Source organism: Anolis carolinensis, chromosome 2 (genome assembly GCF_035594765.1).
Source record: "Anolis carolinensis isolate JA03-04 chromosome 2, rAnoCar3.1.pri, whole genome shotgun sequence".
Classification (NCBI taxonomy): Eukaryota; Metazoa; Chordata; class Lepidosauria; order Squamata; family Dactyloidae; genus Anolis; species Anolis carolinensis.
This window is the reverse complement of record NC_085842.1, coordinates 296,113,584-296,185,672: the sequence shown is the minus strand read 5'-3', so window position 1 is coordinate 296,185,672 and position 72,089 is coordinate 296,113,584. Positions and strand designations below refer to the sequence as shown.

Sequence of the window (72,089 nt, the reverse complement as noted above, 5' to 3'; positions counted from 1 at the left end):
CAGAAACTTATTGGCAGCCAGTGGAGTGACTTTAGTATGGGTGTGATGTGCTCACTCCTAGATGTTCCTGTAACCCAGTGGTTCTCGACCTGTGGGTCCCCAGGTGTTTTGGCCTACAACTGCCAGATATCCCAACCAGTTTACCAGGTGTTAGGATTTCTGGGTGTTGAAGGCCAAAACATCTGGGGACCCACAGGTTGAGAACCACAGCTGTAACCAATTTGGCTGCCGTATTTTGAACCAACTGGAGTTTCTGAACTTGGTACAAAGGTAGCCCAATGTAAAGCACGTTGCACAAGTCCAGAACTCCATGTTCAAAGGCAGTAGGTTTTGAATTTTGAAGTAGCGGGTAGCAATAGCCCAGTTGTTGCCTTTCTTAACTACTTGTGACCTTCTTGGAAGCATCTTCCTGCTAATTACTGTTGGAGACAGAACAGGATGGACTGCATTTCATATAGCTGGAATGTATGTGTTTATTTGAATCTATATAGGTAGATTTAAAATTTAGGGATACATTTTTCATATCAGTTTAAAACTATGCATTTACAAATATTTTTCTGACTTATGGATAGCTATTTCTTATATTCTCTAGAATGTTGTCTGATGATAAAAAATATTCTACCTTAATTAATTCTGAAGTTCTGTGAATTAAAACTACTTTATGTAAAATTGCACTGTTTTTATAAAGGTTACAAATGCTACAATGCAAGTCAGTCATTTGCCATTTTTCACCTTCACCAAAATATGACTATAACTCAGGTCACACAGAGATAATGTGACATATTGGAGAGCTTTAGTTATCCCTTGGCACACCTTTAAGAAAGCTATCATGGCACTGCTTAACAGCAGACTTGTCAAATGTAAAAATACATTAGAGAGAAGAAATACCTGATAAAATTTTATTCCATTATACCATATATAGTTACTATAGACATATGTTAATGATAAAGCTGCTAGGCAAAGTCTTCAGCATTAGCATCTAATCAAACACCTTTGGGAGTAACCCTGATACTTGAAAGAATTTCCTTCTCTCATATCATCAGGTCTGTGCAGACAGGCAAATTTAGCAGTTCTCTTCTAGAAAGCCCCGTTTTCTGAGGTGTGAGACAAGGGGAGATAACCTTTTGCATGACAGCACCCCATTATCAGAATTCCCTCCCTAGCTAGAGTTGCCTTGTACTGACTTTGCTATCTTTTAGGACAACACTAAGATAATTTTAAAGATCGCAGGCTTTATTGCTATGATTTTATTGTATTTAGGGGTCTGGATTTCTATTTTGCTCTTATTTTTGTCATCATCAAAACCTAGACCTACAATGCCCCATATAAAATTTAACATAATACAATTTGGTGTAGGAAAACTGCTTAATTTATTTGGTTGCTGGTAATGGAAGACTAGACTTTATGAACCTTGATCTAAGCACAGAAGGCAATCCTTATGTCAACATTGCACAGTCACCCTTGGTTGTTAATATACCAGAATAGCTTGATGATCTATTGGTATGTCATTAGTTTTACTTACATAACCTAGAAATAATTCATTACAGGCCCTAAAACAAGTAGCCAAACAAGCTGATTGTGACAATCCCACTATGGTAGTTACCCTGCTAACAATGACCACTTTACTTCCATACACTATTTTTAGGGTGTTGCAAGCATTAAATCCCCTCCGGATTAATTTCTGCAAAGCCTTTCTATAAGGTTGTTTAGTCTAACACTGGAAATAGTGATCAAGTGGTTCAGTTTTGCTGTAGGGAAAACATTGCCCCTTCAAATAAAAATCCTGTGTCCTTGCGGGAAATTTTCCTTCAGTCCCCAAATGTTTTGCATTGTAGAGGCAAGACACTGAAAACAATTAATACCTAGAACTCTTCGATTTGCTATGCCTGGCCCTATCCTCCTCCTCCTCCTCCTCCTTGTTCTTTGGCTACTGAAACTGTATTTCTAAATGCACAGCTGAAATTCCCAATCACTTCAATGGTGATTGAAGAAAGGTTTCAGCGGGGAGAATTCTTATTTGAGAGGAATGCTGTAAGTCTCCCCCAGTACTGTATCCAACAGGCAGTACACATCATAATGTTAAATAATATGTATAATTTAATTTACATGGACATTGTGTTACTTTAAGTTTTCAAGGATGTAAACACTTGTGGTGACAGTTTCTTTAACCACAGTATACTACTGATAAAGAAAATTTGATCACATTCAAGATCAAACGTGGAACAAAATTAGATACATTTTTTTCGTGTCAGGAGCAACTGGAGTTGCTTCTGGAGTGAGAGAATTGGCCGTCTGCAAGGACGTTGCCCAGGGGACGACCGGATGTTTTTGATGTTTTACCATCCTTGTGGGAGGCTTCTCTCATGTCCCCGCATGGAGCTGGAGCTGAAAGAGGGAGATCATCCGCGCTCTCCCCGGGTGGGATTTGAACCTGGCAGCTTTCAGGTCAGCAACCCAACCTTCAAGTCACAAGGCTTTTATCCCCTAGGCCACCGGAGGCTCCTATTAGATACATTAGGTAGCTACCTAATGCAACTGTTCCTTCCAGTTTTTGACTTCATCATGCCTGTCCTTGCAAGCTTGCAGCACACTTTATCCACAAAGCCCCACGCTGTCCATCACATGACACACACTAACTTTTGGCAGGGCTCCGTCGATCAACTGTGGTGCAAGCATCTTACGACGCTTCGCTCAGAACACAGGAGGCTTCCAGTGTTCCATTGAGAACAACAGGGCCAGCGAGCGGGGAAGGCGCATAGCGATGCTTCCTCATATATGATGGAGAAGTGTCGCTGTGGGTGCCAGGATTGCCCCGCTGCTTTGTAGATTCATTACAGAGGCTGGCGAATCACCCTACATATCCTCACTAATGTGATGAGGTCCTCTCACTCCTTTCAGCTCCTTCCTTTCAGCTCAGGCCAAAAACCAAACATTTCTCTTCTAACCCTTTCTATGCTTACATTCATCTCATAGTTCAGCAGCATTGTCCACTCTCATTGTTTTAACCAATCATTCTCTACAGCAGGCATGGGCAAATTTCAGTTCTGCAGGTGTTTTGGACTTCAACTCCCATAATTCCTAACAGCTGGCTGTTGGAAATTGTGAGAGTTGAAGTCCAAAACACCTGGAGGACCGAAGTTTGCCCTTGCCTGATCTATGGGCAAATATTTTCTATATAACCATTTATTTATTTATTTATATAACCATTTACACCTGTCATTCAATCCTTATATAGACTTCTGAGTGACCATCTTATGTTATCCTACAAAACACTATAGAACTACCAACTTTTTTATCAGTTATTGAACACCACCCATTCTTACCTTATGGATGGCATTATAAATCTGAAGGGATTGAAAAGTACCTGTGATATGACACAAAATCACTTTCTTCAGGCAAGCTGTGTACCGTTCATGTATAGATGAAAACACAACAGAAATAATCCAAAATTGCAGCATCAAAACATATAAAAACAAAACTAGGGGGAGTGGAATTATGTCACACTTTAAATCTAATAATGTATATAAAAAGATTTCAGTACAGAAAGTCTCAGGAAAATATGCCACAGGAAGAATTCTAGAAGCTGGAGCTAATGCTTTAAAAGCCCTCTTAATTTATTGAGCTTTTTAGACTGCTAAGTATGTGTTCAGATTTACAGAGCTTAGAAAGTTAACATGATTAATTACAGTTTTTAAGTGATTAATTACAATTTCCTAAAGTGTCTAATTACAGTTTCAAGTTCCCCCATTAACTTAATTGCCATTGTTAGAAGGTTAACAATTAACTCTTCATTTTTATATAATTGAGAAGTTTGTTTTTTAATTTTTTCGCTTTTTGATGTTTCAAGTTACTTATAATGACTCTCTTAAAACATCACAATGCTACACACTCCTCTTAACCATAGAACTAGTTAAATTATGGGTGCATCTGCACTGTTGAATTAATGCAGTTTGAGACTACTTTAACTGCCAACTTTGGAATCCTGGGATTTGTAGTTTGGTGAGGCACCACTTCCCCTTGGCAGAGAAAGCTAAAGACCTCTTAAAACTACAATTCTTATGATTTCATAGCATTGAGGCATGGCAGTTAAAGTGGTGTCAAACTGTATTAATCCTACAATGTAGATGGATCCTTGGATTCTAAGAGAAGTTATCCTTGATATTTGCATCTCTTAAAATCTCTTAAGAGTGCAAGTCTGTGAAAACTTTAAACTGGGAAAGAAATTTTGTGAGGTAATAACAGAATTATATAAAAATAATCAGGCAGAAAAAATAGACAATGGATCCAAATCAAGACCTATCAAGATCAAAGGTGGAACAAAACAACGTTGTCCTCTCTCCCTTAGTTTATTTGCCATGGCAACATAACTTTTAGCTTATTTAATTAGAAAGGAAAAAAGAATATAAAGATTCAAATTAGGCAGGGAAGAAATCAAAGTTAATTTATTTGCCAACGACGCCATGATAATATTAAGGCCACCAGGGGAATCTGTAAGATGAAATCTGATATGTACGTGAACAATGAACATCAGGGTTTTTTTTCTGGGGTTAAGACATCAAAGGTTTTTTACAGGTAATAAGACAGAACACACTAGATAGGAGAGGCTGCAGCAGTTTGCCTTTTCCTCATCCTAGGGGGAAGGGCATAATTCTTTCTTTCCTTTACTCTTGATGAATTTATTAAGTATATACTACTTTGTACTTTGAACTCAAGATGCATCTGCATTGCAGAATCAGTGAAGTTTGACACCATTTTAACTACCTTGACTCAATGCTATGGAATCCTGGGAATGGTAGTTTTGCTAGGCCTTCAACTTTCTCTGCCAAAGAATGCTGATGCCTCACCAAACTACAACTTTCACAATTCCATAGCATGTAGCCATGGCAGTCAAAGTGGTGTCAACTGCATTAATTCTACAGTGTAGACGTGCCTTTAGTTTGCAGCAATTAAAATCAGTAGGGCTGTGCAAAAATCCAGCTCCGGGTCATAAATGATTAGGTAAATCCATACTTATAACCCATGTTCCGAATCCAGCACCATGCTGCCCCCCCACACACAAACAAATTAAAACAGCCATCTATGGAGATTTTGTATGAAGTTTGTTACTCTCGTTAGTCTCAGTGAGCCAGCTTCTTCTTCAGCGTGAGCAAAATCTACTGAGCGGTGCAAGTAAACTTTTTATGTCACATGCTCTCCTCAGCCTATTGGGTGAGGGAGAGGAGAAGGGAGGAGGCACTTCTTGCGTTTCCTTGGTCACCATTGCGAGCAAGCTAGGAGAGAGCTGGAGATCTAGGGTAGCAAACGACTAGCTAGGAGTTGATTTTTTCTTTAGTTTGCCTCCCTTACATTGTGTCCTTCTCCCTGGCCTAATATGCGATGCCGTCATTAATCGTCCTTCTCCCTGGACCTATATGTGGTGCTGCCTTGAACCAGCCAGCCATATCAGCTTTATTGATATGCCATTCAGGAAAAAAAAAAAACGATGCAAGAGTCTAAGCTCAGGATCTGCAAAATGTCCCCTCTCCCAGTCTGTGTTTTGTAGAGTTAGAAGAGAAAGAGAACAAAACTTAAAAAAACAAAACCAAAAAAAACCTTAAAATCTTTCTGAAACTCAGGGAGAGATACCCTGGTAATGTTTTGTCATTGCAGAGAAATTCAAGGGGATAGTTCTTGTAAATTCAAAAATTTCCTAAAAATCCGTGGATGAGTGAAACGTTCTGAAACTTGAGGAGGGGGCTTACAAGTGTGCTACAAATGTAGCAAGTTTCATCTCTATAGCCCTAAAAATGAGGGAGAGAAGAGCCCCAGAAGTGTCCCCATTGGCACGAATAGGCGAATAACAGAACGAAAAACTAATAAAATTTTTGGATATTAGATATAACACAGACCCCTTCAGAATTTTTCACAACACTTTAGAGGCAAAACAGGGGTCACTCAAATTTTGTAAATACAGTAGAGTCTTACTTATCCAACACTCGCTTATCCAACGTTCTGGATTATCCAATGCATTTTTCTAATCAATGTTTTCAATACATCGTGATATTTTGGTGCTAAATTTGTAAATACAGTAATTACTACATAGCATTACTGTGTATTGAACTACTTTTTCTGTCAAATTTGTTGTATAACATGATGTTTTGGTGCTTAATTTGTAAAATCATAACCTAATTTGATGTTTAATAGGCTTTTCCTTAATCTCTCCTTATTATCCAACATATTCGCTTATACAACGTTCTGCCGGCCCGTTTACGTTGGATAAGTGAGACTCTACTGTACAACCGAACTGGATTTTTGGCATCATGCACACCTCTAAAAATCATTTGAGGAAAACTGGGGAAAGTAGAAAGAAGAGAGCGAAACTGGAGCAGTTTAAAAGCAACTTGAAATGTGGGAGAACAGAGGACTAACTGGGACAGTTGTAGGGTGTGCTTTATATTTCTCTTCTATGGTGCTGAAACAAAGGCATTTCATGTGGGTGGCAAATTTAGGCATTTAAGCAGGGTGTTAACTTCCTGTATGCCGTACTGAAGGCAGTAACTGTGGTTTATATTATAATCATTTGTAAAGATGCCGCATATTTCCCAATTAGTTATATTTAGCTTTATTGTTATTGCAACATTAAACAACTAGTACATTGCAAAAGAAAAGACAGTAAATACATGAATCATTAATAACTTTATAAATCCAAGAATATCTAATTCAACCCAAAGGTATTCAGTATTCTGTAATACTGGTTTCCAGTTTTTATAAGAGGCTATTAGGGATAAATGATGCAAGGATAAAATCCATGCTATTTACAGCCAGACTTCTCCAATGCTGCCTTTTACAACTCCTTGATAAAATCTTGGCTTAGTGCCATTAAGAAAGCAAAAACTCTTTTCAAAGTCTTGATGCCTTTGTTGAAAAGTAATCTTCTGGAAAATTGACAAGCTAATTTTTTTAAACTAATGGGAGTTATTTTTCCACTACTTTGTAAACAAAGGTGCCCCACCTTACCTGAGCTAGAATTTAAAAAGTTATATAATAGCAAGATATGCTAGATAGTCTACCAGCAAACATCAGAGAGGTCATTAACAAATAAGGGCATTTTTCAACTTTAGCGACCGTCGCTGCATCTTATGAGGAGCTCTGTGCTGGAAAGCATAAATGCTCCCCTTTAAAATGTTAAAATTCCAGAGAACAGAACTATGGTCATTAAAGTAGAATAACAGTGCTGTAATTCTTTAGTGTGAATGGGCCCTAAAACTGCCCGAAAGTTCTTCTTGCATCAGACAATGTATTGAATGTGAAATATTATTCTGCTCCTAGAATATATAATAAAGTCATCTTCCTTCAAAAACACATAATTACTGGGTAATTTGAAGTATTTTCTTTCTAGAACTGATATTTATGTGACTAAATGTAAGGTGTGCTTAAGAAACAAGAATAGTAGCCATAAAAACAGCAACTTTACAAAAACTATAACTTCTTTTTCCACCACTAAATATTTCTTCTCTCAGATATGGATGCACATTTATGGTCTTCAAATTGCAGTTTTTGATCTGAGAAATAATGATAATAATTATTATTATTTCCTACATCCAGCTGCAAGAAAATAACTGGATGTGCTCCTGCTCATTCCCTTGCTCTCTGATAATACAGTAATGGCTGTGTCAGAGGGGACTGTTGGAGGGGTCTGATACCTGCAGAACTCAGAAAAATTTACTTTTTGGATAGCAGCTATTAGAGTTGTAGTCTAAAAAAATAAAAATCCAAGCTGTGCTCTCCTTGGACTAAAATGCACAGAGGTACATAATTTAGGCTCTAACCCCTATATCTGTACAGTCCTAAAAACTGTAACTAAATTCCCTTTGTATGAGGAAACTGAAGTACCCTTTAAAAAGTGCAACCAGGAATTCTGAGCAAATGCAAAGCGCTTTTATAACATGCAAACTCATTGCTACTAACATAGCTTCTTAATGAAATCACACAGGTCATAGCATAAAAATAACAAAGCTTATTTAGCATTGGCTTATTATAACATTATAACACTGGCAATAAATGTAGAAGATTGGCAAAGTTTAGAGCCTGCCATTACTTGTCTAGCTTTCAAATTCCAAAAATATGTCAGTGCTATAAGTTCTTAGCTGTCTACACCTTGGCAGAACCTGTGATTTGTCATCAGCAGAAAGTATTGTAACACCTGTGGCCTGTTAAGGTTCAGTTTCATTTCATAACAAAGCTAATTCAATGTTTAATTGACACTGAATGCCACTTTAAAAACCGGTTCTTTAAAGCTTCAGTGAACAAAAAAAGGGGTGGTTCAGCAAGAGTCAGAGAAAGCTTTGAAGGGCATCAGTATTAAAAATATAAGGGCCTGTTCACATTAAACAATGGTAGAGCTATGGTTTCATTTCAACTTGGGAAAAACATCTACTTTTTCGATAGCATCTACAATAGAGTCTCGCTTATCCAACGTAAACGGGCCAGCAGAACGTTGGATAAGTGAATATGTTGGATAATAAGGAAAGATTAAGGAAAAGCCTATTAAACATCAAATCAGGTTATGATTTTACAAATGAAGCACCAAAACATCATGTTAGACAACAAATTTGGCAGAAAAAGTAGTTCAATACACAGTAATGCTATGTAGTAATTACTGTGTTTACGAATTTAGCACCAAAATATCACGATGTATTAAAAACATTGACTACAAAAATGCGTTGGATAATCCAGAATGTTGGATAAGCGAGTTTTGGATAAGTGAGATTCTACTGTATACTAGAGATGTGCGTGAAAATTTTCCCTTCATTTCCTTCATGCTATTGTTTCATTTGGACCGTTTGTCTACACAAAATGCATGATGACATTTTCGTAGGAAATGAGAAGCAACATGAAAATGAAAGCTGCACAGTCATTGTGCTTGCTTTCGTTTTCCTTTTGTTTCTGCCCCGTAACAATATACAGTAGAGTTTCACTTATCCAACATAAACGGGGTGGCAGAACGTTGGATAAGTGAATATGTTGGATAATAAGGAGGGATTAAGGAAAAGCCTATTAAACATCAAATTACATTATGATTTTACAAATTAAGCACCAAAACATCATGTTTGACAACAAATTTGACAGAAAAAGCAGTTTAATACACAGCAATGTTATGTAGTAATTACTGTATTTACGAATTTAGCACCAAAACATCACAATGTATTGAAAGGATTGACTACAAAAACATTGACTACTAAAAGACAGACTGCGTTGGATAATCCAGAGCGTTGGATGAGCGAGTGTTGGATAAGTAAGATTCTACTGTACATATACAGCGTTCCTTCACTTATTGCAGGGGTTAGGTTCCAGGACCACCCACAATAAGTGAAAATCAGTGAAGTGGGGATGCTATATTTATACATTATTTTAGTAGTTATACACTATTTTAATTCTTTATAAACTAATTGTGTGTTGATAAATCACCTCCTTCTCCTCCTGTTGCCACTTGGGCTCCTTTTCTCTCCCTTTGGCTTCTCCTTCCTCCCTTCCTTAGGCTGTAAATTTTTATTATTTAGGTTGTAAAAGGTTTTCCCCTGACGTTAAGTCCAGTCATGTCTGACTCTGGGGGTTGGTGCTCATCTCCATTTCTAAGCCGAAGAGCTGGCGTTGTTCGTTGACACCTCCAAGGTCATGTGGCCGGCATGACTGCATGGAGCGCCGTTACCTTCCTGCCGGAGTGGTACCTATTGATCTACTCACATTGGCATGTTTTCGAACTGCTAGGTTGTCAGGAGCTGGAGCTAACAACGGCTGCTCCCGCCGCTCCCGGGGTTTGAACCTCGGACCTTTTGGTCTCCAGCTCAGTGCTTTAACGCACTTCGCCACCGGGGCTCCTTTTATGATTTATAATAGTCTTTTAGAGTTTATTGAAAAACCGCAAAACATCAAATCTGCAAAAAGTGAACTGCGAAGTAGTGAGGGAACACTGTGAGTATATATATATGATAGCTACTCTGGGAATCTAAACTGAGTCTGGGAGAGGAATGCCTCCCCATTACATCCCCATTACACCAGCTGTCCAGCCTCAGTTGTCAAGCCAACCAAAATAATTTTGCCCACTGCTTATCTAAGCCACAGTTTTAAAAGCTATTTAATATTAAGATAGGTTAGGTAGTAAACCATCAAAAACTATAGAGATCAAACTTTCACACTACACAATTGTAGAGCTATGGTTTCATTTTAAGTGCCATGAAAATAATCAATGCGGTTCTGAGGTCTGCTATTTCAGGAGCAGTATGGACAATTCTCATGACAGGGAACTCTAGTCCTTCCCTCAACAAATTACAGATCTGAAGGTTCCACAGGTTGTTGCTATGGCAGCTTAAGGGGAAGCATAATGATATAATTGTGTAATATAAAATGGTCCCTAGTTATAAAGCACAGTAATAAAACACTGGAAGCATTTCAGTTTTTGAGAACTTAAAATAATACACCTGGAATGCTGACAATTCTATTTTTCCATTCAATAGTCTGCGGATACTGCTCCGTATGATCAGCCTTCTGCTCCTGATAACCTGAGGTTCTTCATGTGTCTAGTGTGGTATAGTGGTGTGAGTTTGGGGCTATAACTCTGGAGACCAGTGGTTGATTCCTTGCATGGCTATGGAATGAGTGACCTTGGATGACTCACACACTCTCAGCTCCAGAAAACCCACGCCGGGATTGCCTTAGGGTCACCATAAGTTTGAAACAACTTGAAGATGCTATGAGGCTGTCATCTGCAGAAAGCCCAGAGATCTCAGATGTTTTGGATTTCAACTCCCAGAAATCCCAGCCATCTTATGAGCTGTTAGGAATTGTGGGAGCTGAAGTCCAAAACACTTGAAGGACCAAAGGTTGGGAACCACTGCTTAGATGTCTGTCACAGTGCATTCAGCTGTAGGAAAATAACTGGATGTGTTCCTGCTCATTCCCTTGCTCTCTGATAACACAGTAATGGCTGTGTTCGAGGGGACTGTGTCACATTACATGATGGGTTTAGAGATGGGGATAGGATCTGTAGTCAAAGCTATGTTATAGCTTTGACTACAAAGCTATAACAAAGCTGTGGCGCAGACGGGAGAGCAAACCAGCTGCAATTAACTGCAATGAATCACTCTGACCAGGAGGTCATGAGTTCGAGGCCCGCTCGGAGCTATGTTGTTTGTCTTTGTCCTATGTTAAAAAGGCATTGAATGTTTGCCTATATGTGTAATGTGATCTGCCCTGAGTACCCTTCGGGGTGAGAAGGGGGGAATATAAATGCTGTAAAATAAAATAAATAAAATTATACATGTATATCTCTCAATGAGGATCTCATCCTACATTTTTTCTAATTGTAGAGATTTTGTTTGTCATTGACAGATATTCAAAGATATAACACCAGAGCCAGTGCAAAGCATTTTCTTGTCTCCAGTCAGATAAAATGAATATCCAGTAGTCAAAAAGGGGGTGATCCACCTTTTTCCTTCTGACACATGCACATACACACACACAAGTCCTTTTTCTGATCAGTACAAATACAGAAATTAATTCACTAATAGACAATTTGATGCCCTTCTACGACAATCAAAATCAGCTGCCTGAAGACACCATCTCACGTTGCCTAATGAGATAGAGCCTATTCATTGTAACACACGCTTCAGAAACCTGCAGCTTTAAATTGTACAGCCCGACTCCTCAACACTATGCCACTTCATTCTGGTGAAACTGTTTAAGGCAGCATAGTGCGAAGCGAACTTCTAATTTGCATAGATTCGTGTTAGACCATGGCAAATCCAATTAGCATGTTAGAAAAATAAAATACTGAAGTGAACCATATCAAGACAAACCTGAGAACTTACTGAATGGCCGGCAATCAGTCTATTCCATTGTGAGAGAAGTCATGCGCTAGCTGGTCCTGTTCCTAATAATTTCCTGAAGACACAGTTATTACTATATTTTAATTACATGTTCAGACCTATTATAGAGCTTTCTTTTGCACAAATATACAGAACAGAACGATGTAAGCACTTCAACTATAGTATAAGTTGATATCATTGCATATTCCCAAACACTTCTGTATCTAACATCAAATCTTCAGTAATATTCTCCTTTGACTGCATCAGCTCTTGACAATATACAGTTGTCCTTTTATGGTTACAGAAGGGCCCCTTTTGAGATGTAAGAAGACTCAGAAGTTCTGGGTTAATATAGATCCTTGCTTGCTTGCTCCTTTGGCTTTTGGATCTGGTAACATATTCATTAGTAGGAAGTAAAATGCACCCGCTTTTGCTTAGACCAAAAATATACTTGTGACTGTGATTTTGAAAAACTGCTGTATCAGTCTCTGTTTTTAGTAATTCTCAATCTCCATGCTTTTGTGCTTGATAATGATTTTATTTGGCACATTAGCGTCAAGCAATGGGGCCATATTTGGCCACAGTATGACTAATAGTGTTGACACATTGCTTTCATAGCCAAGAAAGAATGTTGTTGTCTTTGTCATGGTTGACAGTGATTGACTTCAGAGACAGGTGTATTGTTCTGTTTTTAGGAAACAGCAGAAAATAAGATGTCAAGGAAGCATATGTCATGTTTGTACAGCATTCAAGGTGATGAAGGAATTATTTGGCAAGAATGCAAAGCATGATGGAAAGGTCATGTGCCTTCATAAGCTGAGAAAAACAAGGGAAAAAAGAGCAACAATTACACATCACATTCTCACTGCAAAAACCCACTGTCAAGGAAAGCTGACAGACTTCTCTGGACTGCCAGCCTATAATGGGCAAAAATAGTTGCAATACTACGCAGTATGTTTGCACACCTTAGCTATGCTAACATCCAGTGCAAGGGCTTTCCATTTCAAACAGTTTGCCCAGTGCTTTCTAGGAAAGCAAGTGGTTGTGTAAAAGTATTAATAATAGTGGCTGAGGGGCTTCAACAAACTGGAATGATAAACAACCTAATAATAAGAAAGAACATATACATAAGTCCAGCTAGTGGACTGGCAAGCTATGAATAAAGAGTAACCAGATGCCCATTCCCAAGACTTTTACAACCATCCCAGATCTTATTCAAAGGCAATTTTCAGCTGTTCGAAACTTTGTGTGCACAAGTCATGCATTCCCAACTAAACAAACCATCTTTTCCAGTAGCAACATTCCTTGATGAGTGAGCCAGTGTGACATAGTTGTTTGAGTGCTGGACTAGAACTCTGGCAGATCTGGGATCAAATTTCTGCTCAGCCATAGAAACCCAGTGGGTGATCTTGGGCAAGTCATTTTCTCAGTCTTAAAGGAAAGCAATGGAAAACCGTATCTATACAAATATTGCCAAGAAAATGCACTTTGAGGGCACACAACAGCAACACCACCCAGCACAGAATCTCAAAATGACTCGGCATGAATAAGAGATTCAGCACAAAACAAATTCTAATAGCATCAATCTTCCATTTTTTTAACCCAATGAAATTAGGCAAGAGAATGAGGGAGGTAGTGGACCCTCCAATGAAGAGGGTCATGTGGGCTAAGTGCTTTGTTATATCTAAATAGTGAGGCCATCTAGAGATATTGAATGAGAGACCATCAGCCTGCTGATGAAACTTGGATGTAATTCTGCTTGTCATCTGAGTTGGGTGAGGTTGCAGAGTTGCTGAATCAGTGTCTGGATTTGACAATTGGCTGGACAAGGGCCAATAAACCTAACCAGAATCGTGTGAAGTTGAAAGCACTATGAGTCAATGGATTTCATGTTTGTTCTGGGTGGGGTTACATTCTTGTTGAAAGAGCAGGTTCACTGTTTGGGAAATACTCCTAGAGTGAGGGTTGGCACCTGTCACCCAGAGGACCTTTTCATTGGCTGCCCCTGGACTATAGAATGACCTGCGGCAAGAGATTTCACAGCTAAACTTAAATTTAAGACACAAAGAAAGATCTATATTTTATTTGTATTGGTGTTTTAATCTTTCTGATGTGTTTTTAATATTTGCATTTTTATGGTCCTTTGTTTTACCTATGCATTTTAACTACATTGTAAACTCACCTCAAGCCATGAGGAAAGGAAGTTAAATAATAATAATAATAATAATAATAATAATAATAATAATAATAATAATACGAAATCCAGCATATCTATCTTGTTTGCTGTGTCATAATAAAATAATAATAATAATAATAATAATAATAATAATAATAATAATAATAATAATAATAATAATATGCCCAGATGAGATTGTTCATAGGGAGCACCTTTCTAAATTTTGGCGGATTGACTAGTGATAGTCATAGAATCATAGAAACATAGAATAATAGAGTTGGCAAAGACCTCATGGGCCATCCAGTCTAACCCCCTGCCAAGAAGCAGGAAATCGCATTCAAAGCATCCCGACAGATGGCCATCCAGCCTCTGCTTAAAAGCCTCCAAAGAAGGAGCCTCCACCACAATCCGGGGGAGAGAGTTCCACTGCCGAAAAGCTCTCACAGTGAGGAAGTTCTTCCTGATGTACAGGTGGAATCTCCTTTCCTGCAGTTTGAAGCCATTGTTCTGTGTCCTAGTCTCCAGGGCAGCAGAACACAAGCATGCTCTCTCCTCCCTATGACATCTCCTCATATATTTATACATGGCTATCATGTCTCCACTCAGCCTTCTCTTCTGCAGGCTAAATGTGCCCAGTTCTTTAAGCCGCTCCTCATAGGGCTTGTTCTCCAGACCCTTGATCATTTTAGTTACCCCCCTCTGGACACTTTCCAGCTTGTCAACATCTCCCTTAAATTGTGGTGCCCAGAATTGGACACAGTATTCCAGGTGTGGTCTGACCAAGGCAGAATAGAGGGGAAGAATGACTTCCCTAGATCTAGACACTAGACTCCTATTGATGCAGGCCAGAATCCCGTTGGCTTTTTTAGCTGCCGCATCACATTGTTGGCTAATGTTTAACTTGTTGTCTACGAGGACAAGTCACTTCCATACAGTTAGTGATCCTATGTTTTGAAACCTCCCAATCAGACCGTATGGAAGTGACTGGCCAACTAGCCAAAATTCAGAAAAGGTGCTCCCTTTTGCAACTAGGATTCCTCTTGAAAATGTCAGCAAATGGATCTGCAATACAGCCAGAATGTGGATTAGCATAGCTAGGTTAGCATATTGCTATAGTTTTGAAATATCTTTATTGGCTGCTTATTCAATCCCATGTGCAATGGAAAGTGCTTATTAAATTCTATTCAAATACATGAAACTTATTTTTAAAGTCTTAAATAGTTTGGGACACAAATATCCGAAGGAGCACATATTCTCCTAGCCATTTGCTGAGGTTTACAATCTACTGACGTCTTTCCTGTTATGACTGTAAATTATTCAGTTATAAGGAGAAATATTTGCTAGTGATGTTTTATGGAGTCATGGGATTTGTAGTTTACTGAGGAATCAGCACTTTTTTGGTGGCAAAGACTAAAGACGTTGTAAAAACTACAAATGCCATGATTCTGTAGCATTGAGCACAACAGTTAAAATGTTAAATTGCATTAATTCTACAGTATAGATGCACCCAGAGAGCAATTAACATGTTAACATAGGTTGAAAGTTACTGAGCTATTTCCTTTACTAATGATTATATCATTCTGAATTCTGGTCTTTTCTAATAAAGACTACCTATTTTGGAAAATACTGTAGTACAACAGGTATTGTAACACTTTTCTTAATGTTCATAGGTATAGATCATTAAAAATAGTCTGTATCAGTGGCATAACCATTTTGCCATTTTGGGTCCTTGGCATAAAATCCAGAGGTTATTATGTAAAGCATGAATCACCAACTGTCAAGCAACAATTCTTTATATTGTTTTGTATTGATTTGTTTAGACTAGTTAATGGCCAAGTTCTCTTTCTTTAGAAATGTAAATAGTCTGTAGAGAACAGAAAGTGAAAGCAAAATTGTTTTGGTTTATCTTGTTTGTTTTATATTGAGTGATGTATTATTATTTGTTTATTTTATTATTTTGTATTGTACTGTATGTATTCATGTTTGAGCTGCCCTGAGTCCCTTGGGGAGATGGGGGGGGGGACAAATAAAGTTTATTATTATTATTATTATTATTATTATTATTATTATTATTAAAATTGCAATTTTTTATAAGCGAGTGAAGAGGCCTTGATGCAGGAAGTCAAGAAATGCTGAAGCAGAGCTGGAAGTAAAAATAGAAATAGGAAGTATAGAGCAAGAGAAGCAGAGCCAAAAAGAAGGAACGAAAGAGAAGAGCCAAAAGGAGGAAAACAGCATGGGAGTCTTGGCTTTGGAGTTCTAATAGATCTTTGCAGAGAACGGCATTCCAAAAATCGAACACAAGGACAACAGGAAAAGTTTAAAACCTGTATTATTTCTGATGAGTGAGTGTTACAACTCTGTGGCCCAAACTCTGGCTTAGACAAAGTTGGCTCAGCCTTTCCCACAACATAAAAAATTGACCTACTATCAGCAAGAATTGAGAGCTGTTCCTGGATTTCAGAATTTGAAAAAAAAATAGACCTATTATCTCTTCCAGCAGGCCTACCCAGTCAGATTTAAACAAACATATTTTACATCGACATTTTATTGATGTGTGTTTTAATCACGTCTATGTGTTTTACACACCTTTATGTTCTTAATCTATTGTTTTTTATCTCCATGAAGGACAATTTTGCTATACATGGTCTTTCTCTAATCCGGGAGTGTCAAACTCATTTTCATCGAGGGCCTCGTGGTTGAATTCAAAGGACTTTTAAAGCTATGGATGGAGAATCCATGGATACAGAGAACCAACTATAATGTTTTTAAACAGTGGTCAGTGGTCTTTAGTTTTTATCCAGTTTGGGTCCCCAGATGCAATTAATGATAACTCACATCACTTTTGATTATCTGACTGGGGATAATGGGAGTTGCAGCCCAACAGCACTTGTGGCTCTAAGTGGTGTTATGCAGTTGCTTTATTCAAAACATATCCGGTCACCCATGTGTGGCACTTAAAAACCAACAGCACTTCTAACAAGTTCTACTGGATCCCAGAATATACATTTATTGGCATGATCATTCAAATTAGAATATACATTTATTGGTATGATCAATTAGCAAAACATTTCCATTCTGCCTTTTTCACATTGCTGAATGTCTTGACTCAGTTCACCTTTGTTTTCAGCAACTAAAGAAGATGAAATGTTTTGCTAATTTGATGTGCTGTCGAAGGCTTTCATGGCCAGAATCATGTGGGTTGCTGTGAGTTTTCCGGGCTGCATGGCCATGTTCCAGAAGCATTCTCTCCTGACATTTTGCCCACATCTATGGCAGGCATCCTCAGAGGTGGTGAGGTCTGTTGGAAACCAGGCAAGTGAGGTTTATATATCTGTGGAATGTTCTGGATGGGAGAAAGAACTCTTGTCTGCTTGAGGCAGGTGTCAATGTTGCAATTGGCCACCCTGATTAGCATTGAAAAGCCTTGCAGCTTCAAGGCCTGGCTGCTTCCAGCCTGAGAGAATCCTTTGTTGGGAGGTGTTAGCTGGCCCTGATTGTTTCATGCCTGGAATTCCCGTTTCTGGGTGTTGTTCTCGGCTCTGCAGGAGTCTACCATACACCATGCAGCTTTGGACAAATCTACATAGGGACCACCAAACACAGCACTACCCAAACACAAATCCAGGAACATGAAAGACACTGCAGACTCACTCAACCAGAGAAGTCAGCCATAGCAGAGCACTTGATGAACCAACCTGGACACAGCATATTATTTGGGAAGACAGAAATGCTGGACCACTCTCACAACCACTATGTCAGACAGAGAAGCCATTGACATCCACAAGCATGTGGACAATTTCAACAGAAAGGAGGAAACCATGAAAATGAACAAAATCTGGCTACCCATATTAAAAAAACCTCTAGAATCAGGACAGTAAAAGAGCAACACTAAAAAAATAGGGGATTCTAAACATGAAACAATTCGGGCCAATTTATACCTCCCAACAAAGGATTCCCTCAGGCAGGAAGCAGCTAGACTTTGAAGCTGAAAGGCCATTCAATGGTAATCAAGGTGGCCAATTGCCACATTCATACTTGCCTCAAACAGACAAGAGTTCTTTCTCCCAACCTGGACTTTCCACAGACACACAAACCTTCCTTGCCTAATTTCCAACCTCACAACTTCTGAGGATGCCTGCCATAGATGTGGGCGAAACGTCAGGAGAGAATGCTTCTGAACATGGCCATACAGCCCGGAAAACTCACAGCAACCCCTCCTCCTCCTTCTATTAATTTATCCAGTTCTTAATAAAGGAAACTGCCAATGAAATAAACGAATTATCCATTTACAGTAGAGTCTCACTTATCCAAGCCTCACTTATCCAAGTTTCTGGATAATCCAAGCCATTTTTGTAGTCAATGTTTTCAATATATCGTGATATTTTGGTGCTAAATTCGTAAATACAGTAATTAGAACATAACATTACTGTGGATTGAACTACTTTTTCTGTCAAATTTGTTGTCTAACATGATGTTTGGGTGCTTCATTTGTAAAATCATAACCTAATTTGATGTTTAATAGGCTTTTCCTTAATCCCTCCTTATTATCCAAGTTATTCGCTTATCCAAGCTTCTGCCGGCCCGTTTAGCTTGGATAAGTGAGACTCTACTGTATATAGATAGCAAATAATTCTGGGAGCAAGCAGTGAAAACTCCCGAGATTGACACGCTTCATTGCAGCCTTCCCGGCTGTTTTTTCTTTTCTTTTCTTTTTTTTTTGGGAAGGGGGGATTCCCAATGGGGGGGGGGAAGTATGGCGGATCGACTACGCATGCGCCACCTGGCTGCTTTCGTTCGGGGAATCCCCTTCGAACGTTCGGGATTGTTCCTGGTGACGTCACGCCGGGGAAGGCTCGCAAGGTTGGTGGGCTTATATTTATCTTCAGTCCAAAGAAAAGACAGACGAGGAAACCACGCGGGCTTTAGGACCATGAGGGTTCCACGAAACTTCCCCTCCCCACCTCTCCCTTCTTTCGTTTGCGATTCTCCAGCGCGTGCTACCCTCAAACAGCGTCAGCGAAGTCGCTCTATCTCTCGCGTGCGCGCGCTCTCTCTCTCTCTCGAGCCTCTCTAGTCCAGCCGCGTCTTCGACTAAGAGTGGCGGCGGTTGTTAGGGAAGCTCTCGCGAGACTTCAGGCTGAGGGCATCGCTTTCTGCGGCTCGAAGCGGCGCCATTTTGGGACGGACGAAGTGAGTGGAGCGAGGAGTTTTATGCGAAGCGCGCGGCGGATTGAGAGAGAGGGAGAGCGAGAGAGGGAAAAGCAACGGCTGCCCAAAGACAAGAAGATTTAAATTTTTTTTCGGAAGCTTGGTGAGGATTTGCTGGGATTTGTTGGCTGAGTGACTGCTGCTGTTGCTTTCTTAACCTGGTCGGGACAGGCCGAGAGAGAGAAGAGGTACCGGAAGAAACACAACAATGTTTGTGCCTGTGTCGTGTGTTTGTGTGAGGACTTGAAGCCTCCAGGGCCGAAGCCCTCCTTCTGCGGGAAAGGCTCCTGGAGTTGATCTCTCCCCCTCTCCTCGGTTAAAGTGATACCAAACTGCATTAATGCTACAGTGTCGAGCAGGCATGAGCAAACTTGGGCCCTCCAAGTGTTTTGGACTTCAACTCCCACCATTCCTAACAGCCTCAGGCCCTTTCCCTTTCCCCCCGCAGCCGCTGTTAAGAATGGTGGGAGTTGAAGTCCAAAACACCCGGAGGGCCCAAGTTTGCTCATACCTGCTCTACAGTTACCTTCAGGCCATATGCACAGGGTGGGCCAACCGTCACAAAGGCGCCTGGTGTTTTCATAACTTTTTTTAAAAAAGCATTTTGCATGCAATGTAATATTATTCCCTGTGTGTGTACTGTATACGAGGATGTGGCGTTGTAAATTTAAAAACAAAGGAGCCATGAGATACTGGAGCCCTTTTGTACATTGAGAGAAAAGGTCTCATATTATTATTATTAATAATAATAATTTGTGACTTTTTAGTGTATTTGAACTCTTTGTTTTCATTTTTAGGCTTAGGTTCTGTCCCCAAGATACTCAGTTATTCAGCGTTTATTTATTTACTCTTATTTATATCCTGCCTTTCTCAACCCCCTGAAAGGCACTCAAGGTGGCTTACCGATAGGCAGCAATTCAATGCCTTAAAATAATATACAATCAAGACAAACATTTAAGATTATTCTGCATTTATTTATTTACTATATTTATATCCTGCCTTTCTCAACCCTGAAGGGCACTCAAGGCGGCTTACAGGTAGGCAACAATTCAATTCCTTGAAAACATATACAATTAAAATAAACATTTAATATTAAAATACATTAAAACATTTTTTTAAAAAACATTACATTCACTATTTAAAACCACACTATCCACAATAATAATCCAGGGCATTCTGGTAGTCATTGCACATACAGTAGAGTCTCACTTATCCAACATAAACGGGCCGGCAGAATGTTGGATAAGCGAATATGTTCGATAATAAGGAGGCATTAAGGAAAAGCCTATTAAACATCAAATTAGGTTATGATTTTACAAATGAAGCACCCAAACATCATGTTAGACAACAAATTTGGCAGAAAAAGTAGTTCAATACGCAGTAATGCTATGTAGTAATTACTGTATTTATGAATTTAGGACCAAAATATCACGATATATTGAAAACATTGACTACAAAAATATGCTGGATAATCCAGAACGTTGGATAAGCGAATGTTGGATAAGTGAGACTCTACTGTAATTCCAATTCCATCTATTTCATTGTGAGTATTCTCCGAAGGCTTGATGCCAAAGCCATGTTTTTACTCTCTTTCTGAAGGTCAGGAGGGAGGGGGCTGATCTAATATCATTGGGGAGAGAGTTCCACAGCCAAGGGAAAGGGTTTTAAAATCCAGAAAAAAACATTGAAATCAATAATAATAATATTATCAATAATAAAAGCTTTATTTATATCCCGCTTTTCTCCCTAAACTGGACCCAAAACGGTTTAAAACAATATACATAATAGAATTACTGTATAACCTATAAAAACAAATTTACGGTAAGAAATAAACATATTTAAAAACATTTGTCTAATGCAGTTATTGCAGGCAACTCAACAAGACATGGTAAACATTAGTACAATTCAATAAAAGTTAGCCTTCAGCTTCCAAGTGTTTTGAGTAAGGGATACACAACCTGTATATGAAATATAAGGCAGGCTTTGCTTATTATATTATTTCTATCCTGTTTTTCCCTTCTTTAAAAAGACACTCAAAATGGTTAACAACGTTGAACAGAAATGCACAATTTGAAACTTGAAATATATACATACATTAAAGTAGAGTGAAATAAAGGAGTATTAACGTAGTTAAAATCATTAAAATCTATTAAAATACGCAAACACCATAAGCACCCTTTGTCTCAGTCTTATAAATGTTTTTTTTTAAAGACTATCTGAGAATAAAGGTTTTAGCCTGCCGTTCTAGCTTCTCTAAGCAAATATTTTGAAGAGCAGTTGGATGTAGCATTGAGTTTAAAGAAAGAAACTACTAAGGAGAGAATATATAGCAGTTATTGTTCAGCCTTTTTATTGAAAGAGTATGAAGAAGTCAGTGGACCTTTCCTGGCTGTAAGATGGAAGGGAGGAGAAAGGTAGGAAACACTTGCACATTCCCATAGTTAGAGGCTTACACTCACAGGTTTTCTTTCTTTCACCAGAATATAGCTTCCCTTTGCTTGGTGATTCCTAGAGTTGCTTTCTCTAGTGGCTTGCAGGTTGATGCTTTTGTGTGCATAATTGAAAGTAAGTCTCCGTGATGTCAGCGGCACATACTCCAAAGTAAATAGAAGGGATGGCTTCCATACCACTCTTGTTTTTGTTGCTCTACTTTTGTTTCTTGGTTGGTTTCAATGTCACTTTTCTGTAGAGGAACTGGATAGAGGAATGGCTTCAGTTGTACGTATTTTTAGTTCTGCAACACTCTTGCAGGGTTCTCTGTAAGCCTTGCATTGAGATTTCACACATTTAGGCACTATTTAAAGTTGCATGTTATTACGTTTTGGGAAAAAACATGTTCTTTCCATATGGAGAAAGTGATTTGGGTAGATCAATAATGGAGCTTTTCTCTTTAGCTGTTTTTTTTTAAATAGAGGAATTGCTTTGTTTATTTTTGTTTTCTTTAATTTTGGAAAAATTGGGATTCTCTGCTAGATAGAAACATGATATAAATTTAATCAGATCATAAATTATGACTTGTTTAATTAGTTTTTATTGTTGATGCTTTTCTTAACTATTCATTTTATGATGTTATATGGTATGCTGGGTTTGGCCCCATGTGAGCTGCTCTGAGTCCTTGTTGGGGAGATGGAGGCGGCATACAAAAATAAAGTTGTTATTATTATTGTTGTTACTATTATAAATGCAATGTCTAGAGAGAATAACTGATTGCTGTGTTTTGCTTCTGTTTTCCACTTCTAGGTGACCTGGATTCCAAATGTGAGTCTGGACAACTCACAGTCCTTTGCCTCAACTTGTGAAGAAGAGTTAGCTGGATGTTTATATGCAACTTCTGCTTTGGTTGAGTGAAAGACTGTTGACTATTAAAAAGTGGAATTGAAATTCAGATCTATTTCTCTTGAAACAAATTTAAGGCCTTCAGAACCAGTTTGAAAAGCTCGTGGACCTTTGAAACTTCCCTCCTTCCAAACTGAAGAAGTCATCTCGGACTAATTTTTGCCCATATGGAATGGATAATTGCATAAGTTTAGGCTCTGCATGTTGCTTTCAAAAAGTATTTTTACTTTATAATTCAGAAATTTCAGAGGAGATTGACTCATTTTGCCAACTAGGAGTACAATATTGCTTTAAATGCAGTGTCTGAAAATTACTGGCAACTTTTACGATTTTCATTTTTAGGAAATCTGCTATTTTTTGCAATGAAACCTGATTCCCAATGAAGAGATTAAGATCTTTATTTTTTGTTTGCATTTGTCGAAATTTTTGATGTAGTAAGGAAGCAATATGGGAACATCGAGATAGCTACTGTGTACAGATGCCTGAATTGACTCATAGAAATGTACTTCAATTCAGATGCAGAATCTGACTTTGCAGTTCTGTTCTTTGTGTCATAAGTGTATAGTGGGATATACATGGAATAGGAAAGCAACAACATTTCAAAAAGTAAGACAAAATTTGAACATTAGACCTGTTTAATATCTGGAATAACTTTGTGGAGTCCTTGAATGTGAAGAATGGGTAGCTGATTTCCAAGGGTCAGACCTGTACTGCATAACTACGGATGTAGTATCTTTAAGGAACTCGGGATATATTGTAAAGGAAACAAACTGGAAAACAAAAGTCATAGAGAGTTAATGCCAATCTGCGCAGTTTTCTTGGATTTTGTAAGTATAACAAACATTTTGTTGGTCTAAATATTTATTTGGTAAAAGCTTGAAGATGTTCATTTATGTTTTGCTTGAGTTTCTATCATGGGCACTATTAATGTGACAAGGAAAGGAAATAGTATTTTAATATTTGACAATCACTGTAAATTCATATTGGTATTAATTTGACAGTGTACTTAAGTTCCATATTGATCTAACGCATGACTCTAGAAGATTCACTTGTGTTCTAGTTGAATTTGCATAACTCTTGGGATTTCCGCAATTTATGTGCAAAAGTAAAGGTGATCTTATAGGCTAAATTCAAGTCATATACTGTTAAACTGGACTGGTTTGCCATCAGATGTCCACTACATTCTTTCATGGTTTCTTACTAGTTTATTTATGCAGTAAAGATACGGAAACAATTGTTTCTCTACATTTTGGCCTTGCCCAGTGAAAGTCTCTTGTTGATATATCTGAGCTTTATTGGAGAAGTTGGACATCTTAGTACTGTACTTGTGCAGTAGTTCTGATGTTTAGTGTTGCACTTGATCATTGGCAGGACATCACACTGCCTGTTCTTAACCTTGTGCTTGAGGATTGGTGCCTAAGTTTTCATTAATCTTTTGAACATCCTTTAAAATAGTTTACTTTCCAGAAGAATGGTACATTCAGAAAAACAGATTGATAACTTTTTAAACATTTATCTTGATTTATTCTAAGGCAAAGTGGGCTAGTTTTATTAAGACAGTGAACTCTCCCTTTCTTTAATAGTTCTAAACTGTGTTGTCTAAAATCTTCCTGTAGGTTTATTTTCAACAGAATCCAGTGCTGCCTCAAATAATATGTAAGATGGACAAAACAACCTAGTTCAAAAGTAAGTAACACGTTATTTGAGCTAGTACATTTTTCTTCATAAAGATTATATTGGTGTTAACAATATAGTTGTTATGTGTAGCCTTTAACTTTTGCCCTTTTACATACATTAATAATTTTCCCTCAGCCAATTAAAAAGCCTCAGTTTAGGAGATGACAGAGAAAAATGCACATCAGTCTTAATTTTATTTGCATTTTGGAGTAGGTCCAAATATGTAGGTGGAGACTGGAATCAGTCATATATTTGGTTTACTCTTGAGTAAGCATTAGAAAGTATACCTCAGCTGCTTATAAAATTTTAAAACCTTGATTGGGGATTCTTGGGGTGGAGTTGCTCCAAGTTTCAGTGTGATGAAAAGTTGTATATTGATTATGAAAATGAAAGTGCCATTGTCTAAAAATCACTAGAACTAAGCTAGGGCTCTATTTGCAGTTCCTCTTTCAGTTGAATATGCATAATAGGGCACTGAGTGATATAGTAAGGAACATTACTAAGAAAAAAAATTGACCCTTTTCTCCATAAGTTTCCTTTCACATTAATTTGTATTATTCTCATTATTTTTTATTACATTTGTACTCTCCCATTTCTTTAGAGAAATGTGTGACATTGTTTACAGCCTGAACTTAGTAGTGGCTGTGACCAACTGCTATATATCACTGATATATAATAGCAGAAGTAGGCACATTTCTGGTTCAAAAAGACTCCCACATATAATAAGTGTTGACGTAGGTGTAGGCTAGGTTTTATTCATCCTGCTTTACAGTGTTGTTTCACCTCATCTCTGCAAGAGCAATGTACAGTAAATTAAATAATGAAAAGGTTATTTTTTAAAATAAAATCTTGTTGAGTAATCTTTATTGTTGGGAAGTATTCTACCTTTGCTCTCCACAAAACTCCAGTCTTCTGGGTGACCTTGGCCAATCAGAGGAATGCAAACCCTTTCTGAACCAATCTTACCAAGATATCCCAGTGAGAGGTTCGCTTTAGGGTCTCCATAAGTTGGAATGTTTTAAAGGGACAGCACTATTACAACAAACAGGCATGGGAAGAGCATGAAGGAAAGGTCTTTAGAGATTAAAAAAAACAAGAAATGGGTTTCACATTATTCAAAATGTGTCTGGTCTGAAAGTCGAAACTTGTACTAACATTTCTGTCTCTGAATTAGATCTGGATTGTATATCCTTTATAGCAGTAGCGGCAAACCTGTGGCACACATGTTAGAAAGGGCATGCAGGGCCCTCTCTCCAGGCATGCATTCTGCCCTCCCTCACTTGTCCACCCCCTTATTTGCCTGCCCCTTGTCCACTTGCCACCCCTCCTTCAAATTTGGCCACACCATCTCTAAAAGGGTTGCCATCACTGTTTTATAGTAATTAATATTACATAAATGAGTCTTCATTGTTTATTTATTTATTACATTATCATTGCCATTATTTTAGTACTTATGGTGTGTTTTATTTGCAGTTTCTTTACTTTTTACTCTAGTGTTAGGTTTTTACAATGTAAATGCTTAAAAGTGTATGCTCTGGTGATCAGATATTGCTTTTTGTTTTTGATTTCTTATTTGGGTCAATAAAGTAGGAAGGTGCATTTACCCTATATACCCATGTATAAGTCTAGATGTTTTAGTTAATGATGAACCCAAAAATCCTGGGTTGTCTTATCCACAGATCATTGTGAGTACTGTTCTCTTATTAAAAAAGAAACCATCCCCTTATCTGAATAAAGTGGTGAAAGACAAGATAACCTAAAGAAAGCTCTGACCCTTCCCTCTATTCTCAGTTGTGATGCCACTTCAGGCCTTTTTGAATGTCTGTCTGTGGAAATGATGGTGGCAGCCTGGTATTGGTGTTTTCTTCCCTCTGCTGAATATTTATCCATTTGTCAATGAGTCATATCAAAATCTATAATTTTGTCCCCAAAACCGTCCCTTGATTTGTATATGAGGTCAATTTATACATGAGTATCTTCTATATATATATAAATGTTCTGATAGTTTTCCCCTTAACTTAAACAACAAAAGTACACAACCAAAACACCAAATTTGGCCACAAAAGACGTGGTCATCCAGACTGTGTTTTTACATTAAAAAAACCAAGAAAAATAAAGTCCTAATTAGAGGGAGAGGAGTAACTGTTTCTTTCCCATTGCTGCCAGTTAGAAGGCTAAGCTCTGCCCACTTTGTCTCCTAGCAACCCACTCAGCCATTTAATGTGTGCATTTTATACAGCTGTGTAGAAGGAGCCTCATATAATCCAGTTCTAAGCAGATAATATAATATTATAAATATAGAGTCTCACTTATCCAACATAAACACCCCGGCAGAACGTTGGATAAGCGAATATGTTGGATAATAAGAAAGGAATAAGGAAAAATCTATTGAATGTCAAATTACGTTATGATTTTACAAATTAAGCACCAAAACATCATGTTATACAACAAATTTGACAGAAAATGTAGTTCAATGTGCGGTAATGCTATGTAGTAATTACTGTATTTACGAATTTAGCACCAGAACATCACAATGTATTGAAAACATTGACTACAAAAACATTGACTACTAAAAGGCCAACTGTGTTGGATAATCCAGAACATTGGATAAGCGAATGTTGGATAAGTGAGATTCTACTGTAATATGAAATATTTACTGAGGTATAATAATACAGAACAATATAATCTCTAAAACCAGGACAGTAAATAAAAAGCAACACTCTGAAAGCAGGGAAAGTGGGAATTCCAGAAAGGAAACAATCAGGGCCAGCTAACACTTCCCAGCAAAGGATTCTCCCAGGCAGGAAGCAGCCAGGCTTTGAAACTGCAAGGCCATTAAATGCTAATCAAGCAGGCTAATTTCAGCATTCATACCTGCCACACTGAGACTATTAATTGCTATTCAACCTGGCCAACCAAGGATTCTGCAAGGTAGAAAGCGGCCAGGCTTGCAAGCAGCAAGGCTATTCAGTGCTATTCAACCTGGCCAACCAAGATTTCTCCTTGATAGAAAACCCCCAAGCTCTGAAGCCACAAGGCTACTCTGTCCCATATAAACAGGCTTAGAAAGGATGCCCTATATAGAAAGCGGCCAGGCTTTTAAAAAAGCTGCAGGACTATTGAGTGTAGTTCAAGCTGGCCAAACAACGATTCCCCTACTAAGGAAGTAGCCAGGCTTCAAAGCAGCTCTTTGAGGGTGCTACTCCAGCTACTCCAGAAAATGGCCAGGCTTTGAGGCTGCAAGGCTATTCACTGCTATTCCACCTGGCCAACAAATGATTTCCATAAGCCACAGCAACGCATGGTTGGGCAAAGCTAGTTTATAATAATTATTGTACTGGAAACTGATTCATGGACTTGGTTTACTAACTGACTTCTGGTTGCTACCAACCCTCTTCTTTCCTTTGAGTTATGTGGTTTACAAAGCAGAGTATGGAGCAAATCATCTTTATCTCTATTTTATTAAACAAAAAAACTTGTTTGTTTCCTGCTGCTTTGAAGAGATTCCTGTTGTATACCTGTTTATCATTTTTAGTGGAAATAAGATCTTTGTTTTACTACCCAGGAGGGCTGGCTAAGTTAGCCACTGAAAAAATGGATCTGTGGCAATCTGCTAATGGTTTCTAAACAAACCACAGTATGGAGCCAAAGTTTCTAAATCCTAACTTGTTTACTACCTTTTTTGCATTTCTTGTTTAGAGTTATGATATATTGTGACTGCGTAGTTTGTTTTCTCATTCATTTAAAGAAAGAGCAAAAGGTTGCAATTAGATTTCACAAGGCGTCCATACTTTGATGCTTGCTTTTGCTATACCATTTGTAAGCTGCTTTGGAGAGACCTTGCTATGAGGAAGTACATGTATTATGTATCAATGTATGAATTAAGTCAGTAGTGTTCTGTTGTGTGCAGTGAGTGTTCATTCATCAAAATATATCCATAAAGTTCAACAAGCAAAGTTTTCTAGGGTAGAGAATACTTGCTGTGTGGGATTACTCTTAAATTGAATGGGGCGGATGGAGGTGAAGTCTTGCAGCATCACTTACTCTGCCAGCCAAGATTATGGGAAATTGAAGTTCAAGATATAGACAAAGGTTCATTCTCCTGATTTAAAAATGCTTTGGTATTACTTCGCTACTGTCTAAACAATTTAGTAATCATGAGCAGATGACTGGACCAATTTTTCTCTGAGAGAAAGCAAAAGAATCATCTGCTTTAGATTGCATGTATAGTACTTAGTACAGTTTTGAGTACTACTCTAGATCTTCATGTTTAACTTTGTTGTTTGGTCACATTATCATTTATTTTAATTAGAATCAGGTTAGACTGGATGCACACACGATAAAGGTAATAATCCAAATTATGTACAGAATACAAGGCTTTGTATGCAATTAAGAGTGAGGACACTGCCTATCTGTACTACTCTTTTGACCTTTTTTATACTTAACCATATGTTGTCTTTAGCATATTTCTGTTAATGAGTAGCAATCTTAGAGGCTTGAAGTTGAAGCCAATTTGCATATGAACCTATTTCAGCAGCTTCTGTTACTACCCCAACTTGCTGTTAGAGGAATGTATGTTAAAGAAACTGAAGACGACTGGCTAAATTTGGAGTGAAATGACTTCTCATTCTTGGGCATCTTTAAGATATAAAAGATGACAAGTTTTCCAGAGGGTTTCTGTTGAGCAGGAATGGGGGTGAATAAGGATGTAGAGATATGCTGCCTTTTAGCTTTCTGATCTGCTTGCACTGCTTTCTTCTCTGGAGGATTTGCACTGATTGCTCCTTCCAGATGTAAACACTAAAACAGTCTTCATGTTTAGTAACACGCTGCACTCTGTTTACACAGGATAGTGTTAGGGAAGGTGATCATAAGATTATTTGTCTTTGTTTTGACTTTAAAGATATTTGTTCTTTAATGGTAGCAAAAACTTATGTGTATTGCATTTATAACATAGCTCTGTGTAAATAAGATAGCAGTACAGCAGTTGTGTGTAGAGGTCAATGACTAGTAGCATTTAGATTTACCATAGCAAGGTGAATAGCTAATATAAACTTTCCTTAGTGATTGGTATTCTCTTTGTGCTGTTGATACATTCTTCTACCTAGATCCATTTCATAAGTCTTAAGCTTGGATCTGGAGGTCATGCATACCTTTAAACTGTGGTCTTTGAGGGCCCTAGGCCAGATGTCTAAAGCTACTCCCTAAAAAAAAGGGGAAACCAGGCATAGCTCAGTTAACAAAGCCTCTGGTAAAAAATATCATTTTCCAGAGGCAGTACTATATATTCATCCAACCCCTTTTCTTCCTTATTCTCTGTTCAGCTGGAAGGTTTTAAAATTAGCATCAACATTAAAAGGATGGTGAAAGAGGGTTGAAGAAACAGAATCTGGGGTTGTGTTGTCTGCAATAAGCAGAGACCAAGAAAGCTTGACTGGGAAAGAATGGGGTTCCATTCTAGCCAATCCTACTATAGCAGTGGGGAAAGGAAGATGAAGATATGCTTTTAAGTCATTTACCGTGTACTGTATGTACTCGTGTATAAGTTGAGGGCAGGTTTGGGGGCCAAAATTATAGATTTTGATATGATCTGAGGATATGTCAAGGATCATTGTGTGAAGAGAGGAAAGCAGCCATGCTGACTCGGGGCCAGTCACTCCTGGCCACCACTGCCATTTTTCCATCCAGACATTTAAAAAGCCGGAAATAGCACCATAGTAGAGAGAGTAAAGGGACTCAGTGGTTCCTTTAGCTCAGTGGTTCCCAAACTTACTTGGCCTACCGCCCCTTCCAGAAAAAAATATTACTCAGCGCCCCCTGGAAAGGGGGGCATGGCTTAGAGTGGTTGCCATGGATCCTGCTCAAGAGGGTGGGGCTGAGCCTCTCCCCTAGTCCAAGATGCAGGGCTGGGAGGGGGAGGTGGGTGGGGCCACAAATGGGTGGCCAGGACTGGGATGGGTAGAGTTATGAGCTCTGAGGCAGGGCTGAGCTTCTATCCCTGTCCTGTCCTGGATACAGGGGGTGGGGCTAGAGGAAGGGGTGGGGCCTCTTCCCAAGTGCCTGATGGGGCTGAACCTCTATACCCCGCCCTCGTGTTCTAACAAGCGCCCCAGGGGAAGTATAGAGAGGCTCAGATCTGTCTCAGGCTCTTGGGAAGAAGCCACGCCCACTCCTCTAGCTCCAGCCCCTGTGTCCTAACAGGCGCCTCATGCTCAGCCCTGTTTCCGGCACTTGGGAAGAGGCCCCTCTCCTCCCCTGGCCCCACGCCCATGTCCTAATAGGTGCCATCACTGCCCCCTGGATTGCTCCAGCGCCCACCAGGGGGTAGTAGCGCCCACTTTGGGAATCACTGCTTTAGCTTCTCACCAAGGTGGACTGAGCTCTTGCCTTTTCCTACTCTACTCTACTCAAGGGTTATTTTGGTTTTTTAATTGTGTCAGAAGCAACTTGAAATATACTTCAAGTCACTTCTGGTGTGAGAGAATTGGCTGTCTACAGAGACGTTGCCCAGGGACACCCGGATGTGTTACCATCCTGCTAGGAGGCTTCTCTCATGTCCCCACAAGCTAGAGCTGACAGATTTGAACTGCTAACTTTCAGGTCAGCAACCCAACCTTCAGGTCAGCAGTTCAGTTGGCACAAGGATTTATCCCATTGTGCCACTGTGGCTTCTGTCTTATTTTGATAAGAGGTAGGGTACAATATTCAGATTGACCCATGGATAAACTGACCCAGTTGTTCTGGGTTGAATTTTTGACAACAATTTATAATAATAATATTTATTCATTAATTAATTACCTGCCTCTACTTGTAACCCGAGGTGAGGTAAAACATGGTTAAAACAGCGAGGTAAAACAAAGCACTATTAAAGTGCACATAACAAATGTACTCAGGTAAAAATGCAGTTTACAGTTTACCAATAAAATGCAGGTTAAAATTCACAAGTTAAAAGTGACTGGGTAGGCCATTAAGTTGTGTCTTAAATTCTGACAGATGATTTAGCCCCTTAGAAGACTTAAATGCCTGGGGCAGATATATGGGAGAAGGTGATCCTGTAGATAATCTAGACCCAAACTAGGTAGGACTTTAAAGATCAAAAGCAACACATTGTACTTTGCCCAGAAACTAATTGGCAACTAGTGGAGTGACTAGTATAGGTGTAATATGCTCACCCTTGGATGTTCCTGTAACTAGTTTGGCTGCTGTGTTTTGAAGAAATTGAAGTTTCCAAACTTGGTACAAAGCTAGCCCAATGCAATATAAAGCAAATTGCAGAAGTCCAACCTTGAGGTTACCAGCAAGTGCAATACCAGTTTTTGATCCTCAAATTCTAGGAAGGGGGGCAGTAATGCTGTTAGTAAATGCTGATGATGATCGCAGCAATCTGGGCTAACATTTGGAGAGACGGATCCAGGAGCACTCAGAAGCTGCACACACAGTCTTTCAGGGGGAGTGTAACCTTACCCAGAACTAGCTTCAGTTTCAAAATGTTTTTCTTTATCCAGCCATTACCTCCTCTAGGCTTTCATTCAGAGAAGACGCGACATCCTTAACTATAGCAGTTTTTGAAGGCATGGAGAAATATATTTGGGTGTTATCACTAAAATTTCTAGACTTATACATGAGTATAGGATAGGCATTTTATTTTCTCATGAAAGTGGACTGTTCTATTTTATTTCATAATTATAAGTCTTTGTGATGTATCAGTTGTGAACATTTCACTTTTTGTGTGTGGCTGGAATTCTGTCAAGGCAAAATGCAAGAAAACATTGCTTAAAAAAGGAATGAATTGTCTAAGATATAGGTTATTTTATTTTTGTGCTAGCCTCACAGGCTATCATTTCTAGTCATATGAGGCTTTAATGGGGAATATTTTCGTGATTATGCTTATAGCCAAAAACAAAAGTTAACAAAATGTAAGCACAGCACAACAATCCAGGCATCAAATTTATACATGACAGGCCAGAGTTCCTTCAGATCCCTAAATCATGAGCATTCCAGCGTAAGTCCTGGTTAACCTGTCAAATGTGCACTATTGAGAAGATACTTTTGTTGTATCAGTGATAGAAACAATGTGGTATCCTGTAGTATACAGGAACCGGTAGTGCCATAGTTATTTGAAGTATCATCAGCCTTCCACTTTCACTGGGGTTGGGGGAACAAGGTCCCTAGGAGGGGGGGGACTTGAATTAAAAGGTGACAATTTATATTATGTTTCTTATATTGATATTATATAAATCTCAACAAATCTACTTATATCTTTAAAATTACTATTTTTTAACCCTCTAGCAATTTCTAGGTCCTCCGGCACAGTTCTTTGGTAAACCTCAGCATGAAATCATACTGGATGACCTAGAGATTCCTAAAAGTAACATTTTAAATCAAATAAGTAAATAATCAAATCCACAAAAATCAAAACCACAAATGTGAAAGACCAACTTTGCTGTTACTGACTTTGGAAATATAGCTTGAATGCCTTTGTCATAATTTCCTAGCTTTGTAAAGTTGTTGTTGTTGTTCACCACTATATTTTTAAGCAGGCTTTTCTTGGTGCCTCAGCCATGGGAGGCAAGGTGATTGATTGGCAATCACAGGAGAGGGCTAGCTATGCTGTAGCAACCTGTAGAGTTTATTTCCTAATTAATGTTGCCTTGCACCAAATGTGCAATCCTTTTGAAACCAGTAGATTTTTTTTGCAGGCTTTTAATGTATTGCTATTTTATTTAGTTAACCTTGAATCATACAATTTATTTTATCTTATTTTTGTAAACTGTCCTCAAATCTGTGCTTGAAGTATGCTATATAAATCTATTAAGTAAAGAAAAAAGCCATAAAAGTGGCAGAACACCTGAATAAAAAGTGGTTTCACGTAACTGCCAGACATCACATGTCTTTGGTTCGTCTTCCTTCCCCGTGTAGTGCTTGCAGATTTAAAGATTTTAATGCCTTCAGTCTATTTATGAAGAGCAGTGGTTCTTTATTTTCTTGGATGGTTAACTCCAGGTTGTGTTAGTGGAAGGATGGTGCTTGGCTCTTCAGTTGGAGGTCCTGCAGGACTCAAGAATTATTCCCTTTTATATTTAACATTTACATTAAACTGTTGAGTGGGGTGATGCAGAGTTTTGCAGTGCCTTCTCAGTATACCTCTGACACCACATATCTACTTTTCTTTTTCATGTTTAGCGGGTGTGCTAAATTGATGTTTGGTCATGACAGTGAATTTGATAAGGACCAGTGAACAAGCTTAATTCTGTAGAAATATGAATGTTAGTGAATTATTATTTTGATTTTATCAAACTGTTCAGTCTACTTCATCCAGGGTTGTTTTTGACTTCAACTGTCAGAAATCCCAGCCGGTTTAATAGCTGTTCGGAATTGTGGGAGCTGAAGTCAAACCACCTGGAGAATCAAAGGTTGGGAACCACTGCATTAGAAAGATAGTATTAGTTCATCAGTTCATTGGTTTTGGTCTGAAATGTGCTTGTTCCTGTGAAAGCAGCTTATTGGTACTATTCAATCTTGCAATAAACTCTAATTCTGGGACTGGTCATCTATCTTTGTTGGTATAATAATGTCTATCCAGAATTTTTGATTCCAGATTATTCTTGAAAATCCATTTTCTGCATGATTACTTTTCCCCTTAAAATGACATATTTTGTTTTGTTGTTAGGTTTTTCACGTGTTGAAAACCCTACTATCCAATTTGAATGCTGAATTTTTGTCTGCCCTCATTTTTTTCTTGTACACAGATTTGATAAACACATCTTACAAAATACAAAGAAATACACTGCTGGTTGTGCATTTTGGAAACCCAAACTTTCTGTATGTTGGACCTGTTTCCTATTTCATAGGTTAGAACATTTTAGAATTGGTTTTGAAAAACAGTTATGGCATGGGTTTAGAGGCAATCAGTGTTTAAAGAAATCAGTATGCAGGTCATAGGCATACCTTAAATAGTTTTTTTTGTAATAGAGGCACTGTTCACTAAAGGTGTTCATCATAAAAATCTGAATGTTAGAAGGGAGTAGTTTTGGTGTCTTTTTTATTGTTAACTGCCACCAAATCAGCTTCAGCTTATGGTGACCCTTGGAACGAGAGACCCTCAAGTCTAGACAGCTTATTTAGTTGCAAACCTCAAAGATTGTAAACAAAAGGCTAAAAATCAAAGGTTTGTTTTATTAAAATAGAATCTATAAGTACATCCTTTGATTGTTTCTTTGAATAATAGTTTTTGGTTCTTCTAGTACTGCCAGGATTTCTCATCTAATGTTGTTGTGTTCCTTAAGTTCTTTCTCCTCAAAAAGGGTTTGGAGGGGGTTTGCCTTTGCTTTCCTCTGAGGCTGAGAGAATGTGTCTTGCCCAAGGTCAGCCAGTGACATTCCTTGATAAGCTGAAATTCAAAGCCCAGTCCAGAGAATCTTAATCCAATTCTCAAACTACTATACCAAACTAACTTTCATTGTGAGCAGGATGTTCATGTTTAATTTTAGCCTACACATAGCCCAGTCCTTGCTGACTTGGAATTAATCTGGCTGAATTCAGTACTTGGGAAGAGTGGATCGAATTGCATGTATTCTTAATTCTAATATGTTTTGTGCCTGATATATTTTTTTGTGCACAATGTGTAGAAGATCTAAGCAAAAGTTTTGGGAATTTTTCATTTTCATAATGTGATTCTATCATGGAACCATCCATATGGGGCATAAAATTAGGCTGCTCTTACACTCCCCTCATATCAAAGTGTGGGAATTTTTAAGCAGGCAAATATGATAACTAACCTTGGGAAAAATGCAGGATATAAATAAATATAACAGTACAGCCACAGCAACCTGGATATTAAAATCAGTATTGCTTTAATATTTTTGGAGGCTCCCAGTTTGTTTCTGTTCTACCAGGGCAAATTGACATTTTTGTGACAGCTAATTTATAGTACAGTACTTACTGAGGAGTTGGTTCATGTTTTGTTTTAGCAGTGATTATTGAAATGTAGTTCTTTTCACTTTTTAATTGCCTTTTTGGCCACTGAAATAAAAGAAGATATATGTAATATTTCCCTAACAGGTATTTGCCATGAGGTGTTGAAGCCTTATTTCACTGGTTTGGAGAGATTGGACCTAAATGGCGCAGCATGACTTTGCTCCAGCCTGGCTTAATTTTCCTACTCCACCATCAACATCAAAGGTATGTTCTTATTGTATGCCAAATACCAGAAACTACTTGCCAGGTAGTAAGCTGAAGTGATAGACTTCCACATGTTCTCTACTGAGAATGCAGTAAAACTAAACAGAGATAAAACAGTAAGGCACACAAGGCTACCTTACAACCACCCTAAACATTTTAAAAAGGAAATACACAGATGATCTATAGTTAGCCACCAAAATGGAAATGATAAAAAGTCACTCCTGTACACATTTTAGAAGTCTTCAAGTGGCTTCTAGGGTGCATTTACACTACAGAATTAATGTGGGTTGACTCAATTTTAAACTGCCATGAATCAATAATATGGGCTCATGGGAGCTGTAGTTTTACAAGATCTTTAGCCATCTTTCCCAAGAGTCCTGGTGTCTTATCAAACTAAAAATCCCAAGATTCCATAGCATTGAGCAATGGCAATAAAGGTGGTGTCAAACTACATTAGCTCTGCACTGTCAATGCACTCCTACTTCAGCAGCCTCCAGTGTTGTTGGTGCTAAGAAACATCCAGCTAGAGATGATGTGCAAGGCAGATAAGGGGGGCTTTGTGGGTGTAAAATGTTTTTCTAAAAAGGGGTTTCTTTGTTGGAGACTTCGTTCACTGAACTATGCCTATAACCATTAGAAACTAATGTTAACTAAAAACTTTGGGGATTTTTTGGTCATGGATTTTAGGTTTTTTTCCCCTTTTAAATTAGATGTTTAAGACATGTTCATTACAATAAACATCTTAAAATAGGAAGGGCGAATGGAACATAAAAACAAACATGCTAAAGCCTATACAGGTAGTCCCCAAGTTACTAACAAGATAGGTTCTGTAGGTTTATTCTTAAATTGAATTTGTTTGTAAGTGAGAACAAGTACATTTTTCAGTGTAACTCCATACACACACACACATACATTTGAGAGCTTTAGCTAGCATAGGGAAAGGTTTCGCTGTCTGTGCCCCGTTCAGAAGATTTCTCCTCTCTGTCCTTGTGATCACTGGATTTTGAAAAATTTGGCTTGTTGTGGAAACAAGGATTAGTGATAAAGCTTCAGTGGAGACACCTTTTCCCCATCACAACTCTTTCAGGAGTGAATTTCCCTTCCTAGGGGTAGGTTTCTCTCACTTCCTGTTGTCTCATCCTTGTTCTTATCTGTGAGTCATTTTGGATGTTTTTAACTTGGGAACTGCCTGTAATTATACTAAAGTAGAGTCTCACTTACCCAAGCTAAATGGCCCGGCAGAAGCTTGGATTAGCGAATATCTTGGATAATAAGGAAGGATTAAGGAAAAGCCTATTAAACATCAAATTAGGTTATGATTTTACAAATTAAGCACCAAAACATCATGTTATACAACAAATTTGACAGAAAAAGTAGTTCAATATGCAGTAATGTTATGTTTTAATTACTGTATTTACGAATTTAGCACCAAAATATCACGATATATTGCAAACATTGACTACAAAAATGGCTTGGATAAGCGAGGCTTGGATAAGTGAAACTCTGCTGTATTTAAATAAGGCAGATTTGGCAGTTGACTGTTCATTATTAAACTGTTGTCAATTACAGTATTTTTTTAAAAAAAATGCAACTGTTTATTTGGCATGCTACATTATTGCTGTTAAAAGTGACTGATGAAAGCCACTATCCTATTAACCCAGCAATAGTAAGGACTAAAGCAGTGCTACTCCCAGTGGCTGATGGTTGTAACTACAAACATCTTCAAACTATAATAACAAGCTATCATTAGTGTCAAGGGTCTAGGTCTAGGACCAGAGCAACCCAGATTGAAATACTCATTTAGTCATAAAGCTCATAAACATGCTCCAAATAATTGTGAGGATAGAAATAGAGAGGTTGTGTATGACATCTTTACTTTATTGTAAAATTTAAACAATAGTTATAGAATTATGGCATATGAATGTATTAAATCCTTTTTTAAAGTTAGTGTTAATGTTTTGTAGTAACAGTGATCTAATTGGTTTTTTTCATTGGCGTTTGTCAAATCTCTTGAAGATCTAACAATGGATTTCTTTCAAAATGCATGACCAGTGCTTCAAAGGCTTCTGAATTTGGATAGTCATCAATATCACAAAATTACAGAATTGGCTTATTAAAACTTATAAATACGTTTTGGGTAAGCATGATGTATTACAGATTGTATTACTGTGAGTTTTAGACTGGAGTTAGGGATTAGCACAGTGGTTCTCAACCTGTGGGTCCCCAGATGTTTTGGCCTCCAACTCCCAGAAACCCTGATAAATTGGCTGGGATTTCTGGGAGTTCTAGACCAAAATACCTGGGGATCCACAGATTGAGAACCACTGGGTTAGCAGATCATTGAAGACATCAGGATCAAGAGAGAAGGAACATCATGCAGACTTTCAGATATTGCTGATCTACAAGTCACATCAGCCCTTGTCAGCAAAATAATAATAATAATAATAATAATAATAATAATAATAATAATAATAATAATAATAGCTTTATTTATATCCTGCCTCCTCTCCCCAAAACGACTTGGGATGGCTTACAGCAGAACATAATATAGGGAATATAACATACATATAACATACAACCAAATCAAATATTAAAGTCACACAATAATTAAAACATATAAAACAAACACCATGACATATTAATAATGAGAAGTAATGAGAAGTATTTACAAAAGTAATAAAAAATAATGAGAAGGAATGCTGGAAGTTGTTGTCCAATATATGGAGGGTTGCATGATTTTGTTACCTGGCTAGAGAATTCCATTATCTGTATCTGTACAGCAGATGGAACTTCACTATACTATGTCTAATAATTTTGTATCTGTTCCTGGTGATTTATTTCTCCCAAATCCTCTTGAGTGCAGCTTCCATTTCACGTTCTATAATGTTGATTAATCTTCAGTTTCTCATTCGTTTATCACTTTTATATATTCGTCAGTGTATTGTTTCCATTTTCTTTTTATTTCTCGGTTCATCAGGTGGTTCCCCTGCCAGTCATAGAACATGTCCATTCTTAGTTTAAATTTCCTTTTGATTTCTCAGATCTTGTGGGAATGGGTATGTTTTTCTTCCTTTTTTGTAGTCAACTTCTATTTGACTGTATTGATTGTTTAGTAGTTTTCCTTGTCCCTGTGCACAAAACACTGAAAAGTTGACTTCAGTATTCTGACTGTATTTCTGTTACCTTTACTTTTGTTTCTTGTTTGTGCTTTTAACTGTTTGAAGGGTTCCATCTGTCATCCATTGAGGCTTCCCTTCCCATTGCAGATAGTGGGATCCCAATTCCTCCCTGACAGTGTCCAGACCTCAGTCTAGAGTTGTTTTGGATCCTACTCAGTTAGCCTTAATAGTGCAAATCTATTTTTCCATTATACAGGAATGTTTATCAGTGGTTGATTTAGTGTTATTGTTTAGGTTTTTGATATTAGGTCATGGTCTGTACCATAATCTGTTCCTGATCTTGCTTTTGCAGAGACAGTACATTTTCTCAATCTTCTGCTTCCAGTTATAATTAAAAAGAAGTCCTGTTTTGGTGTGTGATCATTCTCGGAAGGACTCCAGCACATAATATTTTAATTCTTTTTCTGCCTTTGTAGTTGGTGCAGAAACATGGATTATGATTACAGTAGAGTCTCACTTATCCAACATAAATGGGCCAGCAGAACGTTGGATAAGCGAATATGTTGGATAATAAGGAGGGATTAAGGAAAAGCCGATTAAACATCAAATTAGGTTATGATTTTACAAATTAAGCACCAAAACATCATGTTATACAACAAATTTGACAGAAAAAGTAGTTCAATACACAGTAAGGTTATGTAGTAATTACTGTATTTATGAATTTAGACCCAAAATATCACAATGTATTGAAAACATTGACTACAAAAATGCGTTGAATAATCCAGAACGTTGGATAAGCGAGTGTTGGATAAGTGAGACTCTACTGTATATTGATGGATTTTCCCTTCAATAATTCTGTATCTTAGAATTGCAGATGTATCTTCTATATTTTTGTTGGTTCTGGTTGTACTGAAATTAGGGTGCATCTTAGAATTGATGACATCTTACAATGAAGAAATAGGGTATTATTTATCAGACTTTGCATTACAGTATGACCCTGAATTCACAGGAAAAGCATTCCAGAGTTTTTATGGATAACAATCCCTATTTGAAATGAACTAGTTCTGGCCCAAGTTTACCATAGAGTTGTACTGGAAGATCTAGGATATGCCTATAGAGGACATATTTTGTCAGACACTGTGAAGTGAAACCATGGATACTGTTCCCATAGATAAAGGGGTCCTACTGTAAATCCTTGGACTGCTTTGCTATCTCTCCTCACTTTTAATCACTCCCCACTTCCTTTTAGACATTCATTTCCTGAGTAAAACATTTTGTAATTCGCTGACTATTCCATGCCCTATTCCTGACCACTTTGGTTTGCTCATACCAAGTATTCTCACATTCTATGTTACTTTAATATGTGTAGCTTTGGACTTTCCTTTCACCTCTGGACATGTCAACAGCTGAACTCTGGCTTCTTAGCAAAATCCTGTCTTACATGGGAAATCCTTCCCTTAAATACTGCTACCATAAACATAGCCCTTTGACTCCCAGGAACACACAATGTCACCACTGTGGAAAGGGATTTTACTATATTAAGGTTATTTGGGTAGGGGGCTGACAAAAAAAAAAAAAAAGATTCCATAAGGGATTCTTGAGGAAAGAGGTGAGCAAGTTGCAGAACCACAAAATTTTTGGAATTAAATTTTTGTTGTTTATGTAATATAATTCTTTAATTAATTAGATCAGAGGTTATGCATTCTTGGTTTATGGTTCCCTTAGTACAGTAGAGTCTCACTTATCCAACATAAACGGGCCGGCAGAACGTTGGATAAGCGAATATGTTGGATAATAAGGAGGGATTAAGGAAAAGCCTATTAAACATCAAATTAAGTTATGATTTTACAAATTAAGCACCAAAACATCATGTTAGACAACAAATTTGGCAGAAAAAGTAGTTCAGTACACAGTAATGCTATGTAGTCATTACTGTATTTCTGAATTTAGCACCAAAATATCACGATATATTGAAAGCATTGACTACAAAAATGCGTTGGATAATCCAGAACGTTGGATAAGCGAGTGTTGGATAAGTGAGACTCTACTGTATTTCAATAATTTTTTGCATGGCTCCTCTAGACAAAAATATTTTTTCTCCTCCTTACTAAGTAGTTGGGTCTAATGAACAAAATTAACATTTAGGAATTATACAACTTAATAAACCCTACTGTGGCTTTCCTTATTAAGTAAATCTATCGGTAATGCAGATTTCATGCTTTCACCTTGAGTCCCTATACTGGGGCAGGAAAAAGCTTTATTTTTATATTAAAAAGGACCTGCAAATCATACATTCCATTTTAAAGATGTTTATATGAGGACAAAAGTGTGTCTTAGAACTGAAGAAATAGGGTATATTGCTTTCATAAAACCATGGAATAATAGAATTGGAAGAGCCCACATGGGCCATCTAGTCCAACTGCTTGCCATGCAGAAAAAGCACCAAAGTATCCCTGATAGATGGCCATCTAGCACCTGTTTAAAAGCTTCCAATGAAGGAGTTTCCACCACACTCCGAGGTGGAGTTCCAATGCTGGACAGCTCTTACAGCCAGGAAGTTCTTCCTAATGTTCAGGTGGAATCTCCTTTCCTGCAATTTTAAACCATTACTCTGAGTACAATTTTCCAGGGCTCCTTCTTCCTTATGACATACTTTCACATTTTTATACATAGCTATCTCCTCTCAACTTTCTCTTCTGCAAGCTAAACATACCCAGCTCCTCATAAGGCATGGTCTCCAAACCTTTGATCATTTTATTTGCTCTCCTCTGAATACCTTCCAACTTACCAATATCTCTTTTAAACTGTGGTGCCCAGAATTGGACACAGTATTCCAGCTGAGGTCTACCCAAGGCTGAATAGAGAGGCACCATGACTTCCCTTCTATCTAGACACTACCTCTTTTGATGCAGTCCAAAACCCCATTGGCTTTTTAAGCTGTTACATCACACCGTTGACTCATGTTCAACTTGTCCACGAAGACCCCAAGATATTTCTCACATGGACTTGTCGAGCCAGGTGTCACCCATTCTGAATCTTTGCATTTCATTTTTTCTACCTGTAGTATCTTACACACTTGTTGTAAGTGTAGTATCTTACACACTTGTTGAAATGCATTTTGATACTTTTGGCCCAGCTCTCTAATCTGTTACGGTTATTTTGAGTTCTGATTCTGTCCTCTGGAGTATTAGCTATCACTCCTAATTTGATGCCAACTGCAAACTTGATGATTATGCCCTCTTAACCTTAATAAATCATTAATAAAGATGTTGAACAGTACTGGGCCCACAATAGTGAAGAATGAATAATGTCTTGAAAATCAAGGAAAGTTTTAACAACTCACTTTAAATGCCACATTATCAAGTTTAATAGAACTCTAGCTCCACCATGTGCCAAAAAGGTGAAGTGTATGATTGCACACAAAGAAATTTTTTTGGGAAATGTGCATCTAAATAATAGTGGGCCTTCCATTGCCTGGAGCGGTTACACAGGCACTTTTCAAAGAAAATACAATATGAGTGTGAAAATGTAGGAATCACTGCGGGTAGTCTGCTAAATAGTGAGCATTCTTGGTTATACTGTGATTAGTATGCATAAGCTTCTAGGAAAAACCAATACCACAGCAGTGCAGTCCAATTGCTGTTGAACTGATTGAGGCTTCATTTTCAACTGCTAGTTGTTACCTATGACGCATTTGTGTTTTGAGATCAGGTTATTTCAAATAAGTGCCTCAGACTTCTAGCTCCAGTTATCAAAGAGCACTGCTGTTTATCCCACCACCTTCAGAAGTGTGGTTTTTAATGTTGAACAAGGTCTTTTTTTTCTATCATACTAGTCTAATGCCACTTTGTAAAAAGGTTGGGAATTGTGCAAACTTCCAGATGCTGTTCAGCTGTAGCTATCAGCTGGTTAGGTAAGTTTGGGATTGTATGCTAGTGTTGCACAATTCCCAGGCATGCTTTATAGCTTTTGTGACAATTGAGTAAAATTGTGCTGCTGTGGTTGTTTGAATTCACATAGGATTTTTTCTTTCTATTTGGTTTTGGGATCCACTGTTGCTAATTTGTTATGTATTGTCTTGATGTGAAGTTGTGTTATATACACTTCTTTAGAGGCAGCCTACATGCATAAATTATCCCATTAACAAGCAGTAGGTGTGGTTCCAGTAATTCCTATGTTTGCTTATGCCTTATTGAATTCCCAAAGATGTAGCTATAAGTGAATGATGATTTTAATTAATCCAGTAATGGGGAATACGTCATGTATTGTTAAAATTGTTATTATCAGCTCTAGTTAGCCAGTAGTTATGGTAAAAGGTAAAGGTTTTCCCCTGATATTAAATCTAGTTGTGTCCAACTCTGGGGGTTGGTGCTCATCTTTATTTCTAAGATGAAGAAACGGTGTTATCCGTAGACACCTCCAAGGTCATGTGGCCAGCATGACTGCATGGAGCACTGTTACCTTCCCACAGGAGTGGTACCTAGTGATCTACTCACATTTGCATGTTTTCGAATGGCTAGGTTGGCAGAAGCTGGGGCTAACAGCAGGAGCTCACCGCACTTCCCAGATTTGAACTGCCGACCTTTAGGTTAGCAAGTTCAGCAGCTCAGCGATTTAATCTGCTGCGCCACTGAGGGATCCTAATGGATAATGAGAATTATAGGCAATGTATGGCCACATCTTCTCCACTATCTTGCTCTTTAGCAGAATTAAAAAAGAGGTTTGTGGAATTTTAAGAAAATTTTCATGAGGGCATCAAGTATTTTTTTCTCTTTGTTTACAATTTTGTATTCATGTCTTCTAAATTGATGATTGATTAGTTGCTTTTGTCCATACTTAATGCTTGTGTTCCTATTTAGTCTTCGCTGAATTTTGAGAAGCATTCCGAAAGCTTTTCATGGACAGAGAATCGTTATGAAGTTAATCGTAGACGGCACAACTCATCTGATGGATTTGATCCTAGTAGTGGCCGTTCAAATGGAGGTTTGTATGCATTTAGTTTCTGGATAAGGTGTTGGCTTATTTTAATTTGATTTTAGACTTTTAAGTACCTATAATTTTGCTTAAATTATGTTTTAAGTATCCATGTTTTAATCCATTAGTTCTCAATAATTGTGTAAGCATTTTAAATGCTTCACTGTATGAGTCTTGATCTATTTTGCTCAGCTGTAGAATTAGTTTTTGGTAAATGAGAGTACCCTTTTTGTTTTTGTGTGTTTTAGTATTCTTACAAAGTAAAATCCATTTGAAATTGCTTGTAACTTTGTGTTCAACCTTTTATTATTCAAGGGCATTTAGGAAGAAAAGAAAGAAGTAGCTGGCGTTCCCAAGGTAGAAACGGCACTGAAAATACAAACCACAGAACAGGATATCATAGTGGAGGTTCACGTGCTCGCACCAGCAGCTTTCAGTCTGGAAAAAGCCAAGGTCTACATGAAAGCAATGCATCCGAATGCGAGATTTTGAGAAAAGAAGACAAGGAAAGGCCCAAACAATTTGAAGCTGAAGACTTTGTAAGTTTGTCATTGTATACAAGCACTTGCAGATGGGAACAGTTTATCACTTCAGTTTAACTTGAGTAAGAGATTGCAGTTGGGCTTTGCTAGTGTTCGTTCTTCTATGTGTAGAAGTATTCTTGTGAGAATGATCTTCAGCATAATACTAATGCTTGGAAATTAATGTTACTATATCAGACATTTTTAAAAGAAATGTGGAATGGATGTTGCTCGTATTTCTGCCCTTACCACTGTTTATTTAAATGTTTATGCTTTCATTCTGTATACCTGAGGTGGTTAAGAATATAAAACTAAACCCCATGTTACGTTAAACATGTAGCTCCCATTTGAGTGCATGACTCTTGCTTCACAAAAATTCTCCATATAAGAACTCTGATGGCAGATATATGTCAACCAAAGTTTTGCCTTTTGATGTGGTTTTGGCCCATGTATCCTTGCATCAGAATTCATATCAGGGCTTCTGTAATGAATATTTGTGAAAGAAAAACCTTGTATATAAAAAGCCATGTGATATAACATAATTTTAGCCCTAAGTTAAAAAATAGTTTAGTCGTTTTAAAAATAGATTGATGATAACAATATAGAATATTAAACTTACAGCAAAACCAAATAACCACAAGAACTTAATTCAAATGTAAGAATTAATTATACTTTTTAAAAGGTATAATTATTTTATGCTCAAAAAGCTACCCCAAATTAAAAAAATGTTGATCACCCAATGGAAGGGCATTGAAAGGAAAATAAGTTAGCAGATTCATGTAGGAGAGAGCAATCTTCCAGATAATCCTTGTACTTAACTGGATAAGAGTTATGATAAAACACTATAATTAAAATACTCTCATCACCTGACATCTGGATTTGAATTGGGTTTCGTAACTAATGTAGCTGTTGTAAAGAAAATCATTTTTTTCCATAGAGATTTCACTATAAATTGGCCTCCCAAGAAATCTGTATCTTCTGGTTGCATCAGTCATTCAGCATAACTGAAAGGACCAAGTGTTTCTAGCTGAAGACCATGTTCTTGGCTGTGCCCATAGGAGAGGCCTTCGTTGCTAGGAAATCCTGAGTCGTTTTCAGCTGGGCACTCTCAAAGTGTATGTTAAAGTCTGGGGGAATATCCCATCATCCTGTCTTTTTTGTTTAATGCCTGGATAGGCCTTCTGGTCAAGAAGACCGCATCCAAATTCAAATTTGGATCAGTACCATTATGGTTTCCTGTTCTACAAAGTGAAAACAACTAAGACAGATATATGCCCTCTCTGTCATCCAACTAGGACTATTTGATAAATGCCAGGTCAACATGCTTTTCCAGGACCACTCAACAGTAAACACAATTGGACGGGATTGTTGCATTTTTGTTGTTTAAATATCAATCTTTCAAATCCCAAGAATTGAGAGATTTTTGTGTGTTTGGAAGCCTATAAAAAGGCCCCATTTGACACTACTTTTCTATGGTTAAGGGTTCCCTTGTTCCCGCAGGACAAGAGGCTGTAACAATAATAGCATTGCTGCTATCAGATAGGATTTTGCTGAAGAGACAGACTAAATGTGCCAAACAGGTATTGGGAAGCCACAGTAGTGGGGGTGACACTCGCTGAACATCTCTCAGAAATATTTCAATGGCACTCTAAAGGAGCTAGCTACCGTGTTTCCCCGAAAATAAGACAGTGTCTTATATTAATTTTTGCTCCCAAAGATGCTCTAGGTCTTATTTTCAGGGGATGTCTTATTTTCCATGGAGAAGAATTCACATTTATTGTTGAACAAAAAAAAATGAATATTTATTATATACTGTACAGTAGTTGTCATCACAAACCAGCATAACCAGACAAACTGTGAATCCTATCAAGAATTTCTTGTTACTACCATTATTTCCATGTACAACACTCTATGGTATGTACATTTACCGATTCTGCATGCTCTGGTGTTCTGTTTGGCAGGCATGCTTCCAAACAAAAACTTTGCTAGGTCTTACTTTCAGGGGAGGCCTTATATTTAGCAATTCAGCAAAACCTCTACTAGGTCTTATTTTCTGGGGATGTCGTATTTTAGGGGAAACCGGGTAGTGTTGTGCTGAAGAAGACAATGGTAAACGACTGAAGACTTTTACCTTGGAAACCCTGTGTTGAGGCTATTTAAAATATTGGAGGTTTCTCATTTACAGAGTTTCCATACAGCCAAACCCCCTAAACAGTATCGTTAGTTCAGTTAAAATGCACAAAATGTATCATGCAAGCTTTTGAAGCTTCACAAGCTTTTGCATTAGACAAAAATGTAAAACAATCATACAAAAGTAGAAAAGGCCTACATTTCAGGTAAAGGCCACTCCTCTTCTTAGCCATGTGGGGGCAAAGTGCAGTAAACAATAGGTAATAAAGTTTCAACTCCATTAGCAACAGGAAAAAAAAGGATCTCTTTAGATCTAAGCTGTTCCTGACCACTGTAAAAGCTAGTTGCCTCTTTCTTAGACAGAGAGAACATAGACATTCTCGAGAAATGTCTGTAGTCCAAAGGTATGTTTCACCTTTGTTGAAAGTAGAAACATCAAAGACTTCGGGATTGCCATGAACTCGTAGTCAGTTTGGTGACAAACAACAATAACAATATTACATGAGACAGAATATCGTGGAAGCATCATCATTGTAAAAAGATGTCTTGAGGGAGATGACAGACTTCTTCAACTTTTCTCTATAGGCAAATGATTTTTTCCTATTGTTTCTCATACAATTTCTATGATGTGTCTCAGCAAATCAGTTTTATTGTTTGACATGTTGGGTTTTAAACTTTAGCTGTTTTCTTGCACACCCTAAAGTAATCAAATGATATACCATGTTTATCTTCTTTTTAGCCATCCCTCAACCCTGAATATGAGAGAGAACCAAACCAGAATAAATCATTAGCTGCAGGTGTTTGGGGTAAGAGCATTGGATATAAAAATATACAGTTTAGTTTTTGAATACTATTTTGTTGTGAATTGAAGTAATAATACAAGAGCATTGTTGTACACTAAAGTACTTCTCTTTCCTAATAATACAATTTTTCAATTATTGGTTTCCTGGTTTTTTGTTTATGGTGATATTTTAGTATTAAAGGTCGATAGGATTTTACATGCAGAACTCCCAGTGTTCATTTAATCAAGTGCCTCAGGAACAATGTTTGTTACTTTGTTTTGAGGTGATTGTTGGAATTTGATGTTTTATTATACACAAAAGATCCATAGACAACTGCCATGTATTGACCTGAAGCTAGGGCAAGAATACATTTTCTCTATATTTAATTTGTCTTTCATAACTGATATTGTATTATTGTTTATGCTGTTTTATGTTGTTTATTGTTTTATATTGGTTGTATTATGATTGTAGTCTAATGTATGTTGATGTTGGGCTTGTCCCCATGTGAACCGCCCCTAGTCCCCCTGGGGAGATGGGAGTGGGATATAAGAATAAAGTTATAGTTGTTGTTGTTGTTATTATTATTATTACTATTCAGTTGCAATATACTACTACAAATGCTCTGATTTGATCTGCAAAGTGTTAAAGGGAGCCTTGTCATTTGATTCTTAAATGTTTTACTTCTGACATGAATTTTTTCATGCAGTCCAAACTTAAATCACATTTTATTTTTTTACAGAATATCCTCTGAATCCTAAATCTAGATCTCCACGAATGCTGGTTATTAAAAAGGGCAGTACAAAAGATTTACAGATATCTGGCTTCCCTGTGGGCGGAAATGTTCATTCACAATCAGTCAAGAATGGAACTGGTGCAAGTGTGTATAAGGGTTTAGTCCCTAAACCTGCTATTCCACCAGCAAAGGTAAATCCTGAAAGTAATATATATGGGCTGTGGGAATCTCATGCTTTTTCCTTCCAGTATTTTCACTTTTGTTGAAAGTGAAAAAGTTACTTCCAACATTGTATATGAAACTGATATGAATATTAGATCATGTTTATCTCTTGTTAATGGAGTGCCTCTTGTCTCCCATCTCTGATTTTGTTTTAATCTGTCAAAATTGGTATTGTTAATGCCTTTGGACTGGGAACATTTTTTTCTTAATAAAAATATCAGGCTGTGTTGATAATGGCACTTTATAAATGTGCAGGTTATTGTTAGTACTATTAATGTAGCAAACTGGTTATTTTAGTTGTTTTAATTAAAATATTTTTTTTCATTTTATTTAGACTACTCAGTGGAAAAGCCAAACAAAAGAAAACAAACTGGGGCTTCCATTTCCTCATGAATCTCCTTATGGTACTGGAAATTTTAGTGCTTTCAAATCTACTGCCAAGGCAGTTGGATCGCAGAGTTCAGTGAAAGAGGTATCATAAATTTTGAGTCTTTCCTATTTCTAACTGGGTGTCTTAAGTTTAGAAGTAAATAGAAATCTGACAGTATTGTTGGAATAAGACAAGAGCATCACTAGTTGAAAAAAGTGAAAAATTCCCTTAAAGACATGTTCTGCATTTGAGTGTATAGGCAGTCTCCAAGTTAATGAACAAGATAGATTCTGTACGTTTGTTCTTTTAGCTTTAGATAGCATAGGGAAGAGTTAACACCCCCGTGGTGATTGTTTTGCTGTCTGCCCTGTTCAGAAGATTCACTTTCTGTCCCTGTGATAATTGGATTTTGAAAAATGTGGCTTGTTGAAACAAAGATTGATTATAAAGCTTCAGTGGAGACACCTTTCCCCATGATAACTCTTTAGACAGTGGATTCCTTTCCTAGGGGTAGATTTCTCTCACTTCCTTTTGTCTCACCCCTGTTCTAAACTATGAGCCGTTTGTAAGTTGGATGTTTGTAACTAGGGAACTGCCTGTATATTTTCTCTTTCCCTTAGTGCAATCGTTCCAATTCTTCATCCCCTGTTGATAAACTTGGCCAGCCTCGCTTAACCAAATTGACACGGATGCGTACTGATAAGAAGAGTGAATTTTTGAAGACTCTGAAACGTGATCGAGTGGAAGAGGAACAGGATGAGAATTGTGTAGGGCAAGAGAAGGTATTGGGTACTTTGCACAAAAAGGAGCTTCGTTTTTATTACTGGTTTATTCCTGTCTCAGCTCTTGCTCAAAGAAACTCAAGGTGGAACTATTGTTCCTAGAGTTTTATTATGCTTATCAATTTTAGCTTAGGCAGTTGAATTTTCAATCAGTGCTGTACCACATGCAAATATTTGTTCCTTTATATTCCTAAAACAATTTTCTTAGCTAGGCCTGATGGCTATATATTATCTCTTATTACAGAGGCATTGAATCTGAGTAATAGCAAAGAAAGGCTTCACATCTTTCTTCTCATAGATATCTAAGCAGAGTGGTGGGAAAAGGGATGCTGTACTAGATGGGCTTCTGTCCTGTTCCAGTAGGGGCTACTTATGTTAATTTCTAGAAAAATTCAGTACATAGTTTATCACATAATTTGCATATACTTTAAAAAATGTCTAAATCTTGTTTGGAATTTACTCAGATATGTGACTTCTTTAACAGGAAGATGACGATGAAGACGACGAATTTAATTTACATAACAGCAACAATGGTCATCAAGAGAGGGATATAAACCGAAATTTTGAAAATGAAATTTCCCAAGAGAATAGAAACGCTGCAATGATGTCTCAGCAGATCATCCGGTCTTCAACATTTCCTCAGACCGATGTCCTTTCAAGCTCACTTGAAGCAGAGCATCGGTATGTGTTTTGGAATAGTTGAAATTGCTTTTGCCTTTTAAAGAATTCTCTTGTTGGAATAAAAATTTATTAATGTATGTGAGTACAATAAATTGATATGTAGGATTTTATTGTTTTCCTATATAGAGTGCCATTATCATTTTGGTTCAAGATTTTACATCTCTCACTGGAATATTCAGAAAGTTTAAATATATTTATAGCAGAAAATAGATGTGCTTTTTAATTGCATAAAGGAGGAAATTCAGTTGTATCCAATCCATAGTATTGATATTACTGGGACAAGAGATTGTAACGTCTTCATCCCCACATATCTAAAAATCTAGTCCAGAAGATGGAGAGATCATAAAAAGTAGAATTTTGATAGTGGGTGAGAAATCAGCCAAGAAATGGAAAAGAATGAATAGTGTGTTGGAAAGTAGTTTGTCAGATGGCTTCCAGGTATTTTAGACTTCAGCTTCCTTCAGTGGCTGAAATAGCCTCCTTCAGGGATAACACATTTTATTACTTGCTGACATTTTTAGAAATGTATTGACAAATAAAGAAAAATATTTCTCTTTCAAATACAGATTGTTAAAAGAAATGGGTTGGCAGGAAGACAGTGAAAACGATGAAACATATGCTCCATTAACTGAGGATGAAATGAGGGAATTTCAGGTTATTAGTGAGCAGGTGAGATACAAACCTACCACAAAGTGTGTGTGTTATTTTGATCTTGGTAGAGTTGGAAAAGACCACAAGGGGCATCCACCCCAGTCCTCTGCCATGAAGGGACGTACAGTAGAGTCTCACTTATCCAACACTCGCTTATCCAATGTTCTGGATTATCCAACGCATTTTTGTAGTCAATGTTTTCAATACATCATGATATTTTGGTGCTAAATTTGTAAATACAGTAATTACTGCATAGCATTATTGTGTATTGAACTACTTTTTCTGTCAAATTTGTTGTATAACATGATGTTTTGGTGCTTAATTTGTAAAATCATAACCTAATTTGATGTTTAATAGGCTTTTCCTTAATCTCTCCTTATTATCCAACATATTCGCTTATCCAACATTCTGCCGGCCCGTTTACGTTGGATAAGTGAGACTCTACTGTATTTAACTTTAATTTTAATGTTTGTATGTTGTTTAAGTTTTAAATTTTATTGTGTCAGTTTTACTGTTAGCCTCTTTGAGTCTCTTTTTGGAGGAAAAAAGTGGGGTATTATTATTTTTAATAACCATAAAATAAAAATGAAAAGTGTTATAAAAGCCAGGGTGTTTGAATCTCTTATTTTTCTTTCTCACTTAGAAGCTATAGACAATGGTGTTTGCTGTGAAAGGGCTGTAGATCAGTTAAACCAGAATGTAATAACTATGAACACATGTGCAAGCAGACAGGAAGCAAAACAAAGCCTAGGCCATCCCTGTGTGACTGGGATTCAATTTCATTTTGCTCGATTCCTGACTTGTTATGTGCAAACTCATGGTTGGAAGGAAAAGCAATTTGCTTGCTAAACAAAGTATAAAACACTTAGGTTGTGAAATAATCATAACACTTTGTAAAAAAAACTAAATGTGTTAAGTTCTAACACATTCAGAGTGCTAACTTCTGTTTTTTAAATTTCAGCTACAAAAGAATGGCCTTAGGAAAAATGGTGTTCTAAAAAATGGCCTCGTCTGTGACTTCAAATTTAGTCCCTGGAAAAACAGCACTTTCCAACCAACTCTTGAGAATGAAGACACAGAGACTAGCAGCAGCGACACATCAGACGATGATGATGTGTGAAGATTGCTTGAGAGTTTCAGGATTTCTATCTTGCATCTTGTGCAGTTTGAGAATGAATTGTTCAGAAGAGGGGAGAACTATAATTTTTCATAGTGATATGCCTCATTGGAGGAAGAATCTTCAGGACTTCTCATGAAGGAACCTAAGAATGTGCTGATGAGCTGTTTCTGAACATGACTATTTCTTTGTAAATGGATGTTGTAGAAAACGAGGACTTTGCTCCAACATAGACTTCCTTCATCACTGCAGCATTTCTCTGACTAGCAATGTGACAATGTAAGAGAATGAGGTTTTCTCATTTAATAATAAAAGAAGATTATGTAATGTTTGGCAAAGTTTTTGTCTTAAAACTGTGCAGGTCTAAGGGAGAAAAGGGCACCTTGATACAGTTTGTTACTTACTGAAACCAGTTTATTTTACAGTGGAATTCTCTAATTTTCACTTTGTGCACCGACAATAGACAGTAGCATGTTGGCTAAATATGACAAAAGTGCACTAAAACATCCATTTCCTGAACTGTTATAATTGTTCCACTTCTTGAAACATACCAGTAATTCTCCAGCAGTTTGTACTACAATAATTATGAAAATATTTGCTTCAATTCCGAAACTCACAGAAATGGTGTAAATCAAAAGCTTTATTTGGATGCTGCAAGACCCAGGAATCTGGATCCTCCTCAAATGGACACTGATTCTTGGGAAAATAAACATTATTTTGATAAATTATTCAGATGCAGAGAGCTTATTTCTCTGATTTTTTTCCCCCATCCAGAACATGCAAAATAAAATGTCTTTAAATAATACCTTGAAATTTTGCACTGAATACATGTATGCATTTCATTTATATATCCCTTACCAAAGGTCACTACTTTCATACTTATGAAGATGAATCCTGATAGCTGATTTTTGCTACTACGTAACAATGTCACTGTTCAATCTGAAATGTTATTTAATTATCTCACATAAGATAAAATGAAAAAGAAATCTGGCAATGACCACATGCACTAATTTAAAGAGATACTCCTTATTCACAGTAATGCTGTAGTCCCTTCCAAAATTGTTGTAGAATCAGCATAGACCAGAGTTTCTTAAGCTGTGTTCCTCCTGTTGTTTTGGACTTCAGCTCCCACAATTCCTAACAGCTGGTAAGCTGGCTGGGATTTCTGGGAGCTGAGGTCCTAAATTACTGGAGGAGCACAGTTTGAGAAACACAGGTATAGACACAGAGGGCAGAATCTTATGCCTTGTTTCCTACTATTCTTTAGCTGTATGCTATCCCAGAATCTGCTTTACATTGGGAAGAAAGTAGAAACACTTACTTTATAACTAAAAAATACTGCTAGGAACAAACTTTTGGAACAAACAGTTTGATTTTACTACAGACAAGCCTGTATAATTGTGTAGATTAGAGCTTTCCAAACAGTTCAGGTTAGTGACCCATTTATAGACATGATCATTTCACGACACAGTAATTCAGTTTTAGTAGCAAACCAGAGGTTAAACCAACCCCTTAAAAGAGATACGGACATATACATAAATTGTAATAAAGAAATTTATGAGGACACATTTCTCATGAAAACATGTCAAATCATATTTTAAAAGTATATAATTTACTGCTTATTTTACATAGACTCAAATGTTTCTTGTTATAGTTGTGTGACACAACTGCACACTTTAGCTGACACACTGTTGCGACACGGTTTGGAAAGGTCTGGCATAGATGATAGTGAAACTATTGCTTTTACATAGACCAAAGTATTTTCTCTAGAAGACTCAACTTGCCACTTTTAAAAACATGTCCCGTTAACAATGAAAATTAAAGACCATTTTTTGTACCTAAAAATAAAATATATGAGTTTTGTGACACTCCCTCCTGCTCCTGGCTGAATTGCAGATGACTATACATCACACAAATAGTGCTATTAATTATAACTGAACTGCAAAAATGTAGTTGATAATTTGCACACAATGTTAGATGTAATGACAGTAAATCTTGATTTTTCCCAGTTTTGATAGCTGTTGAGGACATTTTCATTTTAAAAAAATACTACAGATGTCAAAACACTAAGGAAATGAAAACTGCACAGCTTTTCCTGAGAACTATGCAAGACTTTCTGAAAATTGCAGTTTTTGGTACATAAATTAATGACAAAAGTCACTGAGCAGAAATATGATTCCTTTGATAGGTTTGGGCAGGTTCATTCCTTTTCTGTCTCAAATATAGCTCAACTGAAAGTTGTATACATCCTGCGGGTATTTTTTGCTGCACATCAGCAATAAATATTCAGTTGCCTCTTCCTGCTGCAATTGCTTTGCATGCGGGATTTAATACACAATACTCTTTTTGTTCCCTGGGTAGTAATGTGATTTGTGGTCACCATTACTAAGGCAACACCTACACTGACCATTTAATGCAGTTGAAAGCTAGCTTCAAACTGGGGCAGCCAGATAATGCGCACAAAAGAAAGCCTTCTAATGTGCATCAGTGCTCTGTATAATCAACACCTGAGCCTTAAACTGATTCCAGGATTTCCTATGTAGTCATTTGCACAGACAAACCACTTTCTCCAATTCCAGTTTGAAACTTCATCAAATGATCAGTGTTGATGTGCCCCAAGAATGGTTGGTGTTTCTCTTTTCTCTGCATAACATTTGCATTGTGGAACATCTCTCAAGTTGCTACAGTCACACAGGCCTGCCCATTGCCCTTGCAGGGTTCTGTTATAGCAGTGCTCCTCCAGATGTTTACCAAATGTTAGGAATTAGAAACTGTGTTACAGTATGATATCTACCTTCCTGGTTTGCTATTATGAAATACAGTTGGATGACTAGGCTTTCGCACCTGGATTGAGGATCTACTTTTCCCTTTTAAGCTGCCTGCATAGGATTCAAACTGGCAAATGCTGCATTTTTAGTGTACTTGTATTTCTTTTCTGCTGTGTAGCATGAATTTTGTAGAATCAAAATGACCTTGAGTCGTCTCCATTGATTACACAGACCAACAATTAGGCCTGCTCTTGGAGTAATTTGGGACACTTTCAGAAAATTGCATTGGATAGACCGTATGAGTTCTAGTTTCTTAGATATGGATATGATTTTCTATGGGTGAGCAAATGGCAACTGGTAGATGGCATATGCTCTGTAGCTCAAAAACTTGAGCTGATGGGGAAAACTACCATTTTTGGAATTGGCTGGTCAAATATATCTTAACATCTGAAGCACAAAAACGTGTGTTGGCCAGTATTTATCAGTCACTATGAATCTTGTGGACTGATTAAAGATTCAGAAGTATCACAAGCAATGTAGAACTGTCTAAAACACATGGTTGAAATAACAGCAGGGACGCTTTACCCTGGAAGCTGGCTTCTGTGTTGCTGTTCTTAAACTTTGATCCTCCAAGTATTTTGGACTTAAAACTCCCAGAGGTCCCAGTCAAGATTTTCCAGAAGTTGGTGGATACAACTCCAACCAGTTAGCACAGCCCATCATGAAATATGCTAAGATAATATATGAAGGAGCAGGACTTGCACACCTCTGACAAGTACAGTACAGTCTCACTTATCCAACATAAATGGGCTAGAAGAATGTTGGATAAGTGAAAATGTTGGATAATGGGGGATTAAGGAAAAGCCTATTAAACATCAAATTATGTTATGGTTTTACAAATTAAGCACCAAAACATCATGTTTTACAACAAATCAACAGAAAAAGAGTTGGCTACTACAGTAGAGTCTCACTTATCCAACATTCGCTTATCCAACGTTCTGGATTATTCAACGCAGTCTGCCTCCTACTCAGATCCACAGCTGTTTCTCTAGGCAGCAAGGACTGAACTTTTTATGGATTTAATTTCTGACAATGTAGTTACTGTAAGTTCATTTTATGCAATTCTATCTTTATTTGTAGTCAATTTGTTAGTAGCCAATGTTTTTGTAATCAATGTTTTCAATACATTGAAATGTTTTGGTGCTAAATTCGTAAATTCAGTAATTACTACATAACATTACTGTGTATTGAACTGTTTTAACTTAGGGCTGGATCAACATTCAAAATGTTATCCAAGACAATTAAATGGTAAATGAGCACCATCATCCACCAGATGGTGCCAATGTTATTCTGTAAAATGCATTTTCTTATTGCTTTCCTTTGATTCCGTTCGGGTGTTATATTTCTGTACAAAATTTTTCTGCCATTAGTAATGTTACTTTTTGTACTATTGTATTTTGTTAATTAGCTACATTATGACCTAGTGCAAACAGATTGATCAAAAGTTGGTGAATTGTGGAGTATTAGTTTTGCCAGTGCCACAATCCGTTACTGCAAAATGAAGATCTTCACTTTTGAAGAAGTGATGATGCATTTAAATCTTTCCATCAAAAGGGGACAGGAAAAATGGACATTTTAGCAGTAACTAAAACAGTGGAATGACAGATGACTAACTGGAACTGTCCCTGTCAAATTGGGACAGTTGGATGATATGGTAATATAGCCTGGTCTTTCTCTATATAAGGCCCCTTGTTCCAATTATGGCATCTCCAGTTTAAAGAGTCAAATGGAGAAAAGGGCTCTCTTAGTCAGAATAGGCATTTTTCTGTGTAAGTAGATTGGTTATCTCATGCCCAGCTGCCATGACAGCAACATCTCTATGCTGTCTCTTCACCATCAGTGCATCGTATCAACAGCTTAGCCAAACGTTCTTTGGCCATGATTGATGGGCATTGACAATGTTGGCTGTGACCACAACTGGTTCTAGTTGTTATTCCATTCTTTCCATTTCATATTCAGTGTGATTCCCTTTTCTACTTGGGATTCAGTGATGAAAAACATAATAGATGGTGAACCAACACAGTGGTGAAATCATGCTTCCCTTGCTCTGCTGACATGTCAGATTGCTGTGTGAACAAGAAAAAAAATACCAGATTTGACTCACACAAATCACATTTAAATGTAATATACTGTATATTATTCAATTTTATGTGGAGCTGGGAGTCACTAGAAGCTACTATGGTGAGCCACTACACAGGAATATCTTGCTTGTAGAGGAGTCCTGTGTAGTTGTACTTCAGGGAGGGCTGCTGCTTTAGCTGAATGCTGAATTAGCTTGTGGGCTTCCAAATGAAGCATAATCTGCCCTTTAAAACAGTGTTTCCCAGTCTTTGGCCCTCCAGGTGTTTAGGACTTCAGCTCCCACAATTCCTAACAGTTGGTAAACTGGCTGGGATTTCTGGGAGTTGAAGTCCAAAACACCTGGAGGACCAAAGGTTGGGAACCAATGCTTTAAAACAATGTGCATGAGAACAACACACCTGGTTTTAAGTTATGCAGTGATTTTTGGAAACGTTTTGAAGTGTGATTGTGTTTGTAAACAAAACAGTAACTCCTTATGTTTATGACTTCAAAGGGAATTTGCTGGGGCATATATCTTCAGTTGTATCATCAACATTTATTAGCACCGGTTTAACCCAGTGGCACAATGGGTTAAACCCTTATGCTGGCAGGATTGCTGACCGAAAGGTCGGCGGTTCAAAGCTGCGGAGTGGGGTGAGCTCCTGTCAGGCAGCTCCAGCTTCCCATATGGGCACATGAGAGAAGCCTCTCACAGGATGGTAAAACTTAAACATCTGGGTGTCCCCTGTGTACAGCCCACCTTAGTTCTAACATTTAACAAATGAATTTCAACATTTAACAAATGAAACTGGAACAAGAAGTCAAGTGAGGTGGCAAACGTTATTAATGAAGAAGAGTGAACAAGCTGGAAGAGGCTGTAGTGATTTATTTTTGTCTGAGCCTACTGAGAAAGGCAAGATCGTCCTCCCTTTCCCATTCTTTTCCTTGGAGTTAATTGATTGCAAACTGCGTTTGCACTTGGAAACTCAGTTTGCAGCAGTGAAAAAGTAAATTCATAAAACAAGAATCAAAACATGAACATGAATCCAAAAGTAAATCCATGAAACAAGGATCAAAACATGAACATGAATCCAAAAGCCAGACTATAAAAACCTCTTATTACTATGCATCCATAATCTTGGGTCTTGAACTAGGACATGAACTGGAAACCTAAACTACAAGTTACACAGAACCAGTGACTCACATGTCCATATCTATTTTTTTTGCCAAAACAGTGATGTTGCCTGATCTAAAATCCCAATGGGATGCTCTCTGATTTAAGGGCTACAAAACATGAAAGCATTTCTTTGATCTTGAGGTGCCTTCCTCTGTGCCGCTTTCTTGTGGATTCTTTCAGATTTCCTGCACCTGAAGTTCTCCCCCCTCAGAAGCAGCCTGGTATGTCTGTCTAGGCCAGCTGCTCCCTTGAATGAACTATCTCTCAAGTCGTTATCATGGGTTGCTAAACTCTTTGTGGGTGAAAGGTCCTCTACCTGCCTGTTGGATTCCAAAACAGTTCCACTTTTAAACTCTGTCTCTGAGACATCATCTTGTTCCAAAACCCTCTCCTTTTCCTCATCTAGAGAACCATCTATCACTCTCCCAGGGCCTGAAACCCTAATCCCCTCATCTTCATCTGGCTGAATCACAACAGGTGGGGCAATGCGCGTTGCTGCCCTTTCTACCATCTGATGAGGGGAGGAAAAGAGTGCCCAAGCACACTTTCTCTTTTGCTGGCAATTGCCGGTGCAATGGCATGGCCCAAAACTTTAAAGTGTTCCTTAAAGCAGCTGAAAACCGAGTACAATGGGGATTAATCAGGACTGTCCCTAACACCGAAATATATAGAAAAAGCAGCGGAGAAAACTTTGTGTAAGCAAATGCAGGGTTGATACATCTATACACTGCTGCTTAAGATAACTTTAAGAAAAACACCACACAATTTACTTGTGTGCATTTTAGTAAATAATGTTGTGGTTGAAAGAGCCATGTCCTGTTTATACTCTAAAGCAACATGATTCATCTACAACCCCTGTGTTAGAGCCTGTCGTAGCACAACGTGATGGCCATTTCTATTGCAGCTCTTGTGTTTTGTTGGTTTGTGTTTAGTTTTGGCAAAGCTGTTGTTGATACAAGCTGCTCTGGCGGTTGTAAACTTTACTGGAAACCAGGTCTTTGACGTAGATAAGAGCTCTTTTAATGCAAAGTAACATAAAAAAAGAAGAAACTCCTTATGCAATATAGAAGAAAATCATGATCTCAGACCTGCAGTAGCTTGAGTCAAAATCTGGTCCTCCATCCAACAAGCCCACTTTCTCTTTGCTTCAGGGGATGCTATCTCAATCAATATTTTTCTTAAGTCAATTTTAGAAGATTTACTAATGGTATCCTATAGTTGAAGTTCATATGATCCCTGGAAATATAATTGTCAGCAGAAAGTCATGTTGCCTCTATTTTACCAGAACAGAAATATGGATATGAGGAACTTAGAGGCCTATATAATAGGTTTCTCAGTGTTTGCTCCTAGGAACCTAAACTCCTTTTCAAGGAAGTTAAACTAGCCCCCTCCTTGTTCTCTTTTTCTTGGCAAGCAAAAACTTTTTTAAAAAAACATTGCAAGCTTTTGGAAACTGGCTGGTTTCAAGCATGAGCTCTTAACAGTGTGATGTGCTGCTTTCTTATTTATGGAGCTTTCTTATTTCAATTTCTTATTTGGAGGGGCAATATCCTAGTTTTACCAATAATGGGAGTTCCATTCCAGGGTCCCATCCTGGCAGGCACTTAATAGGCACTACTGAGAAAAGATGCAAATAGCATACTACAATACTATACTAGTAGAAGTATATGAATAACAAGTAGCATATTTGTTACCAAACTCAACTATAGGATGATCAGAACTTGGAATAATGACTTTTGGACTAAAGCTCTAAAAAGTGGTGGTAGGTGTGGGTTCTGGGAATTACAGCACAATACAAATCATTATCTGAAGCTCTAGGAGCATGTATGATCAAACTAGAGTGCTGAGAGTGTGGTTATCATGACCATTAAATGATTACCACTGCATAAAGTTGTATGTTAGATGCCTTTTGATGCAATTCCAGTTATGCTCAACACTTCTTAGAATTAAAAGAAATTCATTTAACTGTTTTTTTCTGAAGCAATTAGCTTGGTTACTTATTCAGTGGAACTGACATTACCTGGATCTGATTATCCTGATTCACTCTATTCCATTCTGCAGATGAAATGTGTTGTAGATTAACAGCTCAGGATATAGAAACATTTTGACTGTTTTTCACACCATGGGCTGTTAATCTATAGTACATATCACCTGCAGAACATTTCTGGCTGATGGAAAGAAAATATCCTGCTATGAGCCATTCTATGGTTAGGGACTATTTCTGTTGCTCTAAATAGCACTTATACTATCTCCATCTGACATCAAATGAATATGTTGCAGCCAAAAGCTCTTCAAAAGGCACCATAAGCACAGAGCTAGCCAAAAATGATATCATGCCCGCTAAGTTTTTCCTTTTTATTATAGAGCAGCCAGTTTTCTGTGCAAACAGGATGCTGATACAAAGGACCCCGCAGGGGGGATTGCATCAAAGGACTAACTGGATCAGAAGGATGTATTTTAATGATGATTTTATCTGAAAAGAAAAGAATCAATTTGATGACTTAGGCTGCAGTCCCATACACACTTATTTGTGAGTTCTGTTGAATACAGTGAGGCTTACATCTGAGTAGGCATACATGGCAGTGCACTATTGGACCATACAACACAATATACTCAATTGTATACATTTTCTCTTTGGCAGCCATTCAGAATCCATCTCCCTCACACTCTTGGTGCTTCTCAATATGGATGGTTAAAATTTGTGTATACTGTACAGTACGCTCCCCATATCCATAGGAGATACGTTTCTGGACTTGGTATAGATACACAAAACTGCTGATAATAGTGAACCCTATTGAAACGAAGGCCTTCTGGCCCAAGAATACATGCTGGAGTACTTAGAAAACGCCTAGAGAGGACATATCATAGTTTTGGATAAATGAAACTGCAAATATTGGTCCCATAGGTATAGGATTGTACTATACTTGTCTTTTCTATGTAAGTAGGGAAGAAGAAGCCGAAGCCCAAAAATTACAAGCATTTCGCCTATGTTGCAGCCTTGACAACTATAGTTTTGGCAAAAATTTAGATATGGACATGTGAGTCTCTGGTTCCGTGTAACTTGTAGTTTAGGTTTTAACCTGTACTGTTTCTGTATATTTTTGCATTGTATATTTTAATTGTAGGAACTCTTTTGTCTCTCTTATTCCAATTTTATCCCTCCTGCTCCTACTCAAATTCTGTTGGGAACGGTTGTTTGTCTAGTCAGTGGATTTTTGGTGTTGACTCTACAACCAAAAAGTTGGGGTGAGGGGACTTGTGTCAAAGGGGGATGAGCTGCTCCTGAAATGATCTGGCAAAATTGGATCACCAAGAATCAATTGTAGTTGACCCTTCTTAAGAATTATCAGCCAGAATTAGATTAAATGACGATGCACTAAGAAATGCTAAGATAACTGTTGCTCTTTAACCCTTCCAGGAATAGCAAAGAGAGCATGCAATCTATCCTATGCATCCTTAGTTGGAATTAAACTACACTGAAAACATGAAGGCACTTCTATGGATACATTTAGCTTGGAAGGTTCTTCATATCTAAGGAGGCTTCAGTGACAACAAATGGGGAATGTAATTTGCCCTTGCCTTCAAGTATTGGCAAGTTTTGAAAATTGAAAACAACCTGTCTGCAATGTGTGTGAATGTGTGTGTCTTCAAGTAAACTCAGCAGAGAAGAGAGAAAGGAAGGCAGGATCTTGTATGTCCCTATAGGCTCTGGCCAAAGCAAACTGCTGCAGCTCTTTTAGCTGGAGTGGGCCTTACTCATTAATAACTTCCAAGTACTTTTGTGTACAATTTTTACTCAACATGGTCCATATTAAGGTATTTGGTAAACTGCAGTTCACAATATCTAGAGTAGTGGTTTTCAACCTGTTGGTCCCCGGATGTTTTAGCCTTTAACTCCCATAAATCCTAACAGCTGGTAAACTGGCTGGGATTTCTGGGAGAAAGATTGAGAACCATTGATCTAGAGGAAGAACAATTATCCCTCCTTGGTATATGTAAAGTCGAATGAATCAGTGCATCACCTCCACCACAACAATAAACAAAAAAGAAAATATATATAGTTGATACAGTAGTCTCTCGCTTATCCAATGTTCTGTATTATCCAATGCAGTCGGCCTTTTAGTAGTCAATGTTTTTGTAGTCAATGTTTTCAATACATTGCGATGTTTTAGTGCAAAATTCATAAATACAGGAATTAATACATAACGTCACCATGTATTGAACTGCTTTTTCTGTCGATTTGTTGTAAAGCATGATGTTTTTGTGCTTAATTTGTAAAATCATAATGTAATTTGATGTTTAATAGGCTTTTCCTTAATTCCTCATTATCCAACATTTTCACTTATCCAACGTTCTGCCAGCTTGTTTATGTTGTATAAGTGAGACTCTACTGTATATGAAAAATTAATAATGGGAGAAAATGACCATGATAATTGGTGAGATTTGTAGCCCAAAAAGCTCTCAAGGATACAGTATACATGAGATGTTCACAGACTTCCCAGGCCAAAAGTAATGGAATAAATGAAGAGTTTCAAGTAAAAACAGTGTTATGAATTCAGACCATATTATTCTTTAGTTTTACACATCTGGAAGTGCTGAGAAGCAATGTTCGCTGTCAGAGCTTCCTTTTCAAGTCAATTCATGTTTGTTCTTTCTCTCTGAGGATGCAAAGGCTGTTTTGGTTTAACCTGGTCTGTTTCTTGCCATATGTATGTGTTAAATATGTGGCAGGCATATGTTCAGATAGTGGACAGATGGTGGATGTGGTTGGCGTTACTTTGGATAAACTATTTTTACATATGTCTGAAGCATTTTATACATGACATAAAATCAACCTTGAGGTGGCTTCGGGATGACCCATTCTATAATATGCTTGTTTTTAAACCACTTGTTAAACATGTATACACTATTTTTGAAAAAGAAAGAAACAAAATGATATGCTTAGGTAGAGAATCAGCAGGTAAGAGTAGATGTAAGCTTGTGATTTATGCAAAGAGTATGATGTTAGGAAGTGAGTTTCTTTAATGGTAAACACAGTTTTAAAAATAGTGGCTATGCTCCATCTAAAAGTAATCATGTCTATGAGTGCATCTACATTGTAGAATGAATGCAGCTTGAAATCATTTTAATTGTTGTGGCCCAATGGTATGGAATCATGGGAGTGCAGTTTTACAAGGTATTTCAGAGTGATATAAAGAGCAGCAATTACTGTGTGTTTCCACAGGGCTTCTCTTATTGTCTTAGTTCATATTCTTGAGGTGTCCTTGAGAGCTCGTATAGGATTGTTAAGTCATTTAGGAATTTAGTGCATTGGTGTAATCTGGACTTGCTGTGTGTCATCAGGTCATTATGATTTACAGAGACGATATAACAAACCTGTCACAAGGTTCTCTTGGCAAGATTTGTTCAGAACAGTTTTGTTCTTGCCTTTTTCTGAGGCTTAGAGAGAGTGACTTTCCCAAGATCATCTAGTGGGTTTCGTGGCCAAGTGGGGTTTCCAACCCTGGACTCCAGAATTATAGTACAATGTTCAAACTTTGGTCTTAGCCCAGTGAGGAGAATATATTCATTTAAACAGCTGTTTCTTTAATAAGATGAAATACTTCCCCATCTAGGCATCTATCTTTCTCCCTAAAATGCAGTCAACATCATTACACTGAGCTATATGATTGCCAGAATTATGCTGAGCCCTGAGATTTCAGTGTCCTTGAGACCTAGCCAGCCATGACTCTGCGACAGCATGGCAGATGGGCCCTGATGTTGTAATTAAGCATAACATGTTAAACCACAATTGCACAGAAAATGCAGTTGAAGAAATAATAAAAATCAAGCCTCCCAAATGAGGGACAGACACTTTGCGGCAGCGTTGTCACCCTGTGTTTCCTTCCTCTTGCCCTGGGCACCAGAGTAGCAGAGCCAGACCCTAAGATCTGGAACTCACACTGAGCAACAATAGAGGGAGAGATTGAGTAGCAGGACCAACTCCATCTGCCTAGCCAAGACCAGCTAGACTTTGGCTCCTCTTCTTTCTCTGGACTACTTTCTAGTAGCTGCCATTCCACTAAGTGAATTTTGTGCCCACTGAAGTTGCAAAAGCCAACTTCGAAGCCCCAATGGTCCCAGCTGCCACCTGGCTCCTTCTGTCCTTGAACTGTTAGGAATTAGAGACCATTTTCCAACTGGCTGCCAGAGAAAGAGAAGTGAGACACTCCATCAGAATAGTTAGGAGAGCAGCCGCCATTTGGCTCTCTCCCAACTGGTTTTATTATTATAAGAGCAATTACAGTAGAGTCTCACTTATCCAACACTCGCTTATCCAACGTTCTGGATTATCCAACGCATTTTTGGAGTCAATGTTTTCAATATATCATGATATTTTGGTGCTAAATTCATAAATACAATAATTACTACATAGCATTACTGCCTATTGAACTACTTTTTCTGTCAAATTTGTTATATAACATGATGTTTTGGTGCTTAATTTGTAAAATCATAACCTAATTTGATGTTTAATAGGTGTTTCCTTAATGCCTCCTTATTATCCAACATATTCGCTTATCCAACATTCTGCCGGCCCGTTTATGTTGGATAAGAGACTCTACTGTATACAACTGTAAGAACTTGGGCCTGATTTTTCTTGTTTTTCAATCCATATCCCATGCTTGGAAAAATTTAGGTAGGGTACTTTATAAATATTTCCTCCTCCTTCTCCGATGCATATGGGGTTGTATATCCCTATCTTGGGTTGCATGTTTCAGTTTGATTTATTGTCTGTAATTAAGGATAGGGCAGGCCTATCCTTAGCATTTTCTATTCTGAAATATTACCCAGATTGAAACTTTATAGTATTGCTTAAGAGCACTAAATATAAGTGGGAATTGGCTTTTACTTTTCTCCAAACCTCTTCTGACATTAATGTTTTGGAGGCTGATATCCTGATTCAGGAAAATATGGCTGAGATTGTAGATCAGCTCCTTAGTTAAGTTTATTAGCATGTATCTACTCTGTAGAATTAATGCAGTTTGAAACCATTATAACTGGGATTTGCAGTTTAGTGGCTCACTAACACTCTTTGGCAAAGAAGACGATTTCATAACATATATACCAGTGGTTCTCAACCTGTGGGTCCCCAGATGTTTTGGCTTTCAACTCCCAGAAATCCTAACAGGGATTTCTGGGAGTTGCAGGCCAAATTACCTGGGGACCCACAGTTTGAGAACCACTGCGTTAAGCCATGGCAGTTAAGGTGGTGCCAAATTGTATTGATATTACAATGTAGATGCCACCTTACCTAAGTCATGTCACCTGATCCTCCAGCCTTGCCTTATCAAACACCAGCTGTTGTAAGTGATGCAGATCTGTTCTCCTGTTGATCGGGACACAACATACTGTTTCCATGATGTTGGAAATAGGTGGAAACCTCGGCCTCTTGCATACCAACTGATAGGAGAACTAACTTCTCTTATTTGCAGGAGCTGCTGCCCAGAGAGGTAGGATAGCAGACTTCTTTGATCTCTACTGATTCCCTCTATTATTGCCATGATTGCGAATCTGTAGGGATTGTGAATACAGAACAGATTTGAATGTAACTCTAGATTATACATATTCATAATTTCTATCATGAATTCCAAGCTATATGCCTACACAGAAGTTGGTTTCTTGCTTAACACTACACCAGTGGTTCTCAACTTGTGGGTCCCCAGATGTTTTGGCCTACAACTCCCAGAAATCCTAACAGCTGGTAAACTGGCTAGAATTTCTGGGAGTTATAGGCCAAAACACCTGGGGACCCACAAGTTGAGAACCACTGCACTACACTATTATAGCTAGGTGATTTCACTAATTGCCCTGGCTGCATCCTATGGAGTTTAGAGGTTTGTCATTTAGTGAGGCACTATAATTCTCTGAGAATTTTAAGTACGTCTTCCTATACTGAACATCCCAGGAGTCATTTGAATGGAGCCACAGTGGTTAAAATAGAATTATACTGCTGTCATTCTGTAGTGTGACTCAGATAGTTGTCCTAGATCTGACCTTGTGAGTTGCTGCACGAATCCATGTGTTCACCCAACACTCTTGGTAACTGTTGTGTAAGCTACTCATCTGTTTATAACTGAAATTAATTAATGATGTTCTTAATTCTATCATTGAATTTAACTGGAACTGTGTTGTTTTTAAAAAACAACGAGCCCATGGTTTTAATGTTCTGGTGATCAGGGAACGCAAACTCATTTCCCCCTATCTATTCTTAGCACCATAATAGTCTTTTTTATTTTAAACACACACACACACACACACACACACACACACACACACACACACACACAATTACACAGAGCAATTCATTTGAAATGTTAGGACATGATCTCTAATGTGCCATTAGGGGGGAAATCTCATTAGAAATGGTAATCTCAGCAAGGCAGTCCTGCCATAGATGCTTTCCAGACTGGAATTAAGTCTACAGCATTTGAATGATTGTATCTGTAGTCCACGTGCCTTGGATATTTAAATCTTTCTGCTCCCCCTCCCCCCAAATTACCATGAGGCATTCATACTACTCATTTGGTAGAGTTCTGGGACTTTAATTGTTTTATTATTATATAGATGAAGGCTGGTAGACTCTAATTATATGAGTCTACACTGCCATATAACCCAGGTCAAAGCTGATAATCTGGATTTTATATGCCAGTGTAGATGGGGGCGAAGAGGCTGTGCAATTCTAGGGTTGTGTGAGAAATCTGTTCCATATGATCTTTTTGGGTGCCTAGATGTCACACAGTAGCTGTTGCTTCCATGGGGAGATATATATGAATTTTCCCTAGTTTTCATTTGCACTCAAGATCCAGTTAAACTTTAAAAGGAAAGCTTGCATTTGATATTCAGAGGAAAAACAGGCTGGTAACAGGAGGAAGGGCTGTAAGATATAGCTGCTGGATGCGTCTCAGTGATAACATGTTTACTTTAGGCCCTGCGCAGACTGCACCCTATAGATTCCTGATGGTTGCAAAGTCCTGTGGTAATTGTTCTTTTCAACCATTTGCATTTTTATTTTGCTGAGAAGAACCCTATGAGTGTGGCTTTAGCCTCTGCTTGATATGGTTACACTCTCCCCAAAAACACAGGTCTGCCGCTTGGCTGTGCTCCTGGACTCAACCCTGAGCCTATAAGCTCAGGTTTTAATGATGGCCAGGAGAGTGTTATATAGTTTAAACGTTTGAACTCGCTAAACCCATTCCTTGAGATGTTCGATCTGGCCACAGTGACACATGCCTTTGTTATGTCCCAGTTGGATTACTGAATCATGTTCTTATACCAATGAAAAATAATCATTTCAAACATAGCTGAAGGCTATGGGTTTTCACTATGAATGAGGCTACATAACCATTTCCTCTTTTCCTTTCCTCTTGTTTCATGTGAAAGATGGAAAGCTTGCACTTTTGAAATAACCAGAATTCTGTTACTTGGAAACCATAGGTAAAGGTAAAGATCTTTCTCTTATATTAAGTCTAGTCATGTCCAACTTTGGGGGTTGGTGCTCAGCTCCATTTTTAAGCCTAAGACCTGGCCTTGTCCATAGACACCTCCAAAGTCATGAGGCCAGCATGACTGCATGGAGCACCGTTACCTTCCCACCAGAGCGGTATGTATTGATCTACTCACATTTGCATGTTTTCAAACTGCTAGGTTGGCAGAAGCTGGAGCTAACAACAGGAGCTCACTCCGCTTCCCAGATTTGAACCACCGACCTTTCGGACAGCAAGTTTAGCAGCTCAGTGGTTTAATCCGCTGCACCACTGGGGGCTCCGAAACCATGGCTCCCTTAAACTATGGTTAGTGAGAACAAGCCGAAATCAAATTGCGGTTTCAGATTTCCCATTCTGCTTTGGTCATTAATTTGCATTTAAATAAACCAAAATTATATAAGTTTAGATGTTATGCAGAAATGTATTTTAAATAAGAAGTACTTAATTTTTTTCCTGAACCATGAAAAAGGGGGAAACATGAAGGGAGAATACCTGAATCCAACGTTTGTTATGCAATTTTCTGTTACAAGTAAATCAAGACAACACCTGGTGATTTTAATATATTTTCTGAAAATGTTGCACTTTTCTGTATTGTATCTTGTTGTTGGGCTTCTCCTACCGCTCAAAATTCATGACAAACTAAAAGAACAATGAAACTAACCGGCTCAGGATAGAATGACCGTTATCTATATAAACAGTAGCACACATACTGAATATTTAGCTGAATATTTTGTTAACACTTCATTAATTTGTTAAGACCATAAAACAAAATGGAGAAATAAGGATGGCTTTGATCCCAGAAGAATTAATCACAGATGGCTAAGCCGGCCCCGTTTTAAAGATAGACAAATGCTGCAGAATCTATTCACTGTTAGCTTCTTCTAAATGCCTGCATTTGTTTATTAATCATGATTTGGAGGCCCAATGAATGGGTAATGTTCTTAGAGTATAATTAATGTTTGCTTTCCAGCAGCATACAAAAGTTGTTCTGAAACCATGAATAAATTATTTTCAATACAGAAAGCATGAACCACAGACCATCTGCTTCAAGATGCATTAAGTCCTTGTTTGAAGATGATCTCTGAATAATGACTTCAGGATTGAGAGCTTTTTTAGACAAAACTGGCATCCTAACTGTTGACAGTTGATGCTAACGCTTGAACTCAATAGACAAAAAAATCTTCACAAGTTCATAAGTTCATTTATATTGCAGTCTATACTAAACATCTGCCTTGATTTGTTTTTACCAATTTGAAGTCTTTTCTTATCCTTTAACATTGCATCCTTATGTAAACATATTTGGGAGTAAACTGCATTACAGTCATCAAGTTTACTAATGAGTAGATAGGCATGCATTTGAAGACTGGATTGTAAATATCAAATTTAGGTGCAAGAACTCTCTTTTGCTTCACAGTGGTGCTCTGTGTTAAAGACTAAGATCACAGTGGCTTGGCTTAGATGTAACATCGAAGTATGGTCTCAGAAACACACTTGAAGGCCCCCTCTACACTGCTATATAATGCAGTTTGGAATTGCATTATATGGTCAGTGTAGACTCATATAATGCAGTTTAATTGCATTATGAGTTTACACTACACTGCATTATATAGATGTAGATGGGTCTGAAGTGTTGTGTGTGGTCAGTTATCCTCCTCCTCTAGTTTAGTCATGAGGTGGAGACTGGAAGCTTTCACATCCATTTTGACAAACAGCAACTTATTGCTATACAATGGTAGCCACTGATTGAATTATCCACAGTTTGAAAATCTTTTTAAAAATCTGGAAAGCAAACTTCGATGTCACCATCTCTGCAGTGTATAATGCAGCTTGGCATTACTTTATCTGCATTGGCTCAGTGCTAAGGAATACTGGGATCTGTAGTTGGAGTGGCAGCATCCTTTTGGCAGAGAAGGCGACATACTTCATAAAATTACAACTCCCATGATTTCATACCATTGAACCCTGAGTGTTAAAGTGGTGTCGAACTACATTCATTCTACAGTGAAGATGCACCCTGTTCCAGACCCTTGGTCACTCTAGCCCAGTGGTTCTCAACCTGTGGGTCCCCAGGTGTTTTGGCCTACAACTCCCAGGTATCCCAGCCAGTTTGCTAGCTGTTAGGATTTCTGGGAATTGAAGGCCAAAACATCTGGGGACCCACAGGTTGAGAACCACTGCTCTAGCCCATTATTGCCTTTTCCACCTGCCACAAGTTCATGAAGTCTGCAAGTAAGAGGTCTTCCCTATCACTTGCCATCCAGTGTTTTGTCTGGAGATTGAACCTGGGATCCTTTGAATGAGTTATCTCTTTCCTTGGCCAGAGCATAGCCTTGCAGCTATTGTATTACATATACTTTCAGGATGTAGTTCTATGAATAAGAGAAAGAAAAGTGAATGAATTTTATATAGCTTCAAATCTCCTTAAAATAGACAATGACTTCCGGTGTGGGAATATGGCGATGAGACGGATCCTCTGAAGCTCTGCTAGAGGATCAGCCTTCCCGTTGGTTGGGTAGAGCGGACGCTCCCTCTCCCCTGGCGGACTGAAGCGGGGAGACTGCACAACCCACGGGGAACCCGATGGCCCATAAAGGAACCCCTCCGTCAAGGGGGGGATCCTAAAAGGGTCTGGGACAATCCCCACAGGGTACGGCGAACCTCGGGAGGAGGCGAACCGACTGCCGGACAGGCAATCGGAACACTCATCGCCACCACATCACCACAAGAAGGGAAATTAAAAAAAAAGGAAGAGGTATAAAAGGAAGAAAGAAAGAAGGTCGCTTCGGTAGGAGGGTAAGAGTACTTCATTCATTCATACTACTATCAATTGAACTAATTGAATAATATAAGAATTCAGACGGAGAGAGACAACAGGGGACTTAGCGACCTGGAAGAATAAAATAAAATAAAAGGAATAAAACACTTGCTTGCCAAAGAACGCAGGCGCAAGAGAACTGATGTAACATATAATTAGAGTAAAATCTGTTTTAATAGAATTGTACCAAAGTTGCATTGGATTCTTAAGACTGAAGATGGCGACTATAAAGGACTGACCTTGGAAACGCTGGCGAGATTAAGACAATAGTGAATCGGCAGGATCGAACAGAGGGAGAGGCGTGAACGAGCTCCAGAGGAGGAGAGACCTTGGAGGGGGAGAGGAAGAACTCTCGCGAGAGAGGGCACTGACGCGACAACACGCAGTCAAGGGAAAAAAAAAAAACTAAACAGAGAGGAGAAGAGGAAGGGGGGGAAACGTGAGAGGACACAGGAAAAAAAAAAAGAAGGAAGGCAACACGCGAGAAGAGAAGGGAAGCCGGAAAACATCTCCATATAGGTGAGCTCCGGAAATTGGAGGGTAATAAAAAAAAAAAAACAAAAAAAAAAGAGAGAGAGAAAAAGAGAAAAAGCAAAGACAAAAGAAGGAAGAAGTGAAACTGTAAACAGTACATAAAAACTGCAAATAGTTCATTCATTCTGCAGACCTGGAACAGAACGTCCCTTAGCTCTGCTGCTAGAACTCGAGTAGATTGCAGCATATTATAATCTCCTCAATTGTTCACCAGCATTTATTGTTTATGTAAATAGTTTATAAAGCAGAATCTGTGAGACTTTATACAGAGGCATATTATATTATATAGATATATATATAGATATACGGGGAAAAAATAAAAATAAAATCCCGTATCCGGGGAATACCACAACGTTATAATATATCAAATATCAAATATCAGTCACCTTACACTGTTTCCTTACGCCTTAGATACGCGCAGACCTTAGTGGAACTAAAACAATTCAAGAGTACACACTGTGGATATTATAAGGAAAATGGCTTATAAACTAAGAAGCGAGAAGGAAATAAAGGACCTGAGGGTCACGCAGAAAAGAGCATCATTCTCGGAAGAATCGCAAGTTAAAGAGATGACTGAGATGATTCTCAAAGAACTTCATAGGATGCAAGAGAAGCAAGATGCCTACCAAAAACTGGCTCAAGAGCAGATGTTAGACTTTAAGAAAGAAATCAAAAATGAATTGAAAGGAATGAAACAAGAAATAGGAAGTATAAGTCAAGAACTAAAAGAATTAAAAAGTGATAAAGCAGAACTCAGAAAATCACACGAAAAACTGCAAAGAGAGGTACATATATTAGAAGGAAAAACTAATAAAATCGAAACAAAACAAGAACTGATGGAAATGAAAGAAATGGAATACCAACTGAGACTACGAAACATTTACGAAGAATCAAGAGAAAATATAAGAAGTGTGGTTGTAGAGATTATGGCCAACCTTACCCAATGCCCAATAGAGGAGATAGAAAACAGAATAGACAGAGTTTACAGAATCAACACAAACTACGCAAAAAGAAACAAGACACCACGAGATGTAATAGTGAACTTCACAAAGAAAATCTATAGAGATGAAATATTGAAACTGAATAATGAAAATTACGTCAAATTTAAAGAAAAAAAGGTGGTAATACTGAGAGAATTCCCCCTGGACACCATAAATAGAAGAAGAAAATACTTCTTCCTAGTAGAGGAATTGAAAAGACATAATATTAGATTTCGGTGGGAAAAAACAGAGGGTTTGATGACTACATACAAAGGAGAGAAATATTGGATTACAACAGAGGAGAAGGCACAACATTTTTACAAACGGATTAAAAAGGAGATGGAGGAAGAGGAGGAGACAGATCAGGATGACAGAACGATGAGAGGAAAACCCGGACGGAAAAATTACAACAAAAAAAGACAGGAAATAGACGGAAAAAAACAACTAAGAAACGAACAGCCAATAGGAGAAGACAAATCAGAAGAAGAGGGAGAGGTAGAAGAAGTTACTGACGAGAACTCAATCAACCCCTCAGAGGAGGAAGGGAAGGATCTAAATGAAAAAGAAGAAGAATGAGTATGAGTAGAAAGTTAAAATTGTATAGCAACAACGCAAACGGACTGAACGCACCCCAGAAGCGGAATAAAATATTTAGTAGGCTCAA

At 37.9% G+C, this 72,089-nt stretch overlaps 1 protein-coding gene across 3 annotated transcripts; it reads left to right on the top strand.

Annotated features, from left to right (window-relative positions):
- The first annotated feature begins 19,160 nt into the window (after nucleotides 1–19,160).
- On the top strand, nucleotides 19,161–52,234 carry gpbp1 (GC-rich promoter binding protein 1). Of its 3 annotated transcripts, XM_062972397.1 has the most exons (14): nucleotides 19,161–19,418; nucleotides 22,471–23,393; nucleotides 24,183–24,252; nucleotides 33,993–34,094; nucleotides 35,305–35,424; nucleotides 43,403–43,526; nucleotides 43,833–44,056; nucleotides 46,908–46,974; nucleotides 47,690–47,874; nucleotides 48,240–48,377; nucleotides 48,896–49,057; nucleotides 49,542–49,738; nucleotides 50,305–50,407; nucleotides 51,351–52,234. In XM_062972397.1, exons 5-14 carry the CDS (start codon nucleotides 35,362–35,364, stop codon nucleotides 51,507–51,509), a joined length of 1,422 nt encoding a protein of 473 aa, XP_062828467.1. In that variant the 5' UTR covers nucleotides 19,161–19,418; nucleotides 22,471–23,393; nucleotides 24,183–24,252; nucleotides 33,993–34,094; nucleotides 35,305–35,361; the 3' UTR covers nucleotides 51,510–52,234. The 3 variants fall into 3 exon arrangements, with proteins under 3 accessions (XP_062828467.1, XP_008100978.1, XP_003216226.1); XM_008102771.3 differs by lacking the exon at nucleotides 33,993–34,094 and having other exon boundaries at nucleotides 19,162–19,333; XM_003216178.4 differs by lacking the exon at nucleotides 33,993–34,094 and having other exon boundaries at nucleotides 19,162–19,418.
- The last annotated feature ends 19,855 nt before the right edge of the window (nucleotides 52,235–72,089 follow it).

What these genes read in the sequence shown, in the direction of transcription:
- gpbp1 (XM_062972397.1), top strand. Translation starts at nt 35,362, where the DNA reads ATGGCGCAGCATGACTTTGCTCCAGCCTGGCTTAATTTTCCTACTCCA. An exon ending in CTCCACCATCAACATCAAAG is followed by an intron (nt 35,425 to 43,402) that starts GTATGTTCTTAT and finishes GTTCCTATTTAG; the next exon opens with TCTTCGCTGAATTTTGAGAA. An exon ending in TCACTTGAAGCAGAGCATCG is followed by an intron (nt 49,739 to 50,304) that starts GTATGTGTTTTG and finishes TTTCAAATACAG; the next exon opens with ATTGTTAAAAGAAATGGGTT.